Here is a 53,382-nt window from a genome sequence, read left to right as displayed (position 1 = left end):
ATAGGGTCCAGGGTCATTGCTGATCCAGTTGTCCTGGGTCGATCTCCCTACCTTTCCCCTTGGTGTCAGTGGTTACTGGCGCCGTCAATGGGGTAGGTGGCTTAGTTCTGCTAAAGATGGGAACAAATCATCCATCGGGTTCTTGTACCTTGACAGATGGGCATGAATTTGCCGCCTCTGTGATGACAGCAGTGGCAGTGGGGATCCCTTCAGGTACTGGGACCCCAATGATGATGTTGTGATCTAAACGAGCAATGTTGTTGCTATTCCCAGAGATCTGGGTATTCATGTTACAAACATCGCCCCTCAAGTTGGTGATGTCATCATCGACTTGGTTGACACAATTTCTTAATACTCGTGCCATCTCAGATGCGAGAGAGTGGGTTGGGGATGGAGGATGCAACTGTCATGACCCGACATATCCGTCACTTCCATCAACATGTCCTAGTGCCACTTGGCCCATCCTGCCCGCTATCATCATCATCCGTCCATCCATCCGACCACCCGTCATCCTCATCTGCACTTCCTCCCCACACGCATACCTTCCAACCTAGGTTGCCCGCTTCGTTGTTGTCCGCCCGCCAGCCAGACAGCTTGCTAGATGGCTGGATGGCCTTTTCTCTTTTGTCTGCTTGCGGACTATTGTTCCTCCTTTTGTTTCTTGCTTGCCTTTTGTTGACCAAGTTTGCTGATATTAACTATTTGTCTTTTTCTTCATTCATTAATATCGCACTTGATCCACCACTCCTTCCAGGCCGGTCTTATTTAGTTACTTGTGTTTATAACACATGTAGGTTACACCGGATGTACCTCAGTTCGTATATCGACTTGGATTCCCCCTCTAGACTCCTCTCCTCATCGTAAGGCTTCTGTCTGAAATTGGGACACCAACGTAAGAATGAAGTGCAGTGCTCCACCCAAGTCGCTGAAGCTAAAGTCCCACCCCTCCAACCTTACAAGTCCAGATGACTTCGTGCGCCTTGTGGGTCACCCGGATACGCGTCTGACACGTTCCTGACAGTATATACAAACTCAAATCGCTCTTACGTTCTTTCCTTGCTCTATCATTGTTTCACTGAACTATGTCTAGAGCTTATCAGACCCGTTCACAGACGTGCACCGAACCTGGTTCTTCTAGGCTTCCAGGTCTCGGGACGCTTGAAGAACTTTTGCGCAGACATGATCTAGACCCTTCTGAACGTCCGCCATTCCAAAGCTTTACAGCCGACCATGACGACCCTACCTCCTCCTCCACTCCTGCACCCTCCCATCGATTTTGTTGTTCCATATTCCAAGACCATGACGAGGCGGCTGCTGTTGAGAGAGATGTCGACCCAGACAGCCAAGCTGATGACTATGACCCTGAAGCTTCTCGTAACCCTACTCCACATCCTGATCCCACTAACCCTCTGGACCTGCCAGACACCCCACCCAACTGTGGTAACAGTGGTGGTGATGGTGATGGTGGTGGTGGTGATGACGGTGGTGATGATCTGCCTGAGGATCAGCTGCCAGATGACCTGGGTAGCCGTGTGTTGGCCCAGTTGACGGATGCTATTGCCGCCCTGGCCTGCTCAACCACTGCCACTCACCAACCCCCAGACCCCAGCCGTAGGACGAAGCTTTGTGAGTCTGACCAATTTGATGGTACTGACCCTCAGAAACTCCATACCTTCCTTGTTCAGTGCAAACTCAACTTCCAGAACTGCCCCCAAGCGTTTGTCAACGAGCATACCAAAGTCATCTATGCCACATCATTCCTCAAGGGGATTGCTCTGAGTTGGTTCATGCCTGAACTTCTTCACGGTAACCCACGTCGCTGTCACGACTGACAAATCCCGGGGCTCTGTCAGCGGTGAATCGATGCTGATAGGCGAATCCACCGACCCAAAACCCAATCTAACCAGCCCCCAATCCGTTGTCTGCCCCCCTGCCCTATCAACCATGCACTGCATCCAGACCTCCACCTGCATCCGGACTTCTGCCCGCATCTGGACCTCCACCCACATCTGTACCTCTGCCCACCTCCACACCCTCTGGACCTCTGCCACTCCTGGTTGCCCTCCACACCCTGTGGTCAGGCCAACACTCCCCTCCAACCTTGCTGGCCATCATGCTGCCCTTGTTTGTGACAGCACTGACGGACCACCCTCTGTTGCGGACTTGTCAGCACTGCACTGATTTCCATGTCCCTTTGCGGACTTGTGTCGGCACCGCACCGACCCCGCTTATTTGCAGACTTGTATCGGCACCGTGCGCTGACCTCCGCTTTTCTCTGGCCATCTTGTCACTCGGCAGCATACCATTCATTCCTTGCCAAGTGCCTATATTGTTCATCCATTCATTCGCTTAACTTGCCAATATTGGCACTTGATCCATGTGCTGATGCACTTCTTATTACCTGTCAATATTGGCACTTGATCCGCTTTTGTTTAGTTCATTGCCTCCCAATTCCTGGGCTCTTGTCCTTCATTCAGTTTGACAATCCCCGCTTATTTCCGCGCCGGACTGACCAGTCCTTCTGTGTTTCCCTCCTGCCTATTTATATCCTGTAAATACTTTCAGGGACCTTAGTCTGAAATCAACTAGAGTACCCCCCCTGTCTGGTCTGCAAAGGGGGCTTCCCCCCTCTGAGTCCGTGCTCACGGAGTCCGCGCTCCTCCTACAGGTCCGCTCCGCCCGCAAGTCTTGTTTGAAGTCTGCTGTAAGTGTCAGTTTGTAAATACGGGATCTCCCCCAAACGTCAAGCTCAGGGCACAGCGCTCCACCTGAGTCGCTGAGGCCGCGATCCCACTCTGCTAACCTTGAACAGCGCTTCCGGATGCGCCGCATATTTCCGCCCGCATATCCGTGTGCGTGCTCCAACAGAACTCTGCACCACCTCCGACCTCGACTCAGACAGAAACCCAATCTGTCTTCTATCCGTCTTCTGACAGTCTGCCAGACTCTAACAATATTCCCAGTCTCTGACAGCATTCCAGATCTCTGACACTCGCCGTCCATGTTGGATGGACGACTATGAACTCTTTGTCCAAGAACTCGAAGAGAACTTTGGCCTGCATGACCCATTTGGTGATGCTGAACGTCGTCTAAGTACACTGACCATGTCGGATAATCACAGAATCGCCAAGTACATCGTCGAGTTTAATCGCAATGCTTCACAGTTACCCGGATATGGTGAGGTTGCCTTGAGGCACCATTTCTACAATGGGTTGCTGGATAGGATCAAGGATGAGATCACTTGTTACGGTAAGCCATGCTCGTTGCATGACATGCACTCTCTTGCCCAAGATATCGATGGACGATATTGAGAGCACAAGGGCGAGTTGTCGCACCATCCGAGAGATCAAGCTACCTCACCCGACTCCTCCAAGCAGAACGCGAAATCAGGCAAGAACCCGAAGTACTCTAAGTCCTCCAACCCTCCTGACTCCACCTCCGACCCCTCCACCTCCACTGATCACTCTACCAAGGACCCTAAAAAGTCCAAGGGAAAGCAACCCGACTCTGATTTGTCCTCGAAACTTGACAAGAGTGGCAAGCTCACCAAAGAAGAATGCCAGCATCGTTTTGAGAACAACCTCTGCCTCTTCTGTGGGCGCTCTGGGCATGTGGCCAAAGAGTGTCCTAAGTCCTCCTCCCATGCGGCCAAAGCTAGGGCAGCCCAGGCTGAGGATGTCGCAGATTCTGTGGTGGATTCAGACAAGGAAAAAAACTAGATAGTGACCCTCCGGGCCCTGTATGACCGGTTGGTCACGCTGACCCTCCTCGTATGTCTAGAGTCCTGCGCTTGAACATGTCTGGACTATCCACTCTTCATTCTCTTTCTGTTCCGATCTCTTTTTCTCCTTGTTCTGATGATGGTCGATTTCCGACTTCAAGGGAGTGTGCTCCCGGCTCTGATCTGTTTTCTGCTTCAAGGGAGAATGCTCCCGGCTCTGCTCTGTTTCCTTCTTCCAGGGGGTCTGAACCCTGTAAAAATCTGTCTTTTCCTTCTTCTCTTCCGTCTGGAAACTTTTCCGCTCTTATTGACTCAGGATCTTCTGACACATTTGTAGATACATCCTTCATCGATAAACACCACATCTGTCATATCCATCCCCAGCCATTGACTTCCAATCCCTCTGATCCCTCCGGTCTACTTCCGCTCCTTCTTCACTAACCTTGGAGCTCCCATATTCTGCAATCCCCTCGGTACCTCTTGATGGTCACCACCCCCTCCTTTCAATTTATTACCTATGCCTCCCTAAGTACGGAGCCCCAAAGGCTTCCGGACAGCTCCGACGTCTGCTAGCACACTCCCACCTCCACTGGACAATACACTTGCTTGCCCTGCAAAGCCCACCTTCAGGCCTATCCCTCCTTTCTGTTTCTGGGTTATCACCTGCCTTCCCGTTAACCCCATAACCCGACTCATCGGTAATATTCAATCAGCTAATGTCTAACCCCGTTAGCTCCGCTCCGCTCGGCTCTGCCATTTGCGGACCTGCCCTCGCTGTAACTATATATACTCAACTTGTACATAGGTTACACTTCAGTAATGAAATCAACTAGAGTTTATCCCCCTTCGTTCTGGTTGCCAGTTTAGTAAGTTAGGGCATGGACATGTTACTTGGCACAGCGCTCCTGGCACAAGTCGCTGAGGCTGAAGCCCTCTGCCACGGAGACACTCCCTCGTCTCAATCAGGTCTCTGACAACATCTCCACTTACCCTGTCACACCTCTGCAACTCTGTTTGTTTGATGGTACCATGAACTCCATGATTACCCAAGCCGTCAATCTGCCCATCCGATTCACCACTGGTGAGGTTACTCCAACGACATGTTATGTCACATCGTTGGATGGCTCTTGCGCTATCGTCCTAGGACATGACTGGCTCACCCAACACAATCCGTTGATTGACTGGGTCTCGAGCAGTATAACTTTCCAGACGTCTGTGCAATCCAGTCCAACCACCCTGAGCTCTCCTCCCGTAGTTGTGGACCCAGTCCCAATGCAAGGGAATCTGACCTCCAACCCACAGTGTGCATCCGTCCGTCAGGCAATCACCATCGAGATCGTCAGTCTGGCTGTGTTCACCCAGACCTCCCGACTCGATGGATCTGTCACTTTCTGCCTGGAAAATCTGTCCACATTAGCAGAGTTGCACTTGACATCCACCTCATCTGACCCCATCGACCTCTCAACTGTTCCTAAGGCTTATCACGAGTTTGCAGATGTCTTCAGTAAGAGTAAAGCCAATACTCTCGCACCGCACCGTGAATATGACCTGAAGATCGAGTTGGAGGAAGGCTCCCATCCTCCCCTTGGCACCCTATATTCCCTTTCCCAGTCTGAGCTTGAGGCTCTCCGTACATTCCTTGACAAGCATTTGGCGTCCGGTTTCATCCGTCCTTCGTCTTCAACCCACGCCACACCAGTGCTCTTTGTCCGCAAGAAAGACGGTTCTCTACGTCTTTGTGTGGACTTCAGGGGCCTCAACAAGATCACAAAGAAAGATAGGTATCCGCTGCCACGTATCTCTGATCTCCTAGACGTTCCTAGCTGTGTGAAGATCTACACCAAGCTTGACCTCCACCATGCGTACCATTTGGTGCAGATAGCAGTGGGCGATGAGTGGAAGACTTCGTTCTGCACATGCTATGGATCCTACAAGTGGCTCATTATGCCATTTGGTCTGACCAATGCACCCGCAGCCTTTCAGCGCTTCATCAATACCATCTTTGCTGATCTTCTCAACACTCGCATGGTAGTCTACTTGGACGACATCCTGGTCTATTCAGAAGATGAGACTCAGCATGAAGATCATGTCCGGGAGGTCCTGAGTAGGCTATGCAAGCATGGGTTATCTTCCAATCCGCAGAAGTGCAAATTTTCAACTGACACTACGGAGTATTTGGGCTACTTCCTTTCACTGACTGGTTTGTCCATGTCACCCGAAAAGATTCAATCCATTCAGGATTGGCCTGAGCCCCATAAGGTCAAGGACATCCAGTCCTTTTTGGGATTTGCAAACTTCTATCGCCGTTTCATCCATGATTATTCCAGTATAGTTCTTCCGCTGACCAGACTCACCCGTAAAAATGTGGCTTGGTCTTTCTCTGATGAGTGTCATTCCGCCTTCCTTCATCTCAAAGAAGCTTTCATGTCCACCCCCATCCTTACTCACTAGGTACCCAATCGTCTGCTAATAGTTGAAACTGACACATCCGACTATGCAATCTCAGGTATTCTCTCCATCCGTTGTGAGGATGACAAGATTTGCCTGGTTGCTTTTCGCTCGAGAACACTGACAGCACCCGAACTCAACTATGATACCCATGATAAGGAGCTCCTGGCTATCTTTGAAGCCTTCCGCTCTTGGCAACACTATCTTGAAGGCTCTGGCACTCCTATTGACGTTGTCATGGACCATAAGAACTAGGAATATTTCACCACTACCAAACTCTTGACCCACAGGCAGGCATGCTGGTCAGAGTTTCTCTCGCAGTTTAACATGGTTGTCCGTTTTCGTCCGGGAAGACTTGGTGCAAAGCCTGATGCGTTGACTAGACGCTGGGATGTCTACCCCAAAGAAGGGGATAGGGACTACGCCCACATCAATCTGCAGAATTTTCGCCCTGTCTTTACCACAGAACAGCTCTCGGCTTCCCTACGAGCCACTTGTCTAGCCACTCCAGTCCTCCAGGCCAGCTCTATGGTTGACATCGAAGCTATCCACAAGGACATCCTTACTGCCCTGCCATCCGACTCCTCTGTTGCTGAATATCTCTCTGGTCCTATCCCTGCAGACTCTCGTTGGTCCCTAGATGCAGACGGCCTGTTAAGGCTTGATAAGCGTTGTCACAGGGATTTGCCGGTGTACCATAAATGAGCCAAATCCCGCGATTCTACTACCCTCAGCAAGCACCTCACATGTAGCCTATATCCCCTCACACTCCTTACACACTTTCCTATTTTTCCTTATTTTTCTGATTCCATTTCCGGTGTCTAGAGCCCGATGTTTCCACTTCCTTATCGTCATGTGATGCTCTTTCCTTATTTGTTTTATCGGACTCTTCCATGACCCACTGTACAGTTAGGTAGAGAGTATCAGCACCACGCTTGAGAGGACCAATATACCCCACTTCAGACCTGACTTGTAGTGAGATTTCTATCCCCCCTCCTTCCTGTTGCAAGTCTAGTTGGATAGACCCATTACAGCGTATCTACGTACTGGACGCAAACAATCTTTGTCTCAGGATCCTGAGATACAAGCATGACCATCCACTCTCCGGACACTTTGGTCAGAACCGCACATTGGATCTGGTCCATCGAGAGTATACTTGGCCTGGTATCTGTTCATTCGTCAAGGACTATGTCTCATCCTGTACTGCCTGTGCCCGTGCCAAGGTTCCTCGTCACAAGCCCTATGGCTTGCTGAAACAACTCCCCATCCCCGGTCACCCATGGAACTCGATATCCATGGACTTCATTGAACAGCTTCCTCCATCCTCTAGCTTCACAGCCATCCTGGTAGTCGTTGACCATCTTTCTAGCAATGTGTCTTTATTCCTACACACAATACCATTGATGTGCCTGGCCTCACCAAGCTGTTCCTCCTCCATGTATTCTCAAAACACGGCGTACCTTCTCACATCACTTCAGATCGAGGACCCGAGTTCGTATCACATTTCTTCTGCTCTCTAGGTAAGGCTCTTGACATCCGCCTTCACTTCATGTTGGGTTATCACCCAGAAGGGGATGGTCAGACCGAGCAGATGAACCAGACGTTAGAACAGTATCTTCAGGTGTATTGCAACTACCAGCAGGACAATTGGGCTGAGTTATTTCCCCTGGCTGAGTTCACATACAACAATGCCCCCAATGCTACTACTGGTGTCTCCCTGTTCTTTGCCAACAAGGGATACCATCCGACCCTCTCCATCCATCCGGAATGAGACTTGACTTCAGTACATGCTCAAGAGTACTCAGTTGATCTCGATTCTTTACATCACTTCCTACGTGAGGAAATGTCCTCAGCGCAACGACAATATCAGGGCCCTGCGGACGCTAGACGTTCACCCGCACCCGACTTTGAGGTTGGTACTATGGTCTTTGTTAAGGCTAAGTATTTTAGATCCACCCAACCCTCGAAGAAACTCTCAGAGAAGAATCTCGGGCCCTTTGAGATCATCGCTGCACCAGGAACTCACTCCCACACCATCTGCCTTCCTGAGACTATGAGAGCCGTGCACCCGGTCTTTCATGTGTCCCAACTCGAACCGGCTGTCCCCAACACCATCCCCAACCGCATACAACCTCTGCCTCTGCCCATTGAGATTGACAGTGAACCTGAGTATGAGATTGCTGAAATACTAGATTCAAAGTTGGATCGTAGGGTTGTAACTGTAAGTTACTGTACCTGGTACGTTGGCTCAGGTATGATGGGATGGATGAGGAGACTTCTTGGTTGCCGGCCACAGAGCTTGGCCATGCCTCTGACTTGGTTTCTGACTTCCATGTGCTGTATCCTGACAAGCCAGGCCCTCACTTTTCTTAGAGTGGTCACACGTCAACTGGCCATGTTTGACTAGGGTATGGCACAAATGGAGGTATATACAAAAAATTTAAAAAAATGATGAGATTTCAGGGTGACGTGCCCACACCATGGGAAGTATACGTGGGCGGGTCACCCACTCCCCCACCGTCTGACTTCTCCTTCTTCTTCCTCGACCTCTCCTCCTGCGTATTCTTGGTGACCTCGCTGGCCAACTGCTTCACAGCGTCGGTCAGCTCCCTGAGGGCGTCAACAATCGCCTCACCCCACTTCTCCACATCACCCCCATCCTCGTCCCAATCATCCTCCTCATCCTCTGTATCCTCTCCCTCATCCTCAGACGCTTGTGCTGGTGCCTTGGGTGAGATCACCTGCAGTTTCTCTGCTATGAGGGCGTTGCAGTCCCCACCCGAATCGTAACCAGAGGTCGCATTTGGCCCTGGCGCGCATGCAGTTCGTGCACACCTGGTACCTGCCCCACTCGCAGACCAGCTGGGACTTGATACAACGACCACAGGCTTTTCCCTTGCGGCCTGTGGAGGGTTGACTGAGGCCTTGCGCTAAAAAAAAAAAATACTTGTGTTAGCCTCAGAGATTGCGTGGCAGTAAGTGTTTAAAGATGCTGGCTACTCACCTTGCCTTTGGACGACCCAGCTGCCCGCGCCTGCTGGCGCTTCGCCTCTGCCTCCCACTCCCTGGCTTCCTCTTCCTCATGCCTTTTCTTTTCTCCAGCCGCCTGCCTAGCTGCCTCAGCCGCTTTCTTGGCCACCTTATGCCTCACCCGCTCATTCAGCTTCGCCTGCATCATGGCAGGCTCACCATCTGTCACCTCTTGGATACCCCCTTCCTCCCAGGATGCAATGTTGAGGAGGTCAAGTTGTTTGGACATGAAAGGTGGGGTATTGAGTAGAATTGTTGAGTAATTACTGGACTTAGTCAAATTGATGGAGAGAATGTTTGATTTCACACATGGATTCAAAATTCGGAATTGGCTGAACGATTCCCATGTGCACCAATTGGGCCTCCAGGGGTGTCAGCCCTAAGAAGGGGATACTGTCACAACCCGACATACCTGTCACTTCCATCAATGCGTCCTAGTGCCACTTGGCCTGTCCTGCCCGCTATCATCATCATCCATCCATCCATCCGACCACCTGTCACCCTCATCTGCACTTCCTCCCCCACATGCGTACCTTCCAACCTAGGTTGCCCACTTCGTTGTTGTCTGCCCGCCAGCCAGACGGCTTGCTAGACAGCTGGATGGCCTTTTCTCTTTTGTCTGCTTGCGGACTATTGTTCCTCCTTTTGTTCCTTGCTTGCCTTTTGTTGACCAAGTTTGCCAATATTAACTATTTGTCTTTTTCTTCATTCATTAATTTGCGCTTGATCTGCCACTCCTTCCGGGCCGGTCTTATTTAGTTACTTGTGTTTATAACACATGTAGGTTACACCGGATGTACCTCAGTTCATATATCGACTTGGATTCCCCCTCTAGACTCCTCTCCTCATCATAAGGCTTCTGTCTGAAATTGGGACACCAATGTAAGAACAAAGCGCAGCACTCCACCTGAGTTGCTGAAGCCAAAGTCCCGCCCCTCCACCTTACGAGCCTGGACAACTTCGCATGCCTTGTGGGTCACCTGGATACGCGTCTGACACGTTCCTGACAGCAACGTGCACCTTGGGACATATGCTGCAAGAGTCTCAGCTATGAAGGCTTCAGACATTGTAACTTGGTCAACATCTCTTAGATAGATCCAACATGTCTGAGACACGTTGCTGGGCCTTTGCAGGTCCAGATCACCATGTTGATGAGCGACACTTGTGATCTCGGAGCTGGACTATAAGTGGGAAGCTCAGTCTCAGCTAATATGCGTGAAGAACTAATATATTACCTATAAGCGGGAAGCTAAAGGTAATGTACATATTGTAAGTTACAATAGTAAAGGAAATAGTAATAAAGGAATGTAACTAACCTCAGTCTCAGCTAATATGCATGAAGAACTGAGGGAAAAGGAAATGAATTCAAATGAATGAATATATCCGTGGCCTGGCACGGGTTAGTCCAAATTAATATAAAGGAGGTGTTGTGACTAAGTAGTCACACTACCACGGGAATGTGGCTGTCTGGGCAAGTTCCTCACTCGGATGTGGGAATGTGGCTGTACGAAAACTCGTCCGGCCTCCCATAGCACACAGTTCCTCCAACACACCACTATCAACTGAAGTGGTGTTGTCTTCTGCCCTACAGCCAGTGGAGGGACTGGCCATGTTGGTGGGAGCATTAGAAGTGCTCCTGGTGTTGTATCTCGACATCATGAGGATGTGTCATTCAACAAGTTCGCATGAGAACTTGACCGAAGTCGTGTGTTGTCAGGGGCTGACAATGTGCACGTTGCCAAATGGAGTTTCAGCACCGGTAATGTGGTGCTGAGAATGGAAAGGAAATAGAGCATAAAAAGTGTAGGGTGTCTTACTTGTTTGGGGACAGTACGTTCCGTTCCCCTGTTTGCCTCAGGCCTCAGTTGGTCTGTCTAAGTATATGCTTTTAGGTGCTGTATATTGATGGGGTAGAAGTAAAGGCTGGTCCACCTTTTACAGCTACCCTGAGGGTTTATATACATACATTTGAATACATTCTCAGCACAAATAAATAGAGAAGCTTCTGCAACACTAAATTAGCATCACAACATAGATATCAGACAACACAACATCAATTGATGTTGTGGGTGGAATATAGACATGGGCCAGGGCCCTCACAACCAAGCTCCACCAGAAAGCACCACCTGGGTAGCAATCGGATCCATCCCCAGGAACGTTTATGACAAGCAGTTTGGGTTTGGTTATATGCATTTCATTCATTTTATATTACCTATATTGCTTTTGATGTCAGATTATTTCCATTACTCTCTTTTCTATTCTGTGGCCCCATGGATTATTCATTCCTGGGTGCATGGATTTTCACTTATAGTCCACAGTCTTTCCTTGTATGATACAGAGAACCTCCCCCCTCAGAAGGGGCCTCCCAATTTGCAGTGTCCCTTTGTCTAGAGGATCAGCCATGCCAGAGCATGTCCAGAGAGCAGCCTAGGACTCCTGATGATTGTCCAGAGTGACCAGGAGTGGGTGTTTGTTTTTAGAGATTTTTGTTGATTGTCAGCAGCACCAGGACTATGGCACATTGCCACCCCCCATGACCAACCCTATCCCAGTGCTAGTCCCCCATGTTCTTGTCAGACCCAAGTGCTCCTTGAGCCTGGTTACATCAGCAAGGGAGAGGGTGATGAAAGGGAAATGGGGCTCCGGAGTCAGTTCCGGAGTTCCAGGAGCCCAGAGTGGAGGTCAGGATTGTATGGATATGACAGTCATTGTGAAAAGACTATTCTTGAAGTTGCACACTAAGCATATCCTCTCTTGACCTTGTGGTCTTGAAAGTGTTACATAGGCATTGAATGGCATCAAGGATCCTCTCAAAGGAGTGCCAATGTCAGCCCAAAGGTATTAATATATTCAATCATTTGACCTTGCACATGATAATCTGTGAATGTACTTTCTTTGTATTACTTGGAGTCCCCCCAAAAATCGTCAACTCTGACCAAGTTGCAGTTGCTTCCATAATGAAACTGTTGGAGATCAAGCATGAAATCATGGATTTACAATTATTTACTCTGAAAATATACCTTAGTGGTCTGCTGTCATCTTGTCCGACCCCAGCTCTGGAACTGCCATAACCCTCTCTGTAGAACGTCGATGAACTGAATTTCAGCACTTCCTTCAGATGATAAGAGATTGGAATTCAGTGTGATAGATACTGCTTTTCAGTATACACCATTGAAATACAGATGGCAAGAGGTTGAAATAAACAGCTGAAGATTTCAGCACCAAAAACGTCATTTTCAGTCGAACACTCAGGGCTACCTGCTTGGTGGAAATTCAGCCATATTAATCCTGAAAAACTCAGATGATTTGACTCTGAATTATAAGTGCAAAATGGTCTGATTATTCCGCATCAAATCCAGTCATATTTATCCTGAATATCAAAGCACAAAAATTATTCTGTATTAAGGTAGTATGCACATGTGTGTATGTACGAGTCAAGAGTCAGCATCTGATTCTCCACCTGACTCCTCACCCGACTTGGCATTGTTTGACTCTCCATTGATGTTCTCACCCTCACCCAAATTACTGCCTTCTGAATCACTAGTCTCCTGTTCCTCTTCTTCAGCTGCCGGCTGCTCCTCATTGTCTTCCAATTCAGCCCCTGCTACTGTGACATCATATGAGCAGAAGTTCTTGAGTGCTTGCTTGACAATTTCTCTTGTGGCCCAGTCTGCAACAAAGCGACACATGAAGGGTATGCGCTCTTGTGTCTAAGCCAAATGATATGAGTAGAAGTGAACTATACAAAAATATGACTTACAATTGTGTAAATATGGGCTAACTTGACTGGGTCAGCATTCCTGAACATTGCTGTTCGTGGCAAGTCAACGTGGTTCATGAATGCTCGAACTAGATGCTAAATCATGTGTAAATCACCAGGCAGACTGAAGTGTTACAGCATGTATAGTACATACCAAAATCCATTTATATTGATTGCAGTCATCCATCAAGCCCATATCCTGGATGAGAGAGCAAGGTGGTGAAGGGCAGGTGACACTTCCATCTGGGGGAGCTCCATCATTACTGCTAGCAGCACTAGAGGCTTTCAGTCTCAATTCAAGCACTTGTTGTGCAGCTTTGGCAGCTTCAGCTTTGGCTGCTGCTGCTGCTGCTGCTGACTCTACCTCTTGTAGTTGAGCTGCAAACACTGTGCATGTGGATAATCCTAAGAATATACAAAAGATCCAAGGCAAACCTTGTAATTCTGCAATCAACTTATCCTTTGATGCTGTCGATGTCATCCTCTGGGTTTGGGGCATGGATTTGCGAGGTTTGGGGCAGGATGTGGCCATTGGTGTGCAGATGGGCAAATGTGTGCAGGTAACAGCAGAGGGGGAAGGTTGGGATACGGAGAAGGGTAATTTTACACAGCCAGCAGAGGGAGTGTGGTGGCCTCAGGCTTTTTATCATCACTAGTCCTTCCGGAAGCAGAACAAAGTTAGTAGTGATCATGAAACGTGTTGGAAACAGATAAACAAACAAAAAAACTCAGCACTAGCTTGAGCTCATGCACATCAAATGCATGCAGGCAGAGGGCAATGAATATATGAGAGCTAAGGATGTTAGATGGCCTTGTACTCTTTTATCATCACAGATAAAACCAAAAAAAAAAAAAACTCAGCTTGAGCTTGCAGTGTGCATGCATTGTGATGTCAAGCAGAGGGATCCGAAACAGTACACATCGATGTTGTGAGATGGAAAACCAAGGGCCCTGCATACATAATATACTAGTAGTACTACTACTTAAAGAAATGTCAATATTGGTTAATAAAGGTTAGATGATGGCAGTGATAAAAAAATGAAACATGCAATATGGGTTATATTGACATAGCAATTATGAGCGCTGGGTGCCATCAAAGTGACTTGCTGACCCAGCACAACTTGCCAGCACATTCTTGCACCCTCTAGAGCCCAGCTACATCGAGTTCATGAGCCACTGAGTTCACACCATAACAGCATTTACCATATACCATTCTTTTATTTGACACATATGCATGCAATGTCAACATTGACCCAACCTGCTGCTGGACTCGTAATTTGCAACTGCTGTGGGTCGCTAGTCACACCTTGGGCTGAAATGGAACATATGAAGAAGGGCTTCATGTCAAATCATCTTCAAGCTCTTCAGATTGCAAAGAACTTACCCCAAGGTCTGGATCAACATGACTCTGATGATACAGTGCAAGTCTGGCCTGCTAAACGGGCACGGAACCGCATCAGAGTGAGTACCAATACTGTCAAGAGCAGCTCCTGATGTGAATTTACCTTCTCAAAGTGCGGGAAATCACTGTTGTCTTCCTCCACCGCTGTGCATTCTGGAATGCCCACCCCATTGACTGAGCATTTGCCAGTTTCTCTGATGGGCACAGGTGACAATGAAGGCTCGGGTTCAGGTGGCAATGGATGCACAGGCAGCAACGAAGATGCTGCTGGTGAAACTAGGATGCATTTGGGCCAGCAGCTCCAACCAGGCTTACCAGATGATGAATTCGACTTCAGCAATGAAAGGATGGCAAGGGAAGCGATAGCAGTGTGGATGGTTGGGATGGCATAGATACACTTGACAACTTGCTCAAGGAAGAACTTGAGTCTGAGATTTTGCCAATACATATGTTGATTTCGCAGCAAATGTTGAGTGACACTGATGGGATTCTGGAAAAGAATGCCAACGATTTCATTCTTCAGATCAGGTTCTCCTGCAGTGCATTGCATACAAAGTCAAACATAATCTCTCACTAGAAGGGTGGAATGAATTACCATATACATTCCCGGGCTCAGCTAATGCCGATATTTCAACACTCAAGACTCCATATCTGGCCTTTGCACGTCTTCAGGAACTCAGTGGCATGAAGTTTGACTGTTGCCATAACTCATGTATCTGCTATGCTGGTGACTATGCAAGTCAGCAAAGCTGTCATCATTGTGGAGAGTCACAATATCTTACCTCGTGCCCATTTGATGACTCAGCTGCAGACAGAAGCCACCCCCAAGCTGAGGCAACAACACGTCATGCTGCATGTCAGTTTTCTTACCTCCCCATTATCCCGCATTTAAGGACTCTGTTCAAAAGTATGAAAATGGCCCAGGCCATGCGCTATCACTCCCAGTATTTCAAGACATCAAGCTCCAGCAATGGGTATCATGAGGAAGGGAAAGTCCGGGACGTGTTTGATGGAGAGCGTTATCGAAGGCTCCTCAACACATCCATTGTTCTCCAAGGAAAGGATACTGGGGGGAAGTTCTTTGATGGGAAGCGGGATGTGGCATTAGGTCTTTCAACAGACAGTTTTTGCCCGTTCAAGAAGAAGAAACTTACTACATGGCCTATCATTCTCTTCAATTACAACCTCCCACCCGAAATCCGGGTACACCTTGACAACATCCTTTGTGTTGGCTCCATTCCTGGCCCAAGAGCACCAAAGGAGATTGATTCATTCCTCTCACCTCTTATCAATGAACTCCTCCAACTTGCTGAGGGTGTCGATGCATTTGATGCCTCTGGGAAGAAGGGGAAGATATTCAAGCTTCGAGCTCACCTCTTGAGTGTGTTTGGTGACATGCCTGCCATTGCCAAACTCATGCAGATGAAGGGACACAATGGCATTGTGCCATGTCATTGCTGCAACATCACGGGACTTCAAATTCCTGATGTGCGATCTTCAGCCCACTATGTTCCACATGATCGCTCACAGCACCCTCACCTCAGGAGTGGGGACACTCATATCTATGACCCAGCCAATCTGCCTCTTCGGACCCACAATGAATTCTTGAACCAAGCTCTTGATGTTGGCCGGATTGAAGTGGACAACAAGATCTACATTCTTGACCACAGCAATGCATGGGTGGATCCAATTGTGCAGCATGAGATAGATGAGATAGTATAAGGTAAGTACATGCACTCCACTAATCTTGGTTGGGAACGGGGGTTTGGTATGAGATTCAAGAGGGTTGCACTATGTGCACGGATATTTTGGCACTGATAAGTTATTTATTTTTTTCTCATTCCCCTTTGACTCCAAACCTTCCGAGGATGGAACAGATCAAGGAAGAGTTCATACAGAACCAGGAGCAACTTCAACCTCAAGCTTTTGACAAGAAGAGTGGACTCGCGCGGAAGATCTCTGCAGCAGCCTGTGTGTACTCTCAAGGAAATCATTGATGATGACGACACGATCCTTGGCACCGCATCCAGACCTGAAGACTACGCTTCCATTACGAGTCTCGAGCTTGACAGGGGTTTTTAGAACCTGGGTTCTTGGTCTTATTGCACCATAAGATTATACTCTCACGAAAGTCAGCGCTTATATTATATTACCCTTCCTTTGCTCAACGGGTGCACGCAACTAGCTATAGCTGAGCGTGCACTGTGTATTAAAGGGTAGTAACAATTTTTGGACTCCCCTTCCCTCAGCTCCTAGATCTCTAGTTTGATGCTGAGGCGAGTGGAACAGCCTCAACTATCGTAATCGCTGTATTTGTACAAATTACAACAGTAAACCGTACACATATGGACTATGGTTCCATGTTGAGTCGATGTTGGGATGGAATCTCAAATTAAGTATTTATTCAGCTGAAGATCACCAGCTAGGAATGCATCGTACACACCAGCTGAATGCCTCTGAAATCTTCAGCATACAGTTCAGACGCTATAAGACTGAAAACTGGAATTCATACAGAAGTTGATGAAATTGAGTCGGCATTTTTTCTATAGTGCCTATAGAAACATGTCCCACACTTGCGAGGCAGGTTGGGGGCTTGCCATGCAAGCACTGTAGTACAGTATGAACAATCGAATTTGATAACAAGAGAACCACGGTGTTCACCATTTGAAGAAGTTATGAGCCCATGGGTTGAATTGACTGGAAGAAAGATCACGGAGCAACAATCACGATGAGGGAACACCCACGAGACATCAATGAACAATAGTAATATAACAACCGATGAACCACAGGTGGGAAAAGTAAAATTCCCACGAATTGGGGACCCGGGAAGTGACCTTGCAAGCAAGGTAACAAGCAAACCGCTGTAACATCCATCATATAATTGATATTGGCATAGATATTGGTGTAGAATGCATAACTGTGAGGAAATATTGTAATCCCAGAGATATCACCGAAGCCAATGCTTGAGACCGCAGGGACAGAAAAGAATAAGAACTGTCCTCCGTGATGGGGACTCACCACTTGTACTTGTTCCCTCTTTCAAACCAAAAATGAAGCTCACCACTCCTTTCATTATTGCTTCCCTACCTTTCATGGCGCTTGCCGGTCCCATTGCGAAAGGCTTTTCTATCCCAATTAGCAAGAGGGGTCCCGCCTTAACTCAGGATGGCGTTGTCAACATGAAGGCTATCAATGCCCACCTTAGACATGTCGCCATGTAAGAATGAAATTTCCCAGCTCTTCCGTGAATTCTCAACAAATATATTTTTTTTCTCCCCAGCAAATACAACGCCGGCTTGAAGAATGACAAGAAGGATACTAGCTTAGTACATCATGCCGCTCGGAGCAGGCCCTCGAAGAGCGGTGCCGTGGCCTTAACAGGCGACGACCGACAACTTTGGTACGGCATTATTTCGGTTGGAACCCCTCCCAAGGACTTTACGGCCGATTTCGACACGTGAGTTACTTCTGGAGATTCGACTGTAAGTTGGAAGCGACAGCCGTGCCTTCTCTCCTACTACATAGCGGAAGCAGCGACCCCTTCCTTCCTGATATCTCTTGCAATAATTGTGGGAATCATACGCGTTACGACCCTTGGTTTGTTCAGAATCTGCGATGCTGCATTGCATTTATCATTTATTATGTCTTCATCTAGCTCGAGCTCTACTTCCTCTGAGGTTGGAAAGACGTTTAGGATTACTTATGCCGACAATTCTACCTCCAGCGGAGTGATATACACTGACACTGTCACTGTGGCTGGCCTCACAGCCAAGAATCAATCCCTCGGATCTGCCACCGACTACAGCACGTTCGTCTCCAATCATATCCGATGCTTAATCAGGGTTCTCACCCATTAGTTGGCTCAACAGGGAGTTTCAGACTGCACCAATGGATGGTTTGCTGGGCCTGGCCTGGCCTGGCCTTTCTACGTTCAATTCTACACCTTTTTTCCACACACTCATCCAACAGCGATCCGTCAAAGAACCGGTCTTCGCTTTCCACCTCTCAGACTCCGGTTCATCGCTCCGCCTCGGCGGAACCGATGAATCGCTGTATCGGAAACCTCTTACCTACAGCAATGTGACTAGACTAATTTATTGGGAGGTTCATCTCGATGGTATCAATGTTGGACAAAACAGGACAAGCAGCCATCAATCGGCCGTTATCGATACAGGTACCACTCTTATCGTCGCTGATCCAGTCACAGTTGGGAAGTTCTATCAGGCTATTAAGGGCAGTGCCATTGTTAATCAGACTGATGGCATCACCTACTACTCTTGTGCGTCCCCGTTGGAACCTCTACCTTTGTCTCTGGAAACCTGACGAACTACATTTTTCCACAGACCCCTGTAACTCCGATCCTCAAGTCTCCGTCACACTCAACAATGTTTCGTATTCCATTTCTTCCAAATACCTCAACTTCGGCCAAATCTCCGAAGGGTCAAGCGACTGCTTTGCCGGCGTCGCCGCTATAGAAGGCCTTGACTTGGTGATCCTTGGTGATGCTTTCCTGCAGAACGTTTATGCTGGTAAACGCTCCTTTATCCTCCTCCTGATGATATGAGTTCAGCAGATCTTGGTTTTCTAGTCTTCGACGTTGGCAACACCCGTGTTGGAATCGCCGAGCTTTCCGAAAAGCATTAATGGTTGGGAGGCATCAGTCAACCCTCGGAAATGATACCCACATTGCTGCCCATCCTGAAGGCTTTCATTCATTTGGCCGTGACATCCCTGGTCCTGGTGATTAGGGGTTGTTGAGTGTTATATATTGCTTAATAAAACTCGAACCAGTTCCCCATGTTTTCCCTGAAAACTGACACGATCGTCATTGAGCTGCCTAATATTTTCACCTTAACAGACGAAAGTAGAGAAATTGGAGAGAAAGACGAAGGTGACATGGGAGGCGGAGGGCAAAGGATTGAGAATCAAAAATAGAGTAAGCAGGCAAAGCAGGGATAAGCAGAACCCAATTCTTAGGACAAGGAGCTCCGTAATTACCCATCCCAACGAACGATGAGATGAAGGGTTGTGAGAATGAACGAAGATAGGATGAGGAGCCAGTTGTGAGCGAGTGGCCGTTGGCGAATCGCGAGACCTAACGTAGAAGCGCGCCTTTTCAACCACAGGCATGCCGGTCTGCAGCAGAAAGAGAAGGTTTGCTTCCAGAGTTTCCGCGTCGTCTGTTTCATAAAGGGATTCTCGGACTCCTCTGGGTAGTCAACGAAAGTCACACGGCAGCCTTCAGCCAGGAGAATGGTAGTTTGAGCTGAATTTCGGATAGGTGATCGAGGAAAGAGTGGGCTCATCGCCTTCACCAAATCCAGCTGCAACGGATTCACGAACCAACGCCTACGGCTGATTGAACCTTAAAGAATCCGTATCGTTCAACTTGAAGGCAGCTTGTGAGGTCCTCAGGGTTGGTCGCTGGGTTCAAGGGGAAGGGTTGTCAATTGGAACCTGGAGCGGACTTGCTTGAGGGAAAGGAACTACCATATTGTCCGACTGCCTACAAGATCCTCGCTGGGTACTTCTCGGAAGCTCAAATCAACACGATAGCTCGGGGGGAAGCCTCCCAAGGTCCGAACTGGGGATGGATTGGAGAAATGGAATCTATGTACCCCATCGAAGTCGGTCAATTTGAGGTTGGCTGTGCCATATTCCTTTACATCAGTAACTGGATCACGAACGCGCTAGAAGAGATTGGATTGTGAACGATGACGCGCACAGCGTTTCACCTTCCACAAGTGAATGCAGTGACCGAAATGAAGGGCGAAAGATACAAGATGAAGAGAGCATAAAACGGCAAATGCAAACAGAGATGGATGACTTGCGGGTCTGGGGCGGTGGGACCAGCCATTCGATTTACTTGAGATAGGTTGGTGATGCACGAGTCGATTGGAGCGACCTAAAGGTCGAAGGCATGGCAATACCAGGAGAAAATCGAGTATGGGGACTTGTTTCGTAAGATAGATCTTTCTAAAACGCACAGACGTTTTCCCTGCACATCATACTTGGTGTTTAACCAACAGGCTACGTGAGTTCAGGGATGACAACTCAACCACAAATTCGAAAATCTCGCTGGTCGGGATAAGTAAGTCAAGACAATTGCAAATTTGCAATGGTTGGAGTCGGAACCGAGCTAGCAAACATTCTCATTCTGTAAGTCGGAGGAAAATACCAGCTCAAGTCTGGACCTCGAGTTCAACTGTCAAGCATAAAAGAGTTTCATCGCCAAAAACTCAGCTCAATTGAAAGCGCTTTGGATGTGACAAACACGACGGATGTGACGCGACGCGTTTCGGTACCGAAAACCAGCCACCCGTTGTTTCTGACCCTTCACCTTTCGCTCGCGTTCTGGACTTGTATACTCGTACGATGAACACTACACCTTCTCCCAAAGCAACTCAACGTGTGTCGGATGATGATTTGTTAGGAGTCCCCTTGGACGTTTTGCCGCTGGTGCTGGACAACGACGATAGGTTAGACGAGGTAAGTGTAGATGAATATATGGCCTTTCCCCCTAATTCTTCCATGTTCCCGCATATTCACGCGTCTATGGACGCGTTTGAGCAAATTGTCGATGTTATTGAAGGAGGTAACGCCCCCTTCTCCGTTAACACGTTTCTGTTGGGCCTAGTTGTTGACCTGGAAGACTTTACGATCGTCTCTGATAACGGATCGGATGACGCGCATTGTCCAAGTGACGACGAGGCCCAGACATCCGATGACGAATCAGGTGAGGATGCCGTCGACCTTCCCGTCTCCGTCTGGCTTGAAGACAGTTTGCTTGACTTTCCCCTTGATTGCTTTCTTGACCTTTTCCCTCCACCCCCCATAGTCCGTGGAGGATTGCTTGCATAGTGTGTTTGATTTCGAATTCAAGACTATATATCGTTATCGGTTCTAAACAGAGTTAACCAATTCTGCTTCGAGTCAGCTCCACTCGTTCGCATGATCTTAGGTTCTCTAACGCCTATTCTAAATTTGTCTTGCCGCTTGTTCTACAATATACATTCCTTCTTTCTAGCGTTCCTTACGCTGTAGCCGCTGAAATGTACACCCCAACAGCGCACAGGTGCCTCTCCTTGGAAGAAGTATCCGGGGTGGTAGTTGTATGGACGGCAGTGAGCACACACGATCGGCAGTTCACCCACGATACTCCATTCAGCATATGATAAACTCTTGGAGTTGTAATTTCTCCGGGTCGGCACCACCCCTACACGAGGATGAAGATCTGATATATTTGCGAATCGGTAGTGGACGAGGGACCGGATTAATATTTATATCATGCGACGACAGTATATTTACGAGCAGATGCTCAGAGGGTTACCTATATACGAGACATGGTAACCAATTTTCTGATCAAACTGCGTGTTTACTTGCATACTATATTCGCGGTTTGATCAACCTCATGGACAACAAATTGCTCGTAGATGTCTAATTAACCTCTCTTTAACGAATGTCCGGTCTACTGAATTTCAGGAAAAGGGTTCCTGCCAACGTTTTTCCGAGCATTATGTATTCCCTCGGTTTGGTTCTGGATATTTTTACGTCAAGTGTGCCGCGCAAGTGTAAGCGAACCACTTGTGTACACCGAAATTCCTGATGATGTTTTATATATTCAGACCTGTCCCCAATAATTTCACCTCCACTTTCCTCCACTTTCGCGTCCCACCTCCTACTGCTACACCCCCACCTGACGTCTCTGTCGCCACCGACGCTTCGAGTCACCGTGTATATCATCCTTGTTTAACGGTCAACGATACTCGTTTGAATCTTCTGCGCATACATCGCATTCAGTGCTTGTCTAATCGCGTCCTCCCTCTTTCCAAACATCGATAACTACCTCTATAACGTTTTCGATCTTCTCCGTTCACCTTCTGCCTCAGAGTCTTGTTTGTACTACTTTAGGCATCCTAGTCTCTAATCAATACCGCGCAAGTTAGATCAACTCCGTATTCTACACCAATCCAGTCTCACCCACTCCCAATCAATTCAGCATCCTGGACAAGGTCGCGTACTTCACGTCGCGTGCTGAATTGTTGTTCCACGCTTCCCTTGTTTTCAATGTGTTCAATAACACCTCTGAAAGCGCATTGGTGCCGCGTTATCTACGCTGATCGGCGTAGGTAAAAGAGTAGCGGGCACTTGCCGCGTAAGTTGCCATCCACCAGTTATTCTACAGCAAGCCCTGAGACGGATGTTGCTGTACAAGTACCAGTGACATGCGTAGTATCCGTCCGGTCGTAATGTATGTGGGTTTGACTGGGAGAAGCATCTGGGCTAGCGTCCGAGTCTTCGCACTGGTTGTGGGTATGTCACGATGTAGATCATATTCATCAGAACATGCCCAATCAGACAATGCAGTTGACCACAGCCGATTTCATGCGCATATCGAACATAGGCTATACCGACATCCACCTATATGTATATTACTAGCAAATAGCAATCTTCCATGGCATCCCGGGCACATTAATGTTGCGAAAAACGGATATGGTCTATCAACTCCCGGGTTTTTTTTCTGATACCATGGGAGGCAAGGCTAGATGGAGAAGCTGACCCAATTACCGCTATTATCCTCCTTCACCTGCCGTGACGCAACGGAAACAGATCCCTCAGCACTCACGTCCACTTTGACTTCAATGTGGACAGGCTCCGCTTTCTTTTTATTCTTCGTCGCAGGAGGTGGCGTTATATCCACAGCCAATGCACCAAGGAATTCCGATCTAGTCACAATGGCCTCCCTTTGTGGTTCCTCTTCTTCATCCTCTTCTTCCGCATCAGCCTTCACGCCTTCAGGCTTGGGCAACTCCTTGAGTCCATGGTTGCCCTCCCAAACTTCAAAACCGACTCGCGTAGCGCCTGATGCGACAGCGAGTCGCACGATCCGACGGGCGGGTAAGGGTGTTTCCGACGGAACGAGAACAACGGGGATGACGTTATCATTTGACCCAGGGAATACGAGTCCGATTGGTTTAGCGGTGGCGATGACCTTGACAACCTCATTGGCGTGTGCAAAAGCATCATGCAACGGGCTGTCCTTGGGAAGGGAAATCAATAATTCCGCTTGGGCGACTGCCCCTTTAGCAATAAGCTCCGAGGGGTTCAGATCCGAGCGAATGGACACCTTTGAGTTCTCGCCAAAGAAAAGCTCCAGTTTCTCCGCGAGACCGCTGAGCCCAGCGCTGCTTCCGACGAGTAGAATCTCATCAACTGACTCCTTGTTGATGGCTGCTGTGTTTAAAACCTTGTTCACCTCCGTTGCGATTCGAGCGTAGAAAGTTGCTAGCAGGACATCGAACCGAAGTCGATTGAGGGTTCCACTGTAGTCCATCCCGTCTTTTAATGATTCAACTGAGCACGCCGCAGCACCTGATGATGCGCTTAGCGTGCGTTTGGTGAACTCGACGGCAAGACGCAGCTTAGCTTCTGCCCTTTGGTCCTCTGGAGTCTGAGCAGGGAGACTCAAAGCGACTTTAGTTTTTTTAGTGAATTCCTTGGCGAAGTGCTGGACAAGTATATCATCGATAGCATCGCCTCCTACTCCTGGAACCGTCAAATATCCGAGAGGATGAATGAGTGACTGTTTAATGGAAAGCAGGCTCAACGTGAGAGTGGAGGCGCCCATATCCACGACGAGTGTCGTGCGATCATGAGGGGGCTTCGCTTGGGTGGGCGTAGACTCAAGTGGGCCATCGGCTTCAGCGCCAAGGACTGCGAGACCTTCCTCCGCAGCTAATTGCAGAACAGAAATACCGGCAGCTTCAGCTGCCCGCCTCAAAGCTTCCAGCTGCTCGGTATCCCAGTGCGACGGAACTGAAATGACGGCGCCTTCGATAGGTTTGCCTAGGAAGTCCTCTGCCGATCGCTTGAGCGCGGAAAGAAATATGGAAGACGCTTCTGATACGGTAAGTGACTTGGGAGCTGATGGTGGGGGGGAGGGAGGTCTAGTAGGAGCCGGAGTGGACCTTGCCGATATTGCTGGAGTACCACCTCTCCTAGACGCCGCTGGAGTGCCGCGTTTGGTTGCTGGGGTGCCACTTCTCGCAGGAGTAGAACCTTGAGCGGGTGTTGGTGCAGGAAGGAGAATTTGCACTGTATATCCGGGCTCCCCGTTGATATCTATTGTAGGTGCAGATGTGCTGTTGGGTTGTGATGTTACATCGGAGAGCCTTCAAAGCACACGAATTGAATCAGTGGGTCATACACGGGGGATAGAGTCGGTCTTGGGCATACTTTTTCCCAAGGAGATTTCGGAAGCCAAGGATCGTGTTTTGCGCGTTCTTCACCAGGTGTGGTTTAGCTTGATTACCGATATACTATGCAGCAATTGTGTTGGTGGAGAAAAAAAAACCCTCCTTAAGTTAGATAGCAATGCTTACCACCTCCTCTCCGGCGTACGATATGGCGCAAGCGATTTGGCGCTCACCGTCCTCGTTTGCAATACAGTGGGGCTTGCCTTCCTGAAAGCATTGGTTTAGTAGTCTATTTCAATCATATGGCCAGCACAAAAACCTTGTTAATAACAGCAATCGATGCATATGCATTCCCTAAATTGATGCCTACAATGGCTCTTTGCCCAGATAGCACCGGGGTCGAAGTCATTTTTTTTTGGCCAGTGGAAGTTCAAAAAACTTATGTATTGGCACGTGGTTCTTCCTGATTCAACGTTGGTCTGGACACAGACCGTCTTCAAGTCGTTTTACTATGTTCTTCATCGTTAGTATGCCACCCAAGGACAGATTATTGGTGTTTTCGAAAGAGAAAATCTGACCTTCGGGGAATTGAACACAGAAGGAGCTTACCCATACGATAATGCTTCACCCTTCGTACTTTGGCCCGCGAATGGTTGAGTACCTGGAAAGCAAGCTCATGTCGGACGTTGAAGGCACCTGCTCTGGGAAGTTTGGGTATATAATATGTGTTCTCACTGTTACGGATGTTGGAGCTGGAATTGTGCTTCCTGGTACCGGTCAAGCTGAGTTTATAGCGCGGTACCGAGCCATCGTCTTCAAGCCGTTTAAGGGGGAGGTTCTGGAGGGTATCGTTGGGGAGGTGAACAAGGTACCTGAATGAACGTGGCTCTCTTTCTGCTCGAGATGATTATCGAGCTTTCCATTTTCTGCAGATGGGCTTCTTTGCTGAAGTTGGACCGCTCAACATTTTCGTGTCAAATCACGTAAGGCTGCTGCAATGACTTGCGCATCTATTGGTAGACACTGAATGAGGGTACCGATAGTTAATTGGAACGGACTTTAAATTTGACCCCAATTCTTCCCCCCCTGCATGGACGTCCGCGGACCAGGTACCGCATCCATCTTCCTCTTCGTCCCCACCTCGCTATTCCCAATAGGAAGCAACTGACAACCTCTCCTTCTTTCAGGTAATTGAAAAGAATACTCATGTACGGATAAAAATCGTTGGGACTCGTGTGGATGCAACTGAAATTGTAAGCTCCTCACCATCCGTCAAGAAATTCATGGTGTACTCAATGACGGGTTTGCTTAGTTTGCTATCGGAACAATTAAGGAGGACCATCTCGGTGTCATCGACTGAGAGATATTAAGTGCGCCTGCAGATCTTTATGTATATTTCGAATACATGTATGTATAACAAACTAATGCGATTTTTAAGAACGGTCATGTCGGGGGATGTGAACGGATAGTTTTGGAGCGGAGAGCGAAGACAGGTAATCCTATGGTAAAATGGTGAACAACCGGCGACAAATGTAGGTTTGCTAACACACTTTCACCCAACGCATTCGTTCCTCTGGCAAATGATCAAACGCACGATACCGCTGATCGTTCTGAACAATCATTCAATACGCAGGATTTTATGAATCATAGGATGTATTTCAGCAAAGCTTACCTTCAATACCCTGTCCATTTCGTTCTCGGAAATGGATTTAGCAAGTGTCTTGATGTCTGTCTTTCCACTCTCGTTCATATCATCGATGATCCCAGATCATCTTCATCCTCAATGATGTTTGCACCTTCACCATCCGCACGAAGTTTCTTCACTTTGCCCCAGAATTCAACGAAAGAGTTCTCGTGTAATAGCGCGTCGAAATCGCGCCGCGCTTGGCCAGTCCGTCGTCTCATCCAGACATCAAAGCTCTCTTCATAGTTCCATCCGTACACTGTATACCTAGTTTTTGGGCTGGTAATGATGCATCGAGAGATTCAGTCGATGAAGGTGGAAGGTCATCAAAAATTGTGGATAAAGAAGGGGCATGCTGAAGGAATAACGCATCCAATGCTGTTTGATACTTGGTATTCAAATGAGCGGCATGCTGTGCGAAAAGCTGTTGCTTTTGGGCGATTGCTAATGGTGAAGAGGCGAATCGGGGATGATTGGCAAATGTTGATTCAAATTCGCGGTACGATACCTAGGGGGATAAAGTTACTTAACGTTTGTCCTAGCCAAATTGTCATGACTCACTTTGGGGTCCCGAATCGAATCGACGTATAACGACATGAGTTCCTGCTCGGCCTCGGCCGTCCCCAGTGCAGCTTTGTTCTTTGCTATACTCCTCTCAGCTCTATCTCTCTCAACGCGTGCTTGCTCCGTACGTTCCTGAAGCGCACGTGCGGCGCGAGCTTTTCTGTCGGTTTTCGTCTGTGGGGGAGTACTGGCAGGCTGGGGGGTTGCGGCATCGATGGGTGGGGCATTGGAAGATAAAGCTTTTAGGAATGTCCCAAATAGTTCTTCTCTAAGAGAGGAGGATCCAACTGCGTCATATCGAAGATCTTTGATAAGGCTCCGCGTCTTCTTCACCTTCGGTAGAAATAGGATGAATAAACCGAGGGACTATGGTGGCAAAAATGGCACACACCTCCTTCCAGTCAGAGTTAGGAGTAATCGGGATGGTGGACTTGTGCTCTTTCAGTAATTCCATGAAGTCAAGTTCAGCTTTTTTTGCTTGTGCCCGTTTCTCTACCAGTATTTTTCTTCAACGCATGATCCCAATCGCTGGCAAGGGGACTGCTTACTTTCGCCGAGCTCTTTCAGATAAGCACGGAAAACCTTCTCTCGCTCCCTGTCATCCCTCCCAAAGGCGAAAAACCGGCGGTCTTTCTTCCAGTTTCGCTTGAAGTCTTCCCATGTCATTCGGGTGGAAGTTACCTCGGTCTTAAGAAGGGCGTCATACCCTTCTTGAGCTTGCTTCTTCTCTTCCGCCTTGCTGAGCTTCGGTGACTCGATAGACGCCAACACGCCTGTGCTCGAATCAACTTCCTCAGCATCGAGTAGAGCAGAAGTATGAAGTTTCGTAGAAGCCTTTGCCAGTCTCGCGGCACGCGATGCTTCGCGACACCATTCGTTGAAGGCGGATTCTCGATCGGCTTGGGAGGGAAGGAGGACGTAACGGGGATCAGTGATTAACAGAGGCATGACAGAAGCAAAAGGAGCTAAAGGAGATGGGTTCTTGTCCGTGAGGAGAGTCTGTTGATAATGAGAATGGTTTCAACTGCCAGATGTCCAAGGTTGGGCGCACCTTGAATAGGGTTTTGGCCTCTTCGGGAGAAAGGTTAACTTGGTTAGGCACAGTAAACTTCGGATTTTTTTCATCTTCCTTTTCATCCTCATTTCCTTTAGGGTGTTTTTTGTCATCGGCGGACGTTGTTCCTGCCTCGGCTTCCTCAGCGGCGAGCTCAGCCATATCTTCAGCCATTTCGCGTTGCCATTTTTCTTCTTCCTCCGGGTTCGAAAACACTTCGCTTTGATCTTCCTCTCCCTCCTCATCGTCGTCATCTGGCTGGGGGCCAGAGACTGGCGCAATTGAAATCTCCTGAATTGCCTGTGGCGTGTCAGATATCGGCTCGGCCTTACGCTTCTTGCCCTTAGGTTTATCGGAATCATCCACGACAGACGGTAGTTCAGACTCTTGAGCCTTCCGTTTGAGCTTATCGCTCTCGATTTCGGCCGCTACTCGGGCAACCTCCTTCTCCTGCGCTTTCTTTTCCTTTTCTTGCAAAGCCTCTTCTTCAAGCTGAGGCCAATCCATTGAAGAAATGGCATCCTTGATCTCATCGGGAACTACCCATACGCTCTCTTTCTTTTCAGTATGAGTGAAGAAGACGTTTCCGTGAGTAGTCTTGACTCGAAGCCATGGGGTGTTAGGAATAGGGATTTTGAGAAGCGGTTTCTCCTTGTTAGATTGGATCGACTGCTGAGAGGCGCCTGGGAGTGGTAGCGGCCGGACATACGTTGAATGGTTTGTCGCAGCGTGGTAGTAATATAGCTGTCCAGTAGGCGCTAACAGCAGGACTTAACAAAGCGAGTTCCGATAGAGCTTCCACTGCGGACACACCTCGATGTTCAGTCCATCCTGGAGGGAGTGGCGGAAGTGCGTGTGCGCCAGGAGTTGGAGGGAACCTGCGAAGATCAGGCCCAACATAAGTGGGATATATTACTATCCTGCTGACAATGGAACGAACGATGCCATTAAGGATGTGCTTTTGTAGCCCGTGGGAAGATGGCGACTCCAGTATGAGCGTGAAAAGAGAGGGCCAACCAGCTCCTGATTTAAGCGCTGAAGGCCGTTAGCTTCATCGTGAGAGCGGATCCATTTCCCACGCTTCACACGATTGACTCCGGCTCTGGCTCCTAGGCCTTCATCGACAGACTCCTTGACTTATTGCTCTCAACGTTAGCGGCTCCCGAGAATTTCTTAGCGCGTCTGTATCCTTCAAGCCGAGGGACCTGACGCCTACCACGACGAAGCAGCGATCTGTAGAAGCAGCCCATTCACATCGGTTGCTTCGTCAGGATCGCCTAGTCGTCTAGCCCCCCTTTGCATGAACCCACTCCATGCTGCATTTGCCTCCGATAGCCAGAAGGCGTTCCAGCAGTTGCTGGATCGCACCTCCGTGTCCTCCCCAAAGATAGTTGGGGCCGGAACGGCGGTCGGGAGTGCACCTGGATCATGGACTTTAGGCTCTGTCTTATCGGCCCCACCTGTGGACGTGAATGCGAAGGAACATTTGGGGAAAACTGTTCTGCATCGAGCTTGCTCGAGCCTAGAACCCAGTTCGATTTCTTATGTGCGAATGCTTCTGAGTCACAATGCCGTCAATGTCAACATCCAGGATACGGAAAACGGTTGGACAGCACTTCATCGTTCACTGTATGTTGGAAACATTGCAGCTGCGATACTACTTCTCCAACACTCAGAAATTGACACCTCGATCAAGGTTGGTTACTGTCGTCGCAAATGCGCAAAGACTCATCGTTTCCTAGGACTATGATGGGTACACTGCTTTTGAGTTGTACAACTCTACCGTTGGAAACACATGTCCAGTTAGTGGCAAGGCACCCTCCGAGTTGTTCACCTGGGGTTCAAATCGGTCAGCAAGCTGTCCCTCTCGTTCATTGACTTGATTGCCTCATGTGTTGTGTTCGTGATAGAAATGCCTCATTGGGGCTGGGCGATTCAAATGATCGCTCATATCCCGAATTGGTATCCATCCCAAATCAATGCGGCAACGAAGTGCCAAAACTCGCAGGGAGCGCACGTTTCTATCCTGTCCCTCTCATAGGGCTGGATATGTCCAAATTTCACACGGTTGTAGTCAGAAAACAGGAACGTGCGAACATTCTTCTTTGTGGTTTTGGGGGGGGTGGCAGGCTTGGACCCAGGATCACTTCGGCTCAGCACAGCTTCGGATCACTTCTCAACATCTCAAATGTTGTATCTGTTGCTTGTGGACCGGATCATACCTTGGCCCTAACGAAACAGGGTGACGTCCTTTCTTGGGGCCTCAACCGTTTCAGTCAGCTTGGTTATGTGGTAGAGATTGCAACACCATCTAGAAGGCGGTACCTGGATGAGCAATGGCAAATTATTCCTAGGAGGATTGTTGGGGCTTTGAAGGGGAAGGCAGTTAGAGGTGTTGCTGCCTGTCGGATGGCCAGTGTCGCTTGGACCAGGGAAATCGTGTACACCTGGGGTACAAATGGAGGTCAATTAGGTCAGAGCCCTAATGCGTCCCTCCCAACATTGCACCTATCACCGATTCATTTGCTTAGGATACGGTGGACAGGTTCAGGTATCACCACGCGCGGTATCTTCGCTGGGGGACCCTGTCATCAGTGTCACGATTACCGTATGGTGAATGAGTTCACTGTGCTTCTTATCACTCAATGGCATTGCTAGGACGTTGCAATGGCATGTCTCACCGAGAATCATGACGTTATCTGTTATTCAAATCACACGCATTTCAGGGTTGGGTAAGCTCACCTTGTTCGGGAATGGATTATGAATCCTTATCCTCGATATAGATTCCCTGTGAACACGTTGCCCCCGGACCTCGTTTCGACGTATCGTCCACCTCATTCCGTCGGCCGCCCAGCCATCAAGAAAATAGCCTCACACGATCATACCTTCGCTGCACTTTCAGACCGAGGTGATGTGTACACTTTTACTATAGCTTCGACAAATCAGGCAATCGTCGATGGTCAGAACCATATGCTGGCAGGAAAAGAGAAGTGCCTCGCTATGAAGCCTCAAAAAGTATGGGCTATGTGCAGGCAGATGAGCGCAGCTACGGTGAGCTCCGTATGGCACCGCTACAAATTCATACCTGATCGTGGCTACAGGATGTGTCGTTAGGCCCGGACGGCGCACTTATCCTCTGCACGGTATCTGGCCACGTTTACGTTCGAACACGATCCTCGAAACCCCCCGAACGACACACTGCTTCCATACTCGGTACAACCGATGTCCAGGCAAATAAGTTATTCAGATTCCAGCGTGTCCTCTTCTTGCAGCGCATCGTCCGAGTCTACACGAACAGCATTGGATCCTTCGCAGCTTTACGCCAGGAGGTCAAACTAGGCCCCATCGCACTGTCAGGAACCAGGTTGAAAGATGACATGAACGGAATAAGGCCCTTTGCCTTTAGTTCACACTCTACCCACCACGCCCCTGGCGCTGCCGAAATTTCTACGGTGGTAGAGAACATCACAGATGCTGACTTAGACGATGAGGACGGCGATACAACTGATTCATTGCCCGTCGAGCAGAGCGTGAAAGCGCTTTCGCAACTTGCTGGTGCAATAGGAGCTAGCAGGTGTGCTGACCACAATGTAACGCTCTCAAGTCCAAATGGTGCGGATACCATCGTACATTGTGATGTAGATATCCCTGTTCACGGGGTCATTCTGGCATCGAGATGTCCTGCCTTCAGGGACGTTCTACAGGGACACTTCTTGGAGGACATGGCCAACCGAATTTGCATCAATGCCGATGCTTCAGCTCGCCGCCTGAACTTTGTCGGAGTTCACACGTTGACCGTTTTGATTCTTCTCCATTACCTCTACACTGACGAATTACCTAAATTTTGGAATCCTCTTGTCGTTAAGGCGACCACATCCTTACTCACGGCTTTGCACATCGACCCATGGACGATCAAGTCACAATTACAAACCATTTCTCGACTTCTCGACTTGGCTCCTCTCATGAAATCGCTTCAAGGAACTTTCCCCAAATCGACGTTAGCCTCGGATATGGCCTATTTATTTGCTGAAGCTCAGAATATGTTATCGTTGCCACCTGACATAGTATCCTCACATCTACCGACGCACGATGTCGTTATTGAATTGGCTGACAGGCGGGTTGCATGCCACTCGGTCATACTCAGGGCTCGATCCCCCGTCTTTGCTGCCTTCTTTGACGATGATGATTGGACACGTGAACGTTGGAAAGACGGCATTATCGAACTCAACTTTAAACATAAAGAATGGAAAGTTATGTCACTTGTATTCAGATTCATGTATGAAGATGTAGAAACGAGTTTATTTGACACCATAGGCAAGTACCCAATACGCATGACATTAGTTACAACTAACAATACTTCTATCCTTCAGACTTTGCAGATACCCTTGACACCTTCCTTGATTTTGTACTTTCCGTCATGGAGTCGGCTGTGAGTACCACTAATTAAGGAGTTTCAATTCCGTTCTCAGACAGCGAGCTACAGGATGAGCTTTTCCTCGACCGTCTTGTACTTATATGCTCCTCAGTAATCCTCCGACATGTTTCTATTAGCAACGTCACGTCACTTCTGATGGAAGCGCATCATTTCCGCGTCCAGCAACTCATCCGGGAGCTTGAAACTTTTATTGCCGTTAACGCTGAGTGCATGCTGGAGTGCAGGCTCCTGGATGGTCTCCCCTCAGAAGTGGTTGCCAGTTTGGCAGCCACCGTCAGGCAACAGCAAGCGAAGGAATTCCCTGTTTCGAGATCTAATCAAAAAGTCCAGGCGGCCATGGAACGCAATGCCGATTGGCTCCATGAACTCGACGTACCTCAACCGATCATGCGGTCATGGAAGGCTATACTAGCTATGCGGCCATTTGTGCGCAAGTCTCCAACAAATGTCACAACAGGCGGACGAGCCAGGCGTCCTTCGCCTTCTGCCGTCTTGCCCACTTATAGCGTGTCCGAAATAACCCGCGAAAGCTTATTTGTTATGGATGAAGAACTTACTCCTCAGGTCATGGAACCGAAGGGAGAGGAAGTCGCCATTGTCCCACCTTTCGAGGAGCCTTCTTCCAAAGGAGTGTGGAGGTCAAAAAATGCCCCTGTACCCAAGTAAGTTATCGGGATTATGTCTATTGTCGTATCATTCATTCAAAGTTCAATGTCACAGGATGGATCTGCGAGCGATCATGGCTGAGGCTGAAAAGGAGCAAGCTGCACCTGGCCGTACTACTAAAGGAAAGACCCGTAGTATTGGGTTTGAGCCTTCCCCGCCACAACCTTTCATATCCCCTACAAGTCCCCCACGAGATATGAAGAAGCCCTGGGGAAGTTCTACAGACCGTAGGACGAAAACCGGCATGGTCGAAACCCCATCTGATTTCCCTCTTCTTTCCTCTGCCATCTCGAGTCCGGCACCAGCAGCACCACAGACTGGCGCGCCTCCACGTCAAGTTGGATTTGATGTGATTCCAGCCTCTCGTCCTTCACCACCGTCGCCTTCGGGCTCCAAGCTGGGCCCTATAATCACGCCCACTAGGTTGCCGCCGGGCATGAAGCGAGATGCGCCCGGAAAACGGCGCGTACCCAAGTAAGATTGAAAATACCCTTATGTCTCCCTGCCCGTTCTCACCTAAATTGTAGTTACGATGCGTGGAGCGCACCCCCACCGGAACCCCCCTTTCCCCCGCCTGAAGCCTTGACTGACGTCTCGCTTGTGAATATTCAAGAACAACAAACAATACAAAGGGCCTATGAACAGAGGCCTAAGCTTAGTTTTCTAGACATTCAACGAGAGGAGGAAGAGTTACAAACCGAAGTCAACTTCCTCAAGTGGTGGACTGCTGAGGAGGAACGCATTCGTCTGGAAGCCGACCGAAGCTCCGGGTTGGCGTGCTCGCCGAAGTCGAAGGGCAAAAGATCCGGTGGGAGGAAGTCCAAGGCGAGGAAAGCTGACAAATATGAGCAGAGTTCAAGCCCATCTAGTGCAAAGACTCCTTTCCAGGTCATACTTTGCGAGCAATAAGAATATTTCTCGATTCGAGATTTCTTGTATGCATTTTGCATTTTCTACGTTGTACTCGAGTTGGTCTTGTACCCTCATTAGTAGCCATTACGGTCTTCATTGAAACTTCGATCCCGGCCGCGGCAAGAACCGTGTCGATCAATTGAAATCCATGGTATAGAACCTATTGAAGCCTATGATTTAACTTGACCCTCCCATAACGCCTGGTGGGATTTTGGATGCCTGCGGGACTCAGAAGGGTGTCCCCTTCAGATCGGGTGGAACTTCAGCCATGCATCGGTCTCATCGGAATGGGAGAGATGGGGAGCATGTACGCGAAACAATTATGTTCTGCAGGCTGGAAGAGGTATGGTGTATTAATTAACGCCCTAGCCCGTTCTGAGTTTCTAGTTCTCCCTGATCTTGCGTCAGAGTGCTTGCTTGTGATCGCCCAGAACGTTTCGCAGAGGTGAAGGAGAAGTGGAAAGGTGAGGCCATCCCCAACTCTCGACGCAATGAGGAAGAGCCAACCCCGGACCTACTGCGCTTACATGTGTAGATGTACACGGAATCACTATTGTCCCTGATGGTCATCTTGTCTCAAGACAAGCTGATCTTATTATTTATTCTGTCGAAGCAGAGTTCATCGACGCCGTGGTTGCTCAGTTTGGACCTTGTGAGTCATTTTATACTTACTGCGTCGGAGGAAAAACGTTATCGTTATCTACGTTACCATGAAGCCACGAAGGTTGGAGCTGTGGTCAGCGGCCAAACGTCCGTCAAAGCACCAGAACGTGCGGCGTTTGAGAAATATCTTCCGGAGGACGTTAAGATTGTGTCGATCCACTCTCTGTATGGTCCTACTGTGTCACCCGTTGGACAGCCTTTGGTGCGAAGCCCAGCCTGACGGGGAGTTGTGCTACGCTAACTCTGTTCGAAAGGTGATAATTCAACACCGCGCATGCGAAGTTTCCGTTGCTCTTGTTGAGGATGTCCTTCGTCCTCTCGGTTCTAAATTCGTCTACATGACCTATGATGAACACGACGAGATCACTGCAAATACTCAGGCTGTAACACATGCCGCCTTCCTTAGGTATGTGCTCTGTATGACGACATCTAGTCCATCTCAATTTACGATCTTCTGGAATGCGCACAGTATGGGGACTGCATGGTGTGCTTCCGAGTCCTATCCATGGGAGCAAGGCCTGTATGTGGGTGGCATCGAAACAGTCAAAGTGAATATAACACTGCGCATCTATGCAAACAAATGGCACGTTTATGCAGGTCTTGCTATCCTGAATCCTTACGCTCGTGTCCAAATCAATCAATATGCCCAATCAGTCACTGAAATTTTTAAACTCATGATTGAAGGCCGGAAAGACGAGCTCCGGGAGCGGCTTTACCAGGCTCGAGATAAGGTCTTTCCACCTGGTCAATACCGGCCCATTCTCCTTTCAGAATCGTTGTTGGATCAGTTTACCCTGGTACCCAAGCCTTGGAAGTTGCGCGCCCCCCAGCACCTGCCACCAAGGCCTTCCACCCCCCAAGCAAATTCCCACCTCTCCATTCTGGCCATGGTGGATTCGTGGGCGGCTCTTGGCATACTCCCCTTAGCACACCTTTCTCTCGCTGCAACTCCAATCTTTCGGATGTGGATCGGTGTCGCTGATGCTTTATTCCACAACGAAGTCAACCTTCATCGCGCAATCGAGGCGGCTATACATGACGTATCTCACAGATCCGATGACCTCGAATTCACGGTGGCAGCTCGTGGGTGGAGCCAATGTGTCAGTTTTGGGAGCTTCAAGTTGTATGAGGAGCGCTTTAAACAAACTGCCAAATTCTTCGAGCCGCGGTTCAAAGAAGCTGCCGTCCTCGGCAGTAGGATGATTAAAACTATCCTGGAGGACGTCGAAGTGCGCGAGAGAGAACAAAATTCCCAGAGCGACGGGACATCAGATTGATTCGTCTTTTGAATGTGTGTATTTTGCTTCGAATTCCACGGACTGTGCATCCATTTGAGATTTTGTCAGCATTCGTAAAAATGGAATTAGTACTCCATGTAACTTAGTGTATGTAGCGTGTAATTACGGGAAGGGGGAAGGAAGATACTGTTGATGCAGGATTCGAGACTATTAAAGCAATGGCCCAGATGAGTTGGTCCCAACAGGATGTATTTCTTAGGTCGGACATTAGCTCAAAGCGATTTGGGACCATGGCGACAACCTAGAGATCGAATTGCCGATGGGAGGAACCGTGCGCAAAAAACCACAGCGGGGTTCCAGAAACAACCTGCGGAAATGAACCTCATTAGCACCAAGGGGTGTGTGTTGGAATGTTCGAGGGATGCTCAACCCATTCTAAGTTGGAATGGCCTAGAATGCTCTTCTACGTCGAACCTTATCAATGAATTAATATCCGTCGCGAACGAAACGCGAGAATGGGGAACAAACACCCGACAGGTGCAAGCAGCCTGGTTAAGTGCATTGTGGAGTTGTCAATATGCACGCCGTGAAGACAACTTAACCACCACCTGTGCTGAAAAAAGGTCTACAGCAGCGGAAACAGAGCCCCCTTCATTTTCTCAGTCTGACAACGAGCTTGGAAGAAGTAGCGACGCTCTAGCCCTGCGACGTGTGTCATTTTGGTTCCGAGACTGGGCATAAGGACTTCTGGTCACCGTCTACCAATTCCCAGCTCAATGCAGCTGAGAATGCTTTGACGATATCGTCATGTTACAGGCATCAATATTTCCCAGACGCGTTCGAGTATGAGGGCGAAAGATATTTCCTCTAGGCTTAACTCATTTAAGATGATTTCCTGAAGTAAAAATTGTGAGGAAGATCGCCTCGACAGATCCCAATATTCGAAGTGTGCTTACCGAGAGATCGAGATGTTTCCGCTACGTAGTCTTTGTGAAACGGAAATACAAACAGATGGCTACTCATCAGGAATGCTGGGACGAAAATTGGTCCTGCATGCCGGCTGAGTCTCGATAGGGTGGTTGCGACAAAGCGCACAGAACTAACCCAGTCATAGGGCCTTACTCAACATCTAAGGAAACTGGGGTCGATTTTGACACTACCGTGACGCTACATGGGCGAACAAGTTCGCTGCAATCCAATTTAAGGATGAAGGTGGAGATGGGACGCCTTAAGTCAAAGTGACGTCCACATATACCGGACGATGGTCGCTTGCCCACACCCCATCATCGGTAAAGGAGCTCCCGACCCTATAAGAAGTGGCATCCCTGACGAAATAAGTCTCATTGATATAGGGAGAAACGAGCCAAAAAGTATCGGACACACCACCCGCCCCGCGAGCTTCCAAATATAAAATCGATCCGGTTGTAAGCCCAGGTGTTATTTGGCTGAGTGAAGCCTAGGCAAAACTGAATAAATGGAGGAAATTAAATGGAAAAGAGTCCTACCTGTGAATGTAGCAAAATCCCCTGAGATATGCTGGCGAGGGACATGGGCCTTGAGGTCTTGCTCGGTAAATTTAGGACCATGGTCGCTCAGAATAGGGTACTTCTGTGTGAATGAGGATGGAATTGCTGCGGGATTTATGCCACCAGTAGTGATTTGGTATGCCCCAGAATCGCTCCCGTTTGGGGAACTTGAGGGAGAATCTGTTGAAAATGAAAATCGCAAATGGAGCACTTATCCTCACCTATTGAAATCTCCGGTAACCAAAACCGGCCTCTTGGTTTTGACAGCCTCATAATGAGCCCGGTGCAAGATGAGGGATGCTCCCAACCTACGCTGCGCATCGCTCTGGTCGTCAAGGTGTGTGTTTAGCAGTGTGAAGCGCTGCCCAGTAGCGAGGATTTCTAGGTGAGCTACGGTGCATACGCGGTATGAACCGGCACCGCGGTACTTGGACGGCTTAAAGGGGGTGTCTCTTGGGAAGGAGGAGGTTAGGATATTCTAACTCGGCTGATCGCATGAGGGACGGAACGTACGTAAGCCAGAATGTATCAGAGTCGATGAGATTAAAGACTGATCTAAAGTGATGGGTTAAATCCAATGGCAGATGGATGGCCTAATTTGCGAACTTTCTGAAGAAGATTGGGCTATATTCACCCGCTTGTTTGCCATCGTCTCGTCCTACCCCGACCCACCCCATTCATTGCTTAGAAGCACTTGGAGGTCGTTTACCTGGCGAATCAGAGCTTCCTGGAATCCTTACGGTACGAGGCAGATAAGCATAATATATGTAATGCGCATTCGGTTGCAATCTCAATTGGCATACCTATCAGTTGGACTCGCTCATGCAACAAAGTGCTAGAAACATAAGTGCGTCTGGTGCTCCATGGCAACTCAACGGGATTGCAGTTATATGGATTGGGTTGGACAAGTGGACTCTTCAAATTTGCGATCGTGTGAGACACTGTGATGTTATCTGGCTTCGAGTCGTATCGGAGATTCCAGGAGCTTAGGCGGATATTTGCCCTGACCATATTAGAGACAGGCGCTTCTGATGCAGAACTCTTGACGGTGGCTGGGGTGGGAGCAAAAGAGTAAAATCCCAATGATCAGGACAGGTGAGAACCCTCAATGTCAAAGCCGTAATAAAGCAGGCAACTCACCCATGGTTCAACAACCAAGCTCAAGTAGATATGAAGTCTATGATCGAGGATAGGGGATCACGCGCCGATGGCGCGGGGCGACCTGTCAGCCTTAGTGTGGGAATTGGCCAGATAAGGAACACTCGCGGAACCTTCCACATCCAGTGCTGCGTCAGCACATTACCAATATTGGCAAATTACCGAATTATGCAGAATGGACGAGGTATCGGTGGGGCTCCCAATACATATCATCAAGCGTCACAGATCAATAACACTTGAGAGCGCTCCAGTCCCGCGGAAGGTGAGGGTTATTCGTTACATAACTTGGTGTCTGACAATTGTGGAGTAGTATAAATACTGGATCATCGTTGTCCGATTGACAATGGGGTGCTTTCACCGTGGTTTTTCCCATTAAATTAATTTTGGTGTTCCCAACCTTCTCTAACGGTTGGAGGATTAGCGTTTGTTTCCATCGAGTATCGATTTCGTAGCCAAGTTTTCTTTAGGCAGGGGAGCACATTTCCCGTGACTCAGTTGACGATTTGAATCAAGGTTGAGCTTGCAGATTAAGCCATATATATCGTGGCGGATGCCTGTGCCCAAGTATGCACCTAGCTCCATGGGTCAATAACTTCTGTAGGCGGAGATGATGGCACCGGATGGGGGTGGTTATTGAGCATTAGAAGGACCGAGACTAATATAAGGTTTTAAACCGGCAACGTAAGCAGGCCTCAAGCACCTCGCCGAGAAACACGAAGGGTTGGGTTTGTGATTCTCACAAGTCCGGCCCGAATCACAGGCATCGGCGGTATTATATTACCCAATAAGGGTCACATCTGGCAACTTTTTTGCTGGAACCTCGTAGCTGCTGGGCCCGGGTTTGTTGAGGGATCTAAATGCCCGGCCGAGTGGGAGCTAGAAACTGAGTGAGTCACAAGAAAGAGTGGTAGTACTGTGCCAGGGAAAATGCGTTACACTAGCCTTGCATGAACTATTATAGGTTGGTCTCAATCGTGAGATGTTGAAATTCTGTAGTATGTTTGGGTCGAGAAGTCGAATCTCCGTTCGTCTGTCAGACTCGTTTTCAACATCGGCACACTGATTGCACATCAGCGCTATCTTGAACAGCCAAACACACAAATAGTACATAGCTACATTGTCGTCCATCTTTTCCGAGTCTTATTATCTTGTGCGTGCTAATTCCGGACATGGAGGATGCTCCTCGCACAAACAATGAACGGCCTTCGCGCCCATTTCTCAATCCACACATCATTGGTCCATGGCGAGTTGGAAGGAGGATTTCTTTCGGGGACTGGAGTAAGCTTGTATCTCTTGGCTGGTTATCTAATCACATCCACTTACCTTGCACTTCGAAGAACACGTTCGCCTGGCTCAGAACGTCCTCACTGGGCAATTGGCAGCCACGATGATCGCCACCAAACCTCTTAATGCACCTTCACCCTCTCCATCGCCCTCTCTGCGTTTCTCTCGACACTCGCAATGCGACGACCTCTTGCTAATTGATCGAGAAATTGTCCTCCTCAAGTTAGTGCAGCACAGGCATGTCGTACGTCTGTTGGATGTTTGGGAGTCTAGGGACGAGCTGTACGCCCAATCTCTGAAGTGGAGAGTTATTTGATAACACTGATAATTTTAGCTTTGCGTTCCTCGAATATTTTAACTCTTCCCCTCTCATCAGCTCTTTGCCGCGCGCAATGGGCTTTTTGAAAGCGGTGCGCTACCTTCATCAACTAACTTCGACTCTCAATTACTGCCACGGTCTACGGATTGCACACGGCAACATCAATCCGAGTTCTGTGGTTGTCGATAGGAAAGATAATCTGAGATTAATGGGTTTTGGCTACGCATCATGGGTGGACGACGATTCATCGAAAGTTGCTTGTCTTCTTGATGCTTCTCTCGATCTTAATTATGTGTCTCCTGAGGTTCTGTCTGGATTCCATCTGATGCTCGAGCGGCGGATGTGTACTCTTGTGGTGTCATGTTCAGTGTTCTTCTAACTGGTAGTCTTCCTTACGGGGATATTGTCTTGGATCCCACCAAACGTAGAGTTGTCGTGCCTCCTGGGATACCACCTGTAGCAGCGGACCTCCTTCGCTGCATGTGATCGAGGACGCGGACAGCCGCATTACGGTGAGCCAAATCAGTCCTCGGCTTTCCATTTTTCTCAAACTTAGGTCACTCAGCTGAGGGGGATTTTGGAACATTCTGCATTGGCTCTCATTCCTGCTCCCCAACGAGGTCCCTCGCCGTCTGTGATTAGCCATTCGAAGTTGAAGGAAAAGTTGGGTTCGGAGATCAGGACTGTTGATCCGTATATCTGCGAAAATTTGAGGTCTCTTTGGCCGCAAGCTTCCCTGTCTTCCATAAAGGCTGCTGTTCAAGAAGATGGGTAAGCTAAGGTTGCTATATTCATATATATCACTAATCACCATTGATAATTTCCAGCAACCATAAGGAAAGAATGGTTTACTTGCGCCTCCTTGAGTATCGCCATTGGTCACTTCAGGAGTATAATTCCCTCCAGACCAAATTCAAGCGAATTGGAATGGTCTTTCCGCCTAATCACATCAGAATTCTACCTGACCGCGATGGTATTTCTCAGACTTCTAGTGACTCTGGCATGCAGAAGCGAGTGTCTTTTGCGCCAACTCGACTCCTTCAGTCTTTCAGTCATGGCTTGTTGAGGCATGCCATGCGCTCGATTCGTCAACTTGATGTCTCATCTGGGAAGGAGAGAAGCACACCCTCGATCTCAGTTATCGCTCCGGACCTGGAGCAGAGTTCTTCGTTCTCTTCCAATCTCAACTCTGTCTCTCCTAACTATGCCGACGACGACATCTCATTTCAAGGATCCTTCAGCGTCTCTTCGCCTTCTCGTGGCTATGACGGCATGTTCATGTCTCCTCGTCCAGCGGACTCGTGCGAAGCGATGGACAGCATAGTTCGTAGAAGCCATCACTCTCCTCTCAGCCAATTTGTTCTTAAGGCCTACGATGGATCATCGGAAGGCAGTGGCAGTGGTAATGGACCCGCATGGTATCACCTCTGCGTGGTTTTACTGGTTCTGAATCCGAAAAAACCTCATCTGATGGGGCGGACCGGCGGATTGACGATGCTGTAAATCCTGTCCAGTCATTCGCTTCACCCGAAGTTCCGTCCCGCACACATCCCATTGGTCTTGGGATCGTCAATGATGCAGCTAACGGCGCTTTCCGTACGTACGATGCGGAGCATTCCTCTTCTCGCTTAGTAGGGCTCGACTCCGCTGGCACTCGTAGGTTGCAGAGATCCATTTTTCGAATCTCCCCTGGGACATTAACGGAACAGAGAAGGAGAACAGTTTGCCATCTCAACCTGGTTCTGTTTTCGAGAATGGTCACTTAAGAGCTTCTAGTTCACAAAATCGTAAGGGTAAATTTCCCTCTCTGAAAGATGAGTGTATCCAAAACCCCTCTCTCGGCCGATTTGCTCCAGATGATTCAAGGTAAGATCTATTATGTCATCCTAGCCCTCACTAGACTTCAGAGTCGTAGATTGGCACTTTGTATCGGACACCGACGTCAACATCACTCCCGGGCGTAACGATTGCCCTCGAAGACGCTCTCGCTCAAAGCGTTGGCTGAGCCTTCTGACTCGCACTACCAACAAAAATGCAGGCTATTCCCTTCTTTCTGTCCAAGATGCTTTGACGACTCTGATCGAATGTGAACGATTGCTGACGCAAATGTCGGTCATGGTCGAACGAACAAAATCATCAAAGGCGCTTAAGGATATCCCGACTCTCAGATGTACCGTCAAACGCACTAGCACTAGCTTTCACAGTCAGTAGTACAACCGCCATTGAGCCAGCATCATTCATAATGCATTTCATCCTGTCACACAGCACCTCCATCTCACTGCGGGCTATCGAACTCGGCTTAAACTCACCCTCCTCCATCTCGTCCATTCCGAGAGCAACAGCGCCGGCCTCGGCAGTGCCAGTGGTGGCGACGACGGCTTTGCCACGCCTTCTTCGCTCACGACTTTCAACCAAATCTACAGCATACTTCGTAGAGACTGGACTCTTGATATTCCTACTGATCTGCTGAAGTCTCCGAGTCCGGTCGGGGTGGTACGAATTGCTGCTAGCCCTGCAATTAGGGATGCCGGTTTGGAACTCGCTCCGTGGGCTTAGGCGCTTATTATACATTAATGTAGTTTTTCTTTTTCCGTTTTGGTTCCCAACATTAGATTTTGTGAATAGCATCATTAGCTACAACCATGCCCCCCACAAATATGACCCGGCCTAACGAACAAATGATTCGGTGAATCAAGTCAAATTAGATTGACACATCGTCTCAGTGACTACTATGCATGCTGCCGTCATCACTGTCCTCGCAGTACCACTCATTAATTTACCACCAAAAGTAAGCAGTTGCTCAATGTTAATTAAGGCACATGTATGATTTCAATTCGTGCATCCCTCCAGAGCTCCGCCTGCAATTGGAGCATTACACAGGATCCTGTCTGGCAAGGAGTACACCTTCATTTCGAAATATGTACATGTCGCGATTCTGATGGCTCATACCGGAACCGCCGTCCGGCCTGGGTCGAATCATGCATAATTCCTGCCATGTTAATTGAATTATAATTGTGTGCTCGAGCCGTCATTGTCATCAACTCGCAATCACCCAAGTTCCCAGGAGCAGACATATTTTGGCGCCGTTAGTCGTCATCCATTTAGCGAGATGTATCGACATTTCCATTGACCAATCGCGCTTGGGAACTTGCGCACGGTCGCAAGCGTAAACACCATCGTGCTTACATAATAGAATCCCACGAGTTACTTACTCACCGGCCACACAATTTCAATTTCCGAACATCTGTCAGGACTCAGTGGCGACCCACCCATGGAGCGGGATCCGGGATCTGCGTGCTCCTTGGACGAAGGACGAAGGACGACGGGCACCACCAGACTATTTTATTTCTTGCCCATTTTCATTCCGGGACTCTCAGGAGTTTGCCGGCGGAATATCCAGAAACACATGGCGTTACCATAAGGGGCTTTCATCTATCTATAGAGGCTGCTTCAGCCTAGGGCTTTCATTGCGTTCTTGGCCTCAAGGCTCTCTTCTTTAAACTTTCTGGGCTTTTTCGACTTTGCGGATGTCGTCCAGAACACCCTACCAACGACTCTCGGACGAGCTCTCTGACGTGGATGCACGAAATCTTTCAGGAAAGGTCACCTTTGATCGCAACCGGCCAAAGGGATCTGGTGCATTTGGTGATGTGTACGAGGGCACTTACCGTGAAAGCGTGAGTACCTTAGCAACCGCTCTGCAGTGTATGCTCAGCCGTGATCACGATTTATGCAGTCATCCCCCAATAAATATGTCTGCGTTAAAGTCTTGAAGATCGTTCGGAGCTTCGAGCAACCAGTGTTTAGAAAGGGCCTTCGAGTATGTCTTGTCCCGTTCTATTGGAAGTTGGATCGGCTCAGTGTCCTGTTTGGGCAGCGAATCAAGCGTGAAATGAAGGTGTGGTGCAATTTAAGTCACCCGAACATCGTCGTGTTTCATGGGTGGATGTTGGAGGAAGATGACGATGTCATTCGTGCGAGCTTGATTTCAGCGTGGTGTGACGGAGGAGACGTGAAAGCGTACCTTCACGAGCACCCAAATGCGGATCGGAATAGATTGGTAGGATTGAAGCTGTCCCTGAATGGATGCGGGAGATCTGATCTTTTGATGAGGTTCTTGATGTTGCAACGGGACTGGCCTATCTCCACTCGAAAGGGATCATTCACGGTGATGTTAAATCGGTACTCACCCATTTCTTTTTTATTTAATTCGATCATGCTTAATCATATGATTTATCACAGAGTAATATTGTTGTGACATGTGTGGACGAGACTGCCAAGTTGTGCGATTTCGGACTGTCGTCCATCCTTGGTGACATTACTACATATGCGCAATCGACGAGCGCCCATGGAACAATTCGCTTTGTATGTCCGGAGCTATTGGATGGTACTTCGGAGGGACGCAATAAAATGAGCGATGTCTGGGCATTCGGATGTGCGTCCATGGAGGTGAGTCCTCACGTTCTCGGACGGATTAGGTCCTCGCACTCATGTGCTGGAGCAGATAGTGTGCGACAAGCCCCCGTACGACTGGGTACGGTACGAATTCCAAATTCCAGCGGTTGCTCCCTCGGCACTTCCATATAAGCTGGATAATCCAGATGCTATTTCTGAATGTATTCTCGGCTGCTTTTCACGCTCACCCGGTGATCGGCCCATTATGAGCGACATTACAGCGAAGCTTCGGTGTGTGGTTATAGGTCATCGTCGGTTTGGGTCTGGATCTGACATGACTCGTTTAAGCCCATTGCTGTACTTGAAGAACCTTCCGCATCTGCGTATGTTAGACAATTTACCACGCATCTGGCGATATATGCCAAATGACGACATTCCTGATCTTCGTGCCGAGTTCGAGAAATTAGTGCCATCTTCGCTTCAGTCTATGTGCTGCGATTGGCATAGCACAGTATGTCAATCCAAGCGTGGTGACAAGGGAGTGCTCGTTGCCCTGGGGGAAGCTGTTCCTGAGTTGCTCCACTGGGTTGCCGCCATGGGGATCATGGGCAAAGTCGATGAAGTTCTGAGAGGCTTACATGATTTAGGAGGATGGGCAGTAGGCATCTAGTTTTCTTTATACGGCGTTCGCTCATGCATTTTCGTGAAGGGTGACTCGCCACTCCAAGCAATTTTTCACTCGTTGTACAGGATGATATCCCAGTCGCGTGCCGCGATCAGTGCATGCTCACTATCTGTTCTGGCTGATTCCCATCCTTTTCTGCCGACAAGCTCTGTATTGCAGTCGACATTTCCCCTGTTATTCGACCAACGCCGTCACGCAATAATCACCGGAATGCCCGCCAAGTCGGACGCATGGTCTCCACTAGTCTCAGTATTGAGACATACCAGCCCCATGTATTGTGTAGCATTCTCCCTTGATGGGCGTCACTTGGCCTCGGCTTCCGATGACAAGACAGTGCAGATATGGGATGTAGCATCGGGTACAGCTTCTGCTGTGCTCCGTGGGCACTCCGATGCAGTGCATTCCGTTGCATTTTCAACGGATGGGTGTTACTTGGCCTCGGCCTCCAATGACAAGACGGTGCGAATATGGGATGTTGCGTCGAGGACAGTTTCTGCTACGTTGCATGGACATACCAACTGGTTGTGTTGTGTAGCATTTTCTCCAAATGGGTGTCGCTTGGCGTCGGGCTCTGATGTGATGGTGCGGATATGGGACGTCGCCTCAGGGACAGCTATGCTGCTCGATGGACATACCGAAGGTGTAAAGTCTGTAACATTTTCGCAGGATGGGCATCGCTTAGCCTCTGCCTCTGAGGACAGGACAGTCCGCATATGGGATGTTTCAATGGGGACAGTTTCTGCCGTCCTCGCTGGGCATGCGGACTGGGTGCACTTTGTAGCCTTTTCTCCGGATGGAGGTCACCTAGCCACGGGCTCGTCTGATAATACGGTGCGGATGTGGGATGTTGCATCAGGGTCAACTTCTGCGGTTCTCACTGGGCACACGGGCCTGGTGCATTCCGTGGCCTTCTCCCCAGATGGACGTCGATTGGCCTCAAGCTCCTCTGACAAGACAGTGCGAATATGGGATGTAGCGTCAGGGATGGCTTGTGCTGTCCTCAGTGGGCATGCCAACTGGGTGCGTTCTGTGGCGTTCGCCTCCGACAGTCGCCACCTGGCCTCGGCCTCAGATGACAGGACAGTGCGGATATGGGATGTTGCATCAGTTGCGGATGTTCAATTGGTCAGCGGACATTCCGATGTGGTACATTCTGTAACAGTCTCCCCAGAAGGGCACCGCTTGGCCTCGGCCTCTGGTGATGGGACAGTGCGGATATGGGATGTTGCATCAGGGACAGTTTCTGCCGTTCTCACTGGGCACGCTGATTGGGTGCATTCGGTGGCATTCTCCCCAGATGGATGCCATTTGGCTTCCGGCTCCTTCGACGGAACGATGCGGATATGGGATATTGCGTCAGGAACAACTTCCAATGTGCTCAATGGGCATATATGCTTGGCGCGATCCGTATCATTCTCCCCAGATGGGCGCCATTTGGTCTCGGCCTCCTCTGACGAGACGGTACGATTATGGGATGTCAGGACGGGCGCTTGCCTGGGAAGGCAGTGGTTTCCCAACCTTGCATCGGTCTCGTTCTCAAATGATGGGGCTTGTTTGGCCGTTCATTCCAACCTCGAAGTGCAATATGTGCGGCCCTTGGCGTTGACAAAGATGACGGCGTCAGAAGTCCAGCAGCACTGGTCTTCTAACACCGCTGCACTGGGCGTCAAGTATACGTTGCAGGACCGCAGCCTCTGTGTGAAGCATCAGGACGCAACACTTCATATTTGCTGGCTACCTGACTTTTTTGAAGCAAGCACGGCAGTCCATTGTGATAAAGATAAGGTTTGTATCGGTGGACGTGGAGGTGAGATTATTTTTGTGGATCTATCGGGGTTTGAAATGCCCACGATGTGACCAATTGGATTTGAGTGTTCCATGTATAGGGCTCAAACCATGAATTTTCGCGGCCTCGACCGCGGCCGCCGTCGCAATCAATATCATGACTTGTAGCAATGTAAACTACGCGGGCAAAATCCTTATCGCAACGGAACGGCAAGAAAACCAACTCAAGTGTGCTTTTGTTCCAAACTATCCACTCTCTGACTCTGACTCTGGCATTGAGAAACAGCTTTGGCAGCAAACTTGGCATCTTAAGAATTAACCTTGGCGGTGACGTACATCACTTCGTCACCATTACCACCATGTATGGATCACCAAGTCGCCTGAGAGCTAGAGCATATTCAGTGGCTTTAAAAAGATTATACTGACACCTAGCCACCATTGACATATATCATATGTATTGCTCTGAGAGCATGACGCGCCTGCAGCCATTCATCAATGCATTGTCGTTGTACTTGATGGCTCTGTAATGCAAAACATGTAAAACGCCTCACTCTCCGCCAGGAATACTCATTTTACTCACACTTGCCGTATTGATCTGGAGTGCCACGCCACTCCCATTTCGCAAGTGCTGAATCCTCCCCTGTAGTTGTACATAGTACGTCTGCCCCTTATCCGCGACACAGAGCTTTCTATCCGGCCGCCATCTGCTTCAAGGCAGTAAAAATCCTATATTCCCTCACATCCCTATGAAAGTTAGGGACGCATGAGTTTGGGCAATACTATGAAGGCATTATGGAAACGCGTGCCGAAGAAGTGACTGGCGGCGGCAGGAACGAGATTGTCTTAAATTTCCATCGTTGCCAGCGAAAATATTCAGACATTGCAGAAGACAAAGTACAAAGCATCCACCATTTTTCGCAAGCTGATTAGACGAAAAGGGACAAAAGAAGTGGACGCCACCAGCCAAAGGGAAACAAGATATGCTTCGAGACCGCTCCGATGGCTTGATTTCCAATCCCCCAACATGCTATGCTCTGTCTCAATCCAGCCTCGAGAAACACCCTGGCAAGCAAACTCGTCCTCGTCACCGAACCTTTCAGTGCCCCTGGGCGTTGCTACTATTTCTGCTATGAATCAGGATCAGAACTTGGTGCAGAGGTCGGACCCGGAACGCACATGCTTCAGTGAATCCCAGCTCCCCCAGCGAGTAACGACTGACTCGCGGATCTCGACGTCGACGTCGGCGATGTTGTATTCTTCAAGAAGCTCCCGGCACTTGGAGACGACGACGACGCCGTCATTGCCAGAGAGAGATGCGGGCACCACGCCGATCCAGATAGTCAGGTGGAGTGACGCTGATCTTGTCATTCCTGATTCCACAACACAAGCTTGCTTTGTGCCTCAAGGCTTTGCGGTGGGCTTTGTTTGAAGCATGCAGGGAGGCTGCTTCAGGCATGGCTGCTTCACATGCACCAGCACCAGCAATGATGTTTAGTATCAGTTCTCGAGCCCAAGCCATTATAACATCCTTCGGGAGGTGGCCTACAGTGACGAAGCACTGTCACGAGCGAAGTGGGGACCAGGAGACGAAATGTCCATCCATTCTTGTGTGTGGAGTTGCCATGATAGATCGTCCAGGAGGCACCAATGGGGGCATCATACTCGGCAAGCTTGAATGGTTTTACCGTTAGCTCACTCTCAGAGTTCAAGGAAACTTCATTTGCTCAACAAAGGGCTGCTTCGCTCTGGTTTTTTTAGCAATGCAGCCGGCCATTTGGTAGTCAGCTTCCCTTTCTTCCCAGAGGAAAGTGCAGGAAAGCCTCGCTTTGAGATCCTTTGGCATCAGGAAACCCCCGAGGCCGATTGAGGTGATTGAGAGCAATTCAAGTGCTCAATCTGCCCAATCTGCCCAATCTGCCCAATCTGCCCAATCGACTACTCTCAATCGTCTCAATCATCACAATCGCGAGTCCATTTGTTTGCTCCAGGTGTTGTACAGTTTTCAAATGAATTGGTTTGCAACTTGTAACTTTTTTTTTACCTCACGCTATCTACACCCATGTCTCTTTACTATGCAACACGATATTTTTTACTCCACTCCGATGTTCCTTACTTGTGCTCATGGGCCAACACCCTTCCACAGTCACCCAACCCTTCCCATATTCTTTTTTTTCAAGTCATTCCATCCAACTGTCACGGCCCCGCAAAGTCCCTGCCTGTCAAAACCGTGCGAAGGTTCGCCGAGGGTAGCCGTAGGCGACCGAGCGTTGCCCGCTAGTGGTAAAGGCGTCCTACACCCGACCGAGCTTTAGCGAGGGATAAACCCCACCGATCTCGAGGCCGAGGCTACTTAGGCGAGTGAGCCGGGATTTCGGCTTCAACGACTCTAGGAGGAGCGTTGCGCCTCGTTCTCGACGCAGTCCCGATACTTAGAAGGTCGGAGGTCTCACGGGGACAGAGGTAAGCTTTAGGGGGTAATTCTAGTTGATTTCGAACTACAGTACAAGCATTAGTTACAAGCCGTATATAAGCGCTAGGGAACTGAATAGGGAATAAGTCGCCAGATCTCACGGAGATTGCAGGCGGAGAAAAGAAGCAGGAAAACAAACAAAGGGCACGTGTTCAAGACAGCGAAGGTCAAGCGTGACCTTCGCTGCGAGATAACAAAGTGCGGCGAAACATGGAACAACGGGTTGCAGCGCTCTGCACCGCTAGGTCGTTCAACGACAAAGAGGAAAGGTGTTGTGGAGAGGTGGCGGGAAGTGGTTAGACAGCGACGGGCGGCGAGCAGAGTGTGCGGGGAGTGTTCAGGCGTGGGAGAAGGTCAGGGAGGAGGTCGTCTGGCCCTGGGGAACGCCGGGTCATGACACTGCCCCTCTACCACTTTCTGCACCCCATTCTCATGCCCGTTACTCGTGCCTGTTAATCTCGCCATTGCCCATCACTTAGCGGCGCTGATAGTGGTTCCCGTTCTACGGCCCCGTAGCAGTGCCTCCTTCGTTCTCCCGCCACCACTTGAGTTCCTCAGCCATTCGGCCGATACTGTTTATTCTATTCATTCGCTTAACTAACTAGCGGTTGTTATGGTCGCCGTTGATCTGCTCCTTATTGACATTCCTTTATTGACAATTGGTTATTCCTTTATTGACATTTGATTTATGCGTATATTGACATTCTGATCTGCACGCCTAGATTGTCAGCCTATTCATTCTGCCTCCCAACTTCGCCGTCCTCTGTTCCATTCATTTCTTCTGTTCCATTTCCCTGGTCCTCATCGCTCTTTTAGTTCTGTCATACTTATCATCCTGCTCCCATTGTAATGGGTCTATCCAACTAGACTCGCGACAGGAAAGAGGGGGGGGATAAGGATCTCACTACAAGTCAGGTCTGAAGTGGGGTATATTGGTCCAGTCGAGTCTGGTGCTGATACTCTCCAACAAACTATACAGCGGGTCACGGAAGAGTCTGATAAACAAAATAGGAAAGAATATCACATGACAATAAGAAAGTGGAAACATCGGCCTCTAGACATCGGAAATGGAATCAGAAAAATTAGGAAAATAGGAAATGTGTGTAAAGAGTGTGAGGGGATATAGGCTACATGTGATGGATGTGAGGTGCTTGCTGAGGGTGGTAGAATCGCGGGATTTGGCTCGTTTAGGGTACACTGGCAAATCCCCGTTACACCGTCCCACGCTGGACCGGCTGGTCCCTTCTCTGTTCTCCTTTCGTATTTATACTTGTAGTTTACTGTCGATGTACCTTAGTTCGAATATCGACTAGAATTCCCCCCCAAGTACTCTCATCCTAAGTTCGCCTCTCAACTTCATCCCCACTTAAGTCAACGTCGCTGCAAGGTCTTTCCTGCTAACGTGAAATACGGGACAGCCTAGAACGTGTGGCGCAACGCTCTGGCCAAGTCGTTGAAGCCGAAGTCCCATCCCCATGATGCCTTGCAACGGAGTAGTTCATTAGCTAAGTGACCACTCACGCTGCCATACTCTGCTCCGCTTCCCGCGATCACCTCGAACACAGTTTCTGACACCAACCCCAACTTAACTTCTCACACACGACACTATCCCCAACTTCTTACTGCATGTACTCAACAACCACGCATCCATTTCTGACGATTCTAAGCTCATCCGATAGATGAGATCCAGCTCTATCTTTCTACAGAGATTGGTACCAAACGGTCCAGCGATTGAGGTGCGCATCTGCTTCCTTTAAATATATTGTATTTCACTAACCTCAATTTCTTACAGCTCGTACTCAACAACCACACCTCCGTTTCGGATGAACTTACGCTCGTTTGATATAGAGGTTTGGCTCCATCCTCCCACCGAGTTTGGTGCCAAATGATCCAGTGGTTGAGGTGGGCGTCTGCTTTCTTTAATTATATTGTATTTCACTAACCCCAACTTCTTACTGCGCATACTCAACAACCACATGCCTGTTTCTGATGGACCTAGACTTGTTTGATAGAGGAGATCCAGCTCCATCTTCCCATCGAGTTTGGTGCCAAACGGTCCAGTGGTTGAGGGGTGCGTTTGCTTTGTTTAATTACATTGTATTTTCACCCATTTCGCTTTCCTCCTATTGTTTTGCACCATTGTGTTTTGGTATTAGTTACTTGCATGCCTGTATGTACATAACATAATTTTCAAATATAATAATTTTATCGATGAACTTCAACATGTAGAAGTGAAATGTGACAATTAGTACAATCAGTACAATCAGCTCAATCACCCATGTGATTGGTGTAATTGTAATCAGGGGACCTGGTTGTGGTGATTGTAAATTGTGTGACATTGAAATGATCTCAATCACCTCAATCAGCCTTGGGGGTTTCCTGATGGGCCTTCCTTCTGTTGGAATTTGTACACATGGTCTTGGGAACCTTAATGCTAAAATATGGACATTCTGGGAGTTTGTTAGACACTAGTCCGGGGTCAGCACCGAAGGTCGCCATTGCAGGCCGCTATAGGCCACGATGGCCATGATGCTGTGAACAAGGCCCGAGGGTAGGGCATTTGGCCTCAGCGACTCTAAAGGAGCGCTGTGCCCCCTAGCTGTCTCTTGGCCCTCATTTCAGACTTACTGGGGTTGCCTTGCTGGGGTCAGGACTTAGGGGTCGTGGTCACATTGATATTAGAGCTAAAGTATGATAATGTAGTATACAGGATATATATAGGAGGAAGGAATGAATGGAAGCGGACCCAGGCCGAAGGCTGAAGGGTCTGGAAGCAAACATGAATAAGGAGTGGGGTTGGCTGTACAGTGGCCGGCAATGACTGAGGGTCAAAACAAACAATAACAGATAAATAAAGGAAGGAGCGTAGGGCCGCAATAGTGGCGATGGTATCATAGTGGCACTGGACTCAGAGTTGGGCCAGAGTCAGGTGCAGGAATAATAGTGGCCCTGTAGGGGCCAAGTGGGTGGGGTAGAGGAGTCGCGCTGGGCACGGTGCCGGAGGCGGACTCAGGGCAGGAAGGTTGGTGTGGCTGTGGGGGAGTCGGCCAGGTGTGGGGGAGCCTAGGGGCAAGCGGGGGAGTGAGCAGGGAGTCCTCAGGGAGGATAGGGCTGAGGTTGGGGCTCGCGCTCACGCTCGCATAGCGGTAACAGGCTCGGGCAGCATCAGGACGGGCAGGGAATGGGCCGGAATGCATGGCTGTGACAGTATCCCCCTCTTAGGGCCTGAACCCTTGAAGGCCTAAGAGTGGCAGTGTTGGGAATGCCAGCTGCAGCACAGCACCAGAGTCAGGAGAGGAGAAGGTGTGAGATGAATGCTGCCGACATCTCGGCAGTGTCAGGGACTGCGTGTCAGTTCACGACGAAGAGGGCGTTCCCGAGAATCCTAGTCGTTGTTAACGCTGAGGTGCCACCCTCAGCGGAGATAGGAGTTATATACATGGGTACCGCTACCCACTAGAGTGCGGCTACAACGAGATAGAAGATAACCGATAGAATGACGACATGAAAAGATAGCTATTCATTCGGATAATCGTAAGCGAGGTGTGGGAAAGGGGTGACATGTGGACGGAAGATAGGAAGCAGGAGCTAAGCGAGAGCTAAGCGAGATTACCTGCGTTCTTCGGATCACTCCGGATCGTCTTACGGCAACTCCCTTCCGGCATAGGGAGTCAGGGTAGCCGGTTAGGCCGTGCCCTGACAGGCAGGGTCTTGGTGTCCATAAAGGACAAGGGCACGGTACCTTGCTTTGGTATCCAGTCAGCATGTGTGGCACCAAGTCCGGAATCAGCAGGGGGTATGGTGGAGGGTGTCCCACAAGGAGACAAAGTCGGAGCACCGCAAACAGTGGTGTGGAAAAGGTCAAAATGCCTCAAGTGGAGGCGAAGTTGGTGCAGGATTGGTGTGGTACTCAAAATGGAAGTTGGAGAAGGAGTCGGTGATGATGGACTGGAAGGTCGGAGGAGAACAAGCTAGTGGACTTGTCTC

General features: G+C 49.0%; 14 protein-coding genes across 14 annotated transcripts; 9 read left to right on the top strand and 5 right to left on the bottom strand.

Moving 5' to 3' along the window:
* Positions 1-12,633: 12,633 nt before the first annotated feature.
* Positions 12,634-13,491, bottom strand: EI90DRAFT_3128794 (uncharacterized protein; the record flags this gene model as incomplete). Its single annotated transcript, XM_039064131.1, has 4 exons — positions 12,634-12,909; positions 12,960-13,055; positions 13,114-13,337; positions 13,395-13,491. The coding sequence occupies 4 exons, from the start codon at positions 13,489-13,491 to the stop codon at positions 12,634-12,636; spliced, it is 693 nt and encodes a 230-aa protein (XP_038912293.1).
* A 707-nt stretch (positions 13,492-14,198) lies between these two features.
* Positions 14,199-14,727, top strand: EI90DRAFT_3019076 (uncharacterized protein; the record flags this gene model as incomplete). The annotated part of the gene is made up of 2 exons (XM_039057305.1): positions 14,199-14,420; positions 14,569-14,727. 2 exons carry the CDS (start codon positions 14,199-14,201, stop codon positions 14,725-14,727), a joined length of 381 nt encoding a protein of 126 aa, XP_038912292.1.
* A 156-nt stretch (positions 14,728-14,883) lies between these two features.
* Positions 14,884-15,510, top strand: EI90DRAFT_3236176 (uncharacterized protein; the record flags this gene model as incomplete). The annotated part of the gene is made up of 1 exon (XM_039066516.1): positions 14,884-15,510. A coding segment is annotated over one exon (627 nt), but the record flags the coding sequence as incomplete, so codon positions are not given.
* A 1,821-nt stretch (positions 15,511-17,331) lies between these two features.
* On the top strand, positions 17,332-19,102 carry EI90DRAFT_2976405 (acid protease). The gene is made up of 7 exons (XM_039055880.1): positions 17,332-17,578; positions 17,642-17,818; positions 17,887-17,958; positions 18,017-18,169; positions 18,231-18,640; positions 18,705-18,890; positions 18,950-19,102. The coding sequence occupies exons 1-7, from the start codon at positions 17,412-17,414 to the stop codon at positions 19,003-19,005; spliced, it is 1,221 nt and encodes a 406-aa protein (XP_038912290.1). The 5' UTR covers positions 17,332-17,411; the 3' UTR covers positions 19,006-19,102.
* Positions 19,103-20,673: 1,571 nt separating this feature from the next.
* Positions 20,674-21,388, top strand: EI90DRAFT_3072838 (uncharacterized protein). Its single transcript, XM_039061401.1, has one exon. The coding sequence runs from the start codon at positions 20,737-20,739 to the stop codon at positions 21,220-21,222; it is 486 nt and encodes a 161-aa protein (XP_038912289.1). The 5' UTR covers positions 20,674-20,736; the 3' UTR covers positions 21,223-21,388.
* Positions 21,389-22,701: 1,313 nt separating this feature from the next.
* EI90DRAFT_3072834 (Hsp70 protein-domain-containing protein) lies at positions 22,702-24,996 on the bottom strand. The gene is made up of 4 exons (XM_039061400.1): positions 24,877-24,996; positions 24,744-24,824; positions 24,598-24,680; positions 22,702-24,533 (listed from the first exon to the last, which is right to left on the bottom strand). The coding sequence occupies exons 1-4, from the start codon at positions 24,964-24,966 to the stop codon at positions 22,904-22,906; spliced, it is 1,884 nt and encodes a 627-aa protein (XP_038912288.1). The 5' UTR covers positions 24,967-24,996; the 3' UTR covers positions 22,702-22,903.
* Positions 24,997-25,068: 72 nt separating this feature from the next.
* Positions 25,069-25,917, top strand: EI90DRAFT_3146675 (RNA polymerase Rpb7; the record flags this gene model as incomplete). Its single annotated transcript, XM_039065445.1, has 6 exons — positions 25,069-25,080; positions 25,156-25,425; positions 25,490-25,540; positions 25,601-25,666; positions 25,745-25,810; positions 25,870-25,917. 6 exons carry the CDS (start codon positions 25,069-25,071, stop codon positions 25,915-25,917), a joined length of 513 nt encoding a protein of 170 aa, XP_038912287.1.
* A 14-nt stretch (positions 25,918-25,931) lies between these two features.
* Positions 25,932-28,927, bottom strand: EI90DRAFT_3072830 (uncharacterized protein). The gene is made up of 10 exons (XM_039061399.1): positions 28,800-28,927; positions 28,673-28,737; positions 27,857-28,617; positions 27,354-27,804; positions 27,197-27,297; positions 26,803-27,138; positions 26,502-26,749; positions 26,354-26,475; positions 26,230-26,285; positions 25,932-26,167 (listed from the first exon to the last, which is right to left on the bottom strand). Exons 1-10 carry the CDS (start codon positions 28,805-28,807, stop codon positions 26,099-26,101), a joined length of 2,217 nt encoding a protein of 738 aa, XP_038912286.1. The 5' UTR covers positions 28,808-28,927; the 3' UTR covers positions 25,932-26,098.
* A 12-nt stretch (positions 28,928-28,939) lies between these two features.
* EI90DRAFT_3072829 (uncharacterized protein) lies at positions 28,940-34,215 on the top strand. Its single transcript, XM_039061398.1, has 11 exons — positions 28,940-29,555; positions 29,602-29,708; positions 29,770-30,332; positions 30,391-30,467; positions 30,518-30,591; positions 30,643-30,910; positions 30,961-32,173; positions 32,230-32,288; positions 32,343-32,956; positions 33,015-33,434; positions 33,488-34,215. Exons 1-11 carry the CDS (start codon positions 29,160-29,162, stop codon positions 33,867-33,869), a joined length of 4,173 nt encoding a protein of 1,390 aa, XP_038912285.1. The 5' UTR covers positions 28,940-29,159; the 3' UTR covers positions 33,870-34,215.
* Positions 34,078-36,198, top strand: EI90DRAFT_3072826 (prephenate dehydrogenase). Its single transcript, XM_039061397.1, has 6 exons — positions 34,078-34,215; positions 34,281-34,336; positions 34,408-34,524; positions 34,589-34,737; positions 34,790-34,941; positions 35,005-36,198. Exons 1-6 carry the CDS (start codon positions 34,088-34,090, stop codon positions 35,810-35,812), a joined length of 1,410 nt encoding a protein of 469 aa, XP_038912284.1. The 5' UTR covers positions 34,078-34,087; the 3' UTR covers positions 35,813-36,198.
* A 691-nt stretch (positions 36,199-36,889) lies between these two features.
* On the bottom strand, positions 36,890-38,540 carry EI90DRAFT_3072821 (Endonuclease/exonuclease/phosphatase). Its single transcript, XM_039061396.1, has 8 exons — positions 38,103-38,540; positions 37,972-38,034; positions 37,906-37,936; positions 37,813-37,854; positions 37,521-37,751; positions 37,279-37,466; positions 37,157-37,229; positions 36,890-37,098 (listed from the first exon to the last, which is right to left on the bottom strand). The coding sequence occupies exons 1-8, from the start codon at positions 38,308-38,310 to the stop codon at positions 37,002-37,004; spliced, it is 933 nt and encodes a 310-aa protein (XP_038912283.1). The 5' UTR covers positions 38,311-38,540; the 3' UTR covers positions 36,890-37,001.
* A 736-nt stretch (positions 38,541-39,276) lies between these two features.
* On the top strand, positions 39,277-42,726 carry EI90DRAFT_3072814 (kinase-like domain-containing protein). Its single transcript, XM_039061395.1, has 11 exons — positions 39,277-39,735; positions 39,795-40,023; positions 40,076-40,369; positions 40,429-40,542; positions 40,563-40,572; positions 40,626-40,831; positions 40,888-41,491; positions 41,575-41,716; positions 41,770-41,926; positions 41,968-42,263; positions 42,288-42,726. Exons 1-11 carry the CDS (start codon positions 39,627-39,629, stop codon positions 42,614-42,616), a joined length of 2,490 nt encoding a protein of 829 aa, XP_038912282.1. The 5' UTR covers positions 39,277-39,626; the 3' UTR covers positions 42,617-42,726.
* Positions 42,727-43,287: 561 nt separating this feature from the next.
* On the top strand, positions 43,288-47,257 carry EI90DRAFT_2976387 (WD40-repeat-containing domain protein). Its single transcript, XM_039055879.1, has 8 exons — positions 43,288-43,737; positions 43,797-43,880; positions 43,938-44,120; positions 44,174-44,242; positions 44,303-44,509; positions 44,565-44,746; positions 44,804-45,113; positions 45,165-47,257. The coding sequence occupies exons 1-8, from the start codon at positions 43,588-43,590 to the stop codon at positions 46,995-46,997; spliced, it is 3,018 nt and encodes a 1,005-aa protein (XP_038912281.1). The 5' UTR covers positions 43,288-43,587; the 3' UTR covers positions 46,998-47,257.
* Positions 47,258-47,262: 5 nt separating this feature from the next.
* EI90DRAFT_3019067 (uncharacterized protein) lies at positions 47,263-48,293 on the bottom strand (the record flags this gene model as incomplete). The annotated part of the gene is given in 4 exon segments (XM_039057304.1): positions 47,263-47,312; positions 47,506-47,565; positions 47,585-47,651; positions 48,102-48,293. 4 exon segments carry the CDS (start codon positions 48,291-48,293, stop codon positions 47,263-47,265), a joined length of 369 nt encoding a protein of 122 aa, XP_038912280.1.
* Between the last annotated feature and the right edge of the window lie 5,089 nt (positions 48,294-53,382).

Source organism: Cantharellus anzutake (assembly GCF_015039405.1).
Source record: "Cantharellus anzutake strain C23 chromosome Unknown EI90scaffold_52, whole genome shotgun sequence".
Taxonomy (NCBI): Eukaryota; Fungi; Basidiomycota; class Agaricomycetes; order Cantharellales; family Hydnaceae; genus Cantharellus; species Cantharellus anzutake.
Note: the sequence above shows the minus strand (reverse complement) of the source record. Positions and strands in the feature narration are given on the sequence as shown.

Excerpts from the sequence above, each read along its gene's own strand:
- EI90DRAFT_3072821 (XM_039061396.1), bottom strand. The coding sequence starts at position 38,310 with ATGGTCAGGGCAAATATCCGCCTAAGCTCCTGGAATCTCCGATACGAC. Across the intron at positions 37,937-37,971 it reads GCTTCTAAGCAATGAATGGG|CGGGTGAATATAGCCCAATC; the intron begins GTGGGTCGGGGT and ends ATGGCAAACAAG. Across the intron at positions 37,099-37,156 it reads GGAAGCTCGCGGGGCGGGTG|GGATGCCACTTCTTATAGGG; the intron begins GTGTGTCCGATA and ends TTATTTCGTCAG.
- EI90DRAFT_2976405 (XM_039055880.1), top strand. The coding sequence starts at position 17,412 with ATGAAGCTCACCACTCCTTTCATTATTGCTTCCCTACCTTTCATGGCG. Across the intron at positions 17,579-17,641 it reads CACCTTAGACATGTCGCCAT|CAAATACAACGCCGGCTTGA; the intron begins GTAAGAATGAAA and ends TTTTCTCCCCAG. Across the intron at positions 18,641-18,704 it reads TGGCATCACCTACTACTCTT|ACCCCTGTAACTCCGATCCT; the intron begins GTGCGTCCCCGT and ends ATTTTTCCACAG.
- EI90DRAFT_2976387 (XM_039055879.1), top strand. The coding sequence starts at position 43,588 with ATGTCGTCCAGAACACCCTACCAACGACTCTCGGACGAGCTCTCTGAC. Across the intron at positions 43,881-43,937 it reads TGTTTAGAAAGGGCCTTCGA|CGAATCAAGCGTGAAATGAA; the intron begins GTATGTCTTGTC and ends CTGTTTGGGCAG. Across the intron at positions 44,747-44,803 it reads GACATTACAGCGAAGCTTCG|CCCATTGCTGTACTTGAAGA; the intron begins GTGTGTGGTTAT and ends GACTCGTTTAAG.
- EI90DRAFT_3072834 (XM_039061400.1), bottom strand. The coding sequence starts at position 24,966 with ATGACTTCGACCCCGGTGCTATCTGGGCAAAGAGCCATTGTAGGCATC. Across the intron at positions 24,825-24,876 it reads CGATTGCTGTTATTAACAAG|GAAGGCAAGCCCCACTGTAT; the intron begins GTTTTTGTGCTG and ends CAATGCTTTCAG. Across the intron at positions 24,534-24,597 it reads CGAAATCTCCTTGGGAAAAA|GCTCTCCGATGTAACATCAC; the intron begins GTATGCCCAAGA and ends TGTGCTTTGAAG.
- EI90DRAFT_3072830 (XM_039061399.1), bottom strand. Across the intron at positions 27,805-27,856 it reads AGGCCAAAACCCTATTCAAG|ACTCTCCTCACGGACAAGAA; the intron begins GTGCGCCCAACC and ends CATTATCAACAG. Across the intron at positions 26,286-26,353 it reads ACTTCGTGCGGATGGTGAAG|ACATCAAGACACTTGCTAAA; the intron begins GTGCAAACATCA and ends GTGGAAAGACAG.
- EI90DRAFT_3072814 (XM_039061395.1), top strand. The coding sequence starts at position 39,627 with ATGGAGGATGCTCCTCGCACAAACAATGAACGGCCTTCGCGCCCATTT. Across the intron at positions 40,024-40,075 it reads TGGGAGTCTAGGGACGAGCT|CTTTGCGTTCCTCGAATATT; the intron begins GTACGCCCAATC and ends TGATAATTTTAG. Across the intron at positions 42,264-42,287 it reads CACTAGCACTAGCTTTCACA|CCAGCATCATTCATAATGCA; the intron begins GTCAGTAGTACA and ends ACCGCCATTGAG.
- EI90DRAFT_3072838 (XM_039061401.1), top strand. The coding sequence starts at position 20,737 with ATGAACACTACACCTTCTCCCAAAGCAACTCAACGTGTGTCGGATGAT.
- EI90DRAFT_3072829 (XM_039061398.1), top strand. The coding sequence starts at position 29,160 with ATGAACCCACTCCATGCTGCATTTGCCTCCGATAGCCAGAAGGCGTTC. Across the intron at positions 30,911-30,960 it reads GGCAGATGAGCGCAGCTACG|GATGTGTCGTTAGGCCCGGA; the intron begins GTGAGCTCCGTA and ends TCGTGGCTACAG. Across the intron at positions 32,174-32,229 it reads GAGTTTATTTGACACCATAG|ACTTTGCAGATACCCTTGAC; the intron begins GCAAGTACCCAA and ends TCTATCCTTCAG.
- EI90DRAFT_3072826 (XM_039061397.1), top strand. The coding sequence starts at position 34,088 with ATGCCTGCGGGACTCAGAAGGGTGTCCCCTTCAGATCGGGTGGAACTT. Across the intron at positions 34,216-34,280 it reads TGTTCTGCAGGCTGGAAGAG|AGTGCTTGCTTGTGATCGCC; the intron begins GTATGGTGTATT and ends ATCTTGCGTCAG. Across the intron at positions 34,942-35,004 it reads ACACATGCCGCCTTCCTTAG|TATGGGGACTGCATGGTGTG; the intron begins GTATGTGCTCTG and ends GAATGCGCACAG.